Below are 71,838 nucleotides of genomic sequence, written 5' to 3' on the forward strand. Positions count from 1 at the left end.
CGACACTGTCTTCGAGGTTTATGATCCTTGCGCGGATAAATGGACTCATCTGCAAAACCCTCCTTTCCTTTGGATTGGCATTCCCTACTCATACGTAGTTGTTGGTAAGAAATTATGCGTTTCAACCTGGAGTGCCTCGTGTGCTTTCGACACTAGCACTGGGGATTGTGAGGCTTATGAGTTGTTTCTTGATCACGATCAGAATGGCAATGTTGATCTGCGTGAATAAGAAAGGACTGGATCGAGTCATCCTTTCAGAATATCGTCAGCTAGTCCTAGAACGGGATTGTAAATATAGTCCTTCATTCCTATTTGTTCAAAATGCCATCCTCTATATGTGGAGGATATCTTGTTGTGCAATGTGCCTATCTTGGATCCTCCTGTGTCTGCTTTATAAAATGGTTGGTGGCATAGTTCAAAGGAGGCTACCCATGTTGGACTGTGACATAGAACCTGGCCCTTGTGCTGATTTTGTTGATCTTTGAGGAGGTTACTTTTGTTTTGTTTCCCCCACAAGGTAACAGGAATGATTCCGGGAAAAAAAATGAAAATGTCAAGGTGTCAAAATTAGTAGATGCAGTTTCAGGTTCTACATTGCTGGAATGTGGAGATGTGAGGAAATCCACCTTGAAGGTTAGAGACAAAGTGGCCTTTTCCAACCCATCTATTTCTTCACAAAGTAAAACATAAATGCTTCAAAATTACAAATCCTTATCCCCTATGCTCTTAAATATTGAGGTAGAGATTACAAGGAGAAATTTCCAAACAAAGTGAAGAAGAAACCATTGTGGCATGAAGGAATCTCTAACCTTGATGCCAATATTTTCCTCTTTTATTCAAAAAAATATGTATGGCATGCACGAATGTAATCACCATGTCTATGCCACAATGGCTAATTACTGACTAGTCTGAAATCAAGAATAATGACAATGAAACGTAATTTATACAAAATTTCAGTGCTACTGCTAAAGATAAAGTATGCGTAATGTCTAGCTACGCCCATCATTTCAATATACTCTCTCCGTCCTATTAAAAGTGTCATATTTTCCTTTTTTGGATACCCTTCGTTAATGATGCATAAAGACAAATATGATAGAATTGTTTTCTACTTTTATTTTGACCAACATATGATTAAGGGTAAAAGTGGAACAAAAGGAAAAAAAATTTGGGATAGTATACTATATATAAAAAGCACATATCCCCAAACATGACTAAATATATAGAACGGAGGGAGTAATTGCAAGAAAAGCTGCTCTAAATTTCAGTCTTGTTTTCAAGGTTTATTATTCTTTTCAAATTAATCATTAGAGCAACAAGATTTAGTCCTCTTAAGTTTTGATAACAAAATATTAAGACGTGCGTAAAAATGTAGTATATAGAACAATAATGTAAATACTACTAAAAATCTCAATATGGCATCTTCACCATCTTTTTGTTTTCTTGAAATGAATATGTGGCCTTTGTCTAGGCTTAATTTCATTGTTGCTGTCATGGGAAATTTCTCCCTTTTGTTTGTGATTGGCAGTTTGGCACCATTTCCTTTTCTAATTATACGATGACCACTAACCTGTCAATTGTCATTCAATTGTTTATGCTTTTTTTCTTAGGTAAATTGTTTTTTCTGTAATTATTGATACTCATTTGTTACTGTTTCTAAGCCATTTTCGTGTATATTGAGTTATTGACAATGCTTGATCAATTTATAAAAAATGATAAAAGAAAAATCAGTACATCAAAAATATGATTTTTTTTTTCTCTTGTTATCTATTCCAATTATTGATAGTCAAAATTAAGCTCACAACACATGTTTTGAAGTCCATACAAATTCAAATCCAAGCATAAAAAAACGCAGCTTCTTAGATAAGAATGAAATTAATTTAAAAGGATTTGTCTTGCAAATGAGATTGATCAAGTTGCATTCTCCGTTCATTATCTCATATTGACCAAGAAAGAAGTTTTCAGCTACATCTCACTGGATAGAATATTGCAGAGGACTAAGAGCTTTTACTGTCAAATATTATATGAGCTACACATGACTATCTTCAAGCATTCATGGATTTTGAGCTGGTTTTAGTTTGCTTCTTTGATTCTTTCAAAAAAAAAAAAGAAGAAGAAACACTTACCAATTAATCATCCAATCCATCAGACTTAACACTTGCATGTACAATCCCAGAATACATTTCCATTAATATTTCCCCATACACATCCATCAATATACTTCCTCATCGTTACAATCGTAATGAGAATTCGTCTGATTAGCTTTTCTTAAGTGGATAAAATTGCAATACTATACAATTCGTGGATGTTTCATTATTTTGACTACACAACAAAGTGAAAAAGAAAAAGCCCTGAAAGCCAAGAAAATTCTGTGTTTCTGCCTTTGAGTTTGAGGTCCACCACCAATTATCCAAGTACATACAGCTTATATTTACAGAACTACCATGTATCCTGCTAACTGTTGGATTTTAATACCGTTGAGTTCATAGGCATGATGGAATTAAGAGAGAGCAGCCACCCTTTTTGGGTAAATCTTGCTTTGCATCCTAAAACATTACACTGATTCTCACTTTGCACCCTAAATTTTAAGTCTGAGATGTTTTGCACCTTAAACTCTTAAAAACCATCCTCGTATTGAAGAATTAATCAACTATGGGAATAACATGTTATTTTGGTGAAACTTATCAACAACTTGACCAACTAAAGTGCTTAGGGTGCAGATGTCCACAATCAAAGTTTGGGTTGCAAAGTGACCCAAAAGCCAAAATTTTGGCAGGCGCAGAAATTTTTAAAAAGTTAAAGAAATAAATAAAAAGCACCATGATCTATAAAAATGTCACAAGTCATACCAGTATATTGCAACAAGGAAGAAAATCTCTACAAATTGATTCAAACTTGCCTACCTGCTGTTCAAGCTCTGATAAATCCCATGAAATGTGTCTCCTCAATAAATTTACCATATGCTTTTATCGGTTTTTGATTTCTTTGTTTTTCGCAGAAGAAAGTCTGATGTGCCAGAACTTCTTATGTTACCTCGAAAAACTTATGCAGATGTATCCAAATTCATTAAAGCTGCTGCCACGTTAAGTTGATAAATCCTATTTCTTCTTATGTTGCTTCTGTTAACTTTGTGACTAACCATCCAACCAAAACACTGGATCTCACCTGCACTCAAAAAAAGAAAAAAAAAAAAAACTGTTGGCAACTGAATCATCGTTACTTGAAGACAAAAAAAAAAAAAAGTAAATAGCACCTGCAGCATCCACCTGTTGTCAGACAGGAATCCTACTTCAGAGGCTTCATCCCCTGCATAGTTGTACCTCGAATTCAGTTTCTCCATGAGTATTTGCGAGTTCAGCTCAGACTATTAACAGAAAAAAGTCATTTGGCATGCTTAGACGAACTAAATTCAAGTAATCAATTTTTAAGTTGCCTATACAGAGCCAAAAGTGTATCAGTCTAACCATGATATAGATTTCTAGAAATATGTATTCCACTAAAAAGATGATTAACATTCAGTCAGTTTATTCTCTGCAAGTATAACATCTCCAAGACCTTTCATACTACTCGTTCACTTTTATAACACAGAAAGCTTGGTCAAATTCAAATTTTGGTTTGAAGTTACTTAAGAAATATTGACAATAGCCAAAAACATATATTGGAAATTGCACAAATGAACTAACGGTGCATATGCATGTCAGGGATGGTAACGCATAAGAGGTATCTAGATATGATAATTCTAGGGAATAAAGGAATCTTATATTACCTTACCCATGTTTGGGCATGTCAAAAAAATTAGAAGTTTAGAAAAGGATCATTTCTGCATTCTCTTGTTTGTTTAACCTAAGGCACTGGTTTCCAACTAATTAAAGCTCTAGAAGGAAAACAATCTTTTAAAATACGGCGTAACAGATGTTGTGGCACTGTAAATGTGCATCCAGAGCCATAAAATAGCAAGTTGACAATTGGCTCCTTCCTCCACCATCAAAAACACCTTCTTTGTATCTCTTCCCCATCAAGACACTACATGATGCTTGACATACCCCCAAAGTGCTGATATTGGCCTAGTCAGTAGCTAGATTCTCCTCCACCAACTCTGTTCATAGGAAACAGCATGTGCTGACAATAGCCAAGTTAAGGGAACACTCAACATCATCCAGTGAGACATCATCAAAACACCAACTAATGCACCTAATCATCAAAACCAAGCCTACTGGGATATCAAAGCCAAACTAAACAGCTTCCAACATCTCATGGGAATTTGAGTTCTTTTTCTGGGGCACAGTATCAGGCCTTATGTTGTTGCTTCTAATGTTTGAAATTGAAGTTAAATGGAGTTCTTCCTTCAACACTATTGTAACAGAAGGTTAGTTTTCTGAGGAATATTTTAAATTTTCAAATTGGAAACAAGGCCAAATTCATCAGGAAGACACTCCTTTAAAACTCTATGAATGATGCCTTTAAAGATAAGTACTGCATCAAGCAACACCTCAAACCTATTAAACTTCACAAATGGAAGCTGCAGACTTAAAAAGATCTTTTTTCCTATTCTTCCCCTTTGCTGTGTTGTAGTTTGTTGATTACTTGACAGTCTATTTCTAGATACCTGATTGACTAAAGAAATCCACTTTTTTCCCTTAAGCAAACCATTTTCAAGGGCTCAGTGGAAGCTACACAACTTCAGGAAGCTCCTAAAACTTTCAACAAGGAGGAGGTCATTATCCTCAGATTCCCTAGCTCCTCTTATCTCTTAAGAGCCAATGCCTTGAGAATGGAAGAAGAAAGAGATGAATGGACTCAACAAACTGCATGCTAAAGCCTACGTAGTATGATATGTTTTAGATTAGCATGTAAAATCCCAAGTAAAAGGCAATGTTGAATCTATGTCTAGAAATGTAGCTTTCTTGACTGAAGAAACAGTCCTCATAAGGTGTCACATGGAAGTTTACTGTTTTTCACCTTGGATGCTCTAAACTCATTCACAACCATTCTCAGTGAATCATCCGATAAGATCAACCGAGATAGAGCACCTGTGCTTAAGCTGAAAAAAGCATCCCAGGAAAAAGGAAGAAGATTAAGTTGAGACAGTGGTAATATCAAATAATGCAGTAAAACATAATAAAACGAAAATGCAGCTTAGAATTAATTATCATTGTACCCCAACAAGCGTGCAGCATCCGAGACAGATCCATTAACTGCAAATATTAGATCAAGTAAAGCTTGCAATCCCTGTGGATGAAGGCAGAAAAGGAGCAAAAGAGACTCACATACACAATGCCAGATTCAGTACTCAAAAAGACAACTTGGAAGAAACAAGGATTGGCAAACCAGAACAAATTTGGGGTTATTTGGTCCAATTTGTGGCCCGCAGTCTGATCCCTTGATGGTTGATCTGGCAGGAAGTATTTGAAGAAGCTCTTGAGGAGGCGTGTAGGTATCAAGCACCACAGGATTCCTAACTAACTTAGAAGAGTCAAAACAAAAAAATCAGAACCCAAATGATGGCTGCAGTCCCACATTTTTGTGAGACCTTAAAATGATGGCTTTCGGTCCCACATTTTAATGAGACCTTAAAATGATGGCTCCACAATTGGCATAAATAACATATGCTCGTAGGTATGTAGGGGTAGGGGTAGGGGTAGGGTCTCCAGGAACTCTACAGTACAATCAAGAACCCAAATTCTCAGATTCTGTGGAATAAAAGAGAAAAGAGAATCAGGGGATGCACATTGTCTTAAATGTCTAAACTGCTAAACACATCAAGAAGTGTATCCAAAGGCCTTCAATCCCCACACTTATCTTAACAGCAAGAGCTCTTTTTCTAAATCCTAAGTAATAGTAACTAAGCAACTCATCTATTTTGCTAAAACTAAACTAGAAACAGCACAGATGAACAAAGATAGATAAGGATAACAGAAAGAAAGAGCAGTGGAACAGATGGAACCTTTGAGAGCTAAGAGTGTACGTAAGCGAGATAGAGCTAACGCACGGTTCCTATGCTGCGACCTGTCCTCCACAGCCTGGGCAACGATTCCAGTAGGGAGGTGCTTGAGGCGCACAGCAGACTCGCGCTTGTTACGGTGCTGTCCCCCTGGACCAGAAGCTTTAAAGGTATCCATCTCGCATCCCCTCAGCAACTGCTCATCCGACATTGTCAAATAACCGCGGCCCGAAACAGCAATGGGAAGACCACCACCATCATCATCAATGTCCCCGTTCACATTTCTATTGCCACTAGCTGCTGCCTTGTTGTTAACATAACCATTGGCGAAATTCCTATCACTAGTACTTGTAGTACTCGTGCAGAAATTCTTGGCCCTCGTATTTCTTTGTTGAATTTCAATTGCCCACACATTTGATTTTGATTTTGGATATTTAACAGCAGTGGTGCTGGCATGGTAGAAGTAACCACGAGAAGATAGAGCAGGACGATAGCAGTAATTCAAAGAAGAGAAAGAAGAACAGGAAGTAAAGAAGTGAGTAACAAGCCTTTGGAGTTTCAGAAAGGGGAAGAATTCTGCTATAACCATGGTTCAAAGACTTAGGCTGAGTCTACAGACTCAACCCGTACTGACTCATCGATATCATATGCACGGCAGTGGGTGGTGGTGAAATTTGGAGAGGAGAGGAGAGGAGAGGAGAGGAGACTCAGGAGGGCAGAGGAGAATGAAAGGCAGAGTCGCTCGAGGGTAGGGATGGCAATTGGGGCACCCGCCCGCGGAGGGCTAATGAGGCGGAGCGCATCTCCTGCCTCCTCACCCGTTTAAAAAAATAATATATATATATAATATTTAATTTAATTAATTACAAATTTATAATAATGATATTATCAGTTATATGTATTATATAATGGATATTAATATATATAATATAATTTATATTATTAATTAAACTAATAATTATACACATGTCTATTAATAGAAATTATTAATTAATTATATTAAATTAACTAATATATTTATACTAAATTCATAATTACATTTAACACAATAACATTTTTTTCTTAAAAAAAAACACAATAATGACTTAATAATTATATTTGTGTCAAAAATGAAAATTTGACTACTTTAGTTATATTTGTTTCATCGTGTTAGATTATATTCAAATAACTTTTGTTTGATTATTTTTATGAGTTTCAATTGTGAAATTACAATGGATAAAAGTTTATTGATGTGTTGATATTTTAGTACTTGATTATTTGCTAAATTTTGACTATAAAAAAATTATATGACAACTTTTTATTAGCCCCGCGAGGGGAGCGAGGCTGGATGGGGGTGCGGTGGGAGGAGAGCGGGCCGGGGGGAATTAGCGGGCAATGGGGCAGGGGGCGAGGAAGAGATCCCCCGCCCCAACTCTGCCCCGTTGCCATCCCTACTCGAGGTAGGGGAGATACGGCTACGAAACGTCAAAGTTAAGCACTGTCCTTTGGATTTTTTATTATATTTTTTTTGACTTTATTATAATTTTTTTTTTGGTAAGAAAATTTTGGATGGGTTGACTCGGTCATCATCACCGATCAAGCATGCTTCCGGAATCATAGTTCGACATCGAAATCATAAATCATAATCATAGGTGAGCATGCTTTCAAAACTATAAATCGCTCACAAAAATTCTTACAAATCATCCTCCACCAGCTCACAAGTCATCTTGTACTAGCTCATAAAAACTCTTAAAAGTAGTCCTCCACCAACACAGCTCTTATATCGATAGTGGAATTTAAATACACAACCCTCACATCTCACCCACCAATTCGACAGCTGGATTTAAACATACAACCACTTATATCTCGCCCACTAATATGCCCTATATTAGTGTTAGTGAAATATAAATGTATAACCCGCACATGAATCCATAATAGAATTCAAATGCATATTTTATGAGGAATTGATCTATCCTTACCTAAAGCAAAATTCGAATACACAACTTTTTGTAAAAACGAGACCCCTCCGTGCCAATTGAATTCTTTGGCAACCCTGAGGAATTCTCCCTAGGTAATTGTGGTTTTACATGGACCATTGATATTTTCAAATGATTTATAATTATTAATAGGGTTAATTGCACTTTGCACCTATGAACTATTTCCAAATTGAGCACTACACCCTAAACTTCTAATTTTTGCAATTCACTACCTTTAACTTTTAAGTTTTCGTAACATAGTACAATCCACCTAATTTTGACAAATAAAAAGACCGTTTCACACCTTACTCTTGTTTTGTCCTACAAATACCCTTTCTTAACTTTGCAAAAATAATATGGTAACAAACAAAGGCTTTCAATCATAAGAAAAGGAAAGAAAAATAAAATGTGTTTTTCCTTGAAAAGTTTAGTCATTCAAAGAACCTTCCAAAACTCCCATTGACTCTCAACCTATTGGATGAAAAAAAAAAAACAATAGCAATGCCCACTATCCCCATAACCCCCATCCACCATCCCAGAGAATAGCAGTAAGTAGGGTTGTACACGATCAGTAAGCCATCCTAGCATGCCCTGGCCCCTTCTCCCAATGAAGAAGCGGCAACAACATCACCCACTTGCCTCACTTGAATTCAACGACAAAGACCTTGGTGATAGGGATAGCCTAATCTCAAGATCCATTGTTTCTTCTTTTGTTTTTGACCAAAAAATGGTGGTGGATGAGCTTGAATCAAAAATTGTTGTGGAAGAGAGTTCAAACTAAGATATGGTGTTGACTAAAAAAGGTACTTTCTTCTTCTATATAGGAGACGTCAATACCCATGGATTTAAGAAGTTTTGGTGGTTGTGATGGGGCTTTTGATGCTAGTGAGATTTCGGCATGGGATCTCTCTCTCTCTCTCTGATGAGTGTGGCTGTTTGACGATGGTAAGATATAGGCTTCTCATGAGATGAGTTGTCTCATGTTTGATGAATTGTTAGGTAAGAGTGGTGGAGGTTTAAGAAGTTATAGTGGTGGCGGTGCGATTTGGTCATGAGACTTAGACATGGGATATTTGTGGACCTATTTTCTTTCTTGTTTAATGAGTTTTGAGGAACTGATTCAGTGGTTTGTTTGATGAGTTCTTGAGGTTCTAATTTGTTGATGAGTTTCTTGAGGCTATGGTGCTGGTATGGCTTTTACGGATGGTAAGAATTGGACATGGGGTTTTTAATTATTTTCTTATTTGATTGATTTTAGGAATTTGGGTTCTAGGAATTTGAGAATTTTTTGTCTCCAAAAAACTTGTCATAGGTAGGGTATTTTTGGAAGCTCAACAAGAAATTAAGGGTAAACTAGTCGCACCACTCTTTTTGTGATTATCTTTAGTTTGATTTTTAAATTGTGCCAAAGGTTAAAAGTTTGAGGTAGTTGATTGCCGAAATTCAAAGTTTAGGATGTAAAGTCTGATTCTTGATTAGTTGGTGGGTGCAAACTGCAATTAACCCTTATTAATAACAATAGACTTCCAGGGTTAAACGAGGAACGCGCTAGTTCTCAAATCTCAACCAGGTCTAAATGGTCTAAATTAACAAGTAACATTGAATCATTTGATCATATTTCCTCGGGATCGTAAAAAGTAAGAATACAAAACACACGTGCTCTGGATCATTCATTGATTATTTGGCGGTTTTGGTGACATTAATAGTTCTGCTTGTCAGCTCACCTTAAGCTCTGGACCAAGCCATAAATCATAATCATGATCCGTGTTGTAGTACAGGACCCATGACTCACAGGCCCCAGAACAATTTTGTAATGAGATAAACTTTACGATCAACCAAATACATATTCCAGCAAATTTTATACACAGAGATTGCCCTATAAACCAAAACTTTAGTTTACATGCAAATATGTATATAATTAATAGTCAGTTCTACTACTGTTTGAATCCCTAACTGACATGGCAAGTAGGGGGGTGAGGGTCCTAGAGAGTTTACATGCTTATAACCCCCTTCATCCTGTCAAGCTAATTAAGCTATTAAACTAGGATGGGATCAGTTGAACAGTAGATCATCTATGACTTAGGTTCACAGTACTTTATATGATGGGTCCAAACTTCTTTGTACATCTTCTGGACCAGATCAGTCCATGAAAGTTGACCAACTTTTGCATCAGAGAACCTGCAAGTTCATGGAGCTGAACTGGTGAGGGCAATAAATATCTGCAATCAGCAAACAATTCTGGCAAATTGAACACACTATATGCAACAACCAAAGTCACCGAGGTACATAGGTCATGCAACAGTAATGATATCCATGACATATAAACTAATGGGTGAATGATGGTTCAATATATTGACAAAGACTTGGTATTTCCTGCATTTAACACGGGACATCAATTGTTTCTGCTTTCAAAAACCAACAATGTAAAAAATATCTAGACAAGGGAAGCACAGTAAACAAGCTCTGTGGACATGCATTTCACAATGCACTGGATGAATTTTGCAGAGAAATGAACAGTAAGAAACGAATAACACAAAACTCGAAACAACTATGACAGCTTTATATTAAGTTTATATTCTCCCCTCAATTCTGTGTTAGCTTCTGCAGGTTTGTGATTATCAAAATAAGATATGTAAGGTAATCTCCCTTTTTTAAATTTGGTACAAACGAGTAATAGCAAGAATGTCCTTTACTGAGGAGACATTCATTGAGGTGTAAACAAGCAAATGGACTCATCTCTGCAACATAATAAGTAATGCCAGCAGGAATTAGTCCAAATAACATGTAGCACGCAGCTCATAAAATCTTATTTCCTTCGATTAAGACAATGTCATTCACCCACAACAAAAGACAAATGAATATGTTTGTGCATCAAGAATCAAGCTATTTTCTTATTGATGAAACTTACCAATCAGGTCAGTTTGGAATATAGTCAAAATTAAAACCTAATTATTTGCTACAGCAGTCAATAAATTGGGAAGCTAATTGCTCAGAACTAGGTCTTACTATGTGTTGCTTAACAGCTTGGTTGCCAAGTGCCTGTTCTGCGCATCTCCGCAGCATTACTCGTAGTTGCTTCAGAGGATGACTCCATCAAAGCATGTATCTGAGTCAAAATTCCATTAAATAAAGCAAAATATTATAGGTACGTCAAAAGGAGGACAGGTAATAGGTAATCAGGAAAATCCCTACTCACCACCTCCATACGTTTTCTGTGAGCATCACTTGGTGGCTGCATTACATATCAAATGGAAATGAATATTAATTAACACTGCTCCGAGATGATTAAAAAAACAACAAAGTTCATATCTTTAGCATCTGAAACCCCATCAACAGCATCATAAATCCTACAAGCCATAAATTAGCAATCTGTCCACGTGTGCGGCGCGCATGCACGAGAGAGAGAGATAGAGAGAGAGGGAGGGAGGGAGGGAGATGAAAATGTCAGCCATACAAAGGGGGAAAAAGGAAAAAGGTTAGTGTAATTAAACAAAAGAACCTTTGCACAGAAATGGTATTTCCAAATTAACTTCTTAGCAGTCCATTTCAAGCTTAGGACCCCATCCCAAACCAAGTTTGCCTGTAACTAAAATTCATATACTTAGCAACCATGGGATTTATTAAAAAAAAAAACTCTTGCAAACAAATATATACATAAATACTTACATGGTTCTGTTGATGCTTCTTCTCTTCACTAGAGAAACCAGGGATAGTCAATTTGTAGTTCTTCTCTGCAAAAATATCATCGTTATAACCATGAAACAAAATCCAATTATCCAACTTCCATCTGACGCGAGCAGCTAAAATCATGCTTAGGATATCATCATATATATAAGATCCTCATTCTTCTATTGCATACTGAGCTAAACGCATCAACATAGTAATCCACTGAGCAATGAATTACCAGATCTAATCTCAAGATGAAAAATGAATTATGAAGTCATTGTATTACATAGATCTATCAACAAAAGACGATGAATATTGGTCCCAGTCTATTTATCCAATAGAGTCAAGTATGATCCAGAAGTAATTTAACAGTTGGGCCATATAGAAGTCGGTATCTTACGCTCAGTAATAAATAGTAATAAATTTCATTTCTCTAATATGATAACATAAGAAATCATGCCATTTAGGGGAGAGGAAAACAAAGCTATTAACTGATGCAAAACAGACCTAGATGCAGCAATACATCCTTGGCTTCCAGAGTTGATGATTTCCGATGCTTTGCCAAGCCGCAAGCGAATGAAGTCACCTGCAAAATGTAAGCAAAGAAAAAGTTCAGTAAACAATCTCAAAGACTACTGATCATTTTGCAATGTGAATTATTAAGAATAGTCCAAGAATGGTGGTAAAAAACCACAACATGGTTTACTGTTTCAACATGTAATCAAAGTAAAAAGGAATATGCTAATTCTGATAGCACATTAAAGAATCAAAATGCTGGTCTTCAACTTCAACCTCAGCCACAAACAAGGTTCAATAATGTGAAGAGAAGGTCAAATTGTGACAAAATGATGAAAGAGTCAAACAGGAAAAAGCAGGGAAATCTAAATTGTGCCAGAACTGAAATTCAGTTATTTAGACAATCATAATATCCCCATAATATAAGTTAAGACAGAATGCAGCAACCCCCGGTCACAACTAGGATACACTGAATGTGCTAAATACTTCAAATATCTACAATAAATTCTTGCATAACATTCAATTCTTAAACCAAAAAATAGCCCATGTGCTCTCAACCAGTGCATATTGCTTTTATCATGTCATCAACCAAGTATTACTTCATATATCAATGGTTCTGGATGTCTATGATCACAAAACATGGTAGCCTGCCATTGAAATTGGAAGATATGCTTGCAACTATCAAGTCAAGGAAGTATAAAGCTAGCATCAATGTTGCCAACCAAGATAATACCATCAGATGACAATATCAGTCACTCCATTGTAGACAATGAGATTCGAAGAATTTTAAAGAGAATGGACCTTAAAGATGTCGTCAGATCACTATCAAATACCAAATTCAAGTGAAAGATCTCTAACATTTACCCCAGACTCAGGTGATAGGAACAAAGATTCACAGAAAGAGATTGGCAATGCTCTGCCTGGAAGACAGTGTAAATGTAAGATTGAATGATAATTAGTTATCATATTTTCAAAGCCTAACCGAGTCAATAAAGTCATCAGCAACTTGCAAAAGAAGGTCCTCAACTTCAGGATCCAGCTTTCCTTGTGGATCTACCTGAAAATACACGGGAGATATTAGATGACTCAAGAGATAATTATTATGTAAAAATTTTCTCGGCATAATCAAAATCTATATCATAAAACTTCACTTATGGAAATCTCTTCCCACGTAAAACTTTCCCATAACAATCATAAGCTATTCTGACAAACAAAATATTTCTTTCTTTGCCCTTTTTTTACCTGCCTTTCTCAAATCCCAAAAATGGGAATGTCAAAAAACGAGATATAAGGACAGACCTGTGAAACTAAGTCCTGTATCCTTCTCTTGCCCAGTAGTTGATTGCTTGCTTCAGTACCTTGACTCGAGCTTCCCCCTGGTGTAGTTGTTCCAGATGTAGTAGCATCTGGCTGTGACCCAGTCAAACTAAGAGACTTCTGTCCTGCAGAGGCTACCATCCTGGGAGACTGCTGCTGCTGATGCAAAGCTGATTGTAGTTGTTGCTGCTGCGGCTGCAGTTGTTGATTCTGCTGCTGCTGTTGCTGTTGCTGCTGTGGCTGTGGCTGTGGCTGTGGCTGCTGCTGTTGTTGCTGTTGGGTTGACTGTGTCTGTTGTTGGTGCTGATGGATCTGAGAATGCCCAATCTGTGGCTGCTGTTGAACCATATGTGCTAACTGCTGCGGCAATGCCATAGAATTCTGGTGCAACTGTGAGGATAGCTGTTGCTGCGAATGGAACGGTTGCCTCTGCTGTTGAAGACGATATGAGGGAGAATTAGGAGATGGCATTTGCTTCAACCACTGCTGTTGTGATATACTATTCTGCATCAAAGCTGGCTGTCCATTCTGAGCCAACGCAGATAATTGGGCATTCATTAACGACGTCCTTGGGACACCCTGAGTCTGTAATTTCTAGAGAAAAACATTGAATCAGAAAAGTGCAGATGAGCCAAAGACCAGTACAGCAAAAGAAGGTGACAAAGAATACATAAATCATTAAATGCCCTGACCATGAAATAAGCAGGTGTTGTAAAGAACTAAGATGACAACAATTATAGGTATTAACAGGATTAATGAAGTCAATAAACAGCAACCTATTCAAGCCCAAAGCATTGTCGTTTACTTCTCAAAGAGGCTAAGAGACGAATCATCAACCGCCACATGGAAAGTATAAAAGTGCTAATTGCTACAGGTAACAGAAGAATTCGCTAAATGCCAAGTTAAAGTATTTTTCTAACCAGTACATGTTGCACAACTATCTAAGCCCCATATTTCTACTTTTCAGAATTTACTATGATTACATAATCTTATTTCTGATCAAACATCCATGAAATTAGCATCCTAATAAGATCTAATTACATTCAACACCATACAATCAGACATTTCCCAGGTACCGAAACTTAAGGTCTAGAAATTCTCCTCATCTATAGGCAGAATGCAATGTTTACAACATTCAACCTCTGAGCCATGAATTAGTCTAACCCTTAGCAAATAGCTAAGCCACATCATGTCCAGTTAACAGTCTTCTTTAATAATTAATTTCTTACCAGATGAATGGACAAGCATTACAAGCATAAGAAAAACATCAACAATCCCTTCCGCCACCCACGCCCACCACCACCCCTTCCAAAGAAAATCAAATCAGTTGCCAGGGCAGCAGGAGAAATCTTATATGTAACAATCTAATACCTGATCATATCTACTTTCCTGAAAAAGATGAACGTGAGTATGAGGGCGACCATTTCAGAACTGATGCCAAGAGTTGGGCCTGCAATAAATCTACCCCATCCTAGTCTTCTATGAAGGCCCAAGCTGTGAAGGGCTCTAGCAACTATCAAATCATGATTTCTCTTCTGAATGGGGCTGATATGACACAATCACAAAAATGGCAGATTCATAGTGAAGATTACCTTTTTAAATCAGATATCCAGTTAAACTAAACCTATTTGGAGAATTGAAAAGGCAACAGGACCAAGTAGATGTCTCCCTCAAAGCTCCACACCACCAAGAGAAGGAGACAACCTATGCAATACATACACACAAACATACATATATATATATATATATATATATATATATATATATATATATATATATATATAAAAGGAATAAAATGGTCCACAGGGTCTAAAATGTTTTGAAAGTATGTGTATCAGAAGAATGACTAAAATACCCAGGATAAAGTGAAACTCAGCTCTAAAGAAAAAAAGCAAAAGAGCATTCATGCCATAAAACTAATACGTTACATAGGCTAATTTATTACCCTCCACTACACACCCCTACCCCACCTGGAAAAGAGAGAGAGAGAGAGAGAGAGAGAGAGAGAGAAGGCAAAAGTATTGCAAAACTGATCTGAACATCACAGGACACTAGGTAGAATGAATGACAAATGATTTCATAGTAGACACACTAGAAGAGTTACGAGCATTAATAAAAATAAATAAATGGACCACCAACAACCCCTCAGGCCACCCCCAGCCCCTTCCAAAGAAAGAAAAGAAAAGAAAAAGGCCAGGACTGCAGGAGAAACAATATACATAACGTTCTAATACCTGATAATATCTACTTTCCTAAAAAAGATCAACATAAATATGAGGGTGACCATTTCCGAAATTATGCCAAGAGTTGAGCTGCAATATATGTAACCCAGCCTAGTTTTCTAAGAAGGTCCAAGCTGCGAAGAGTTCTAGCAACAATCAAATCATGATTTCTCTTCTGAAGGGGGCTGAGTTGACACAATCAAAAAAGTGGCTGATTCATAGTTAAGATTACCTTTTTAGATCATATCTCTAGCTAATCTAGACTTATTTGGAGAATCAATAATGCAGTGGGACCAAGTAGATGTCTAAATAAAAGTTCCACGCCACCAAGAGAAGGAGATGACCTATGCAAAAATATATAAAGGAAAAAAAATGGTCTACAGGGTCTAAAATGTTAAAAAGCATGTGTACCATAAGAGACTAAAATAGCCAAAATCAAAGTGAAACTCAGCCTTAAAGATGAAAAGCAAAAGAGCTTTAATGCCATAAAACTAATACGTTGCACAACTAATTTTTATTACCCACACAACCCCCCCCCCCCCAACCCCCCCCCAAAAAAAAAAATTGAAACTTTTGTGAAACTGAGCTGAAAGTCAATGTGACATCAGATAGAATAAATGACAAATGATTTGATAGTAGTCACAATAGCAGAGTTACAAATATAAGAAAATCATCAACAAACCCTCCTGAGGGCCCTGCAACCCACACTACCTTTCAAAGAAAGGGGAAAAAAAGGAAAAAAGAAAAGAAAAAAGGGCCAGGACATCAGGAAAAATCTTATGTATCACATTCTAATACTTGACAATATCTACTTTCCCAAAAGAGATGAACATGAGTATGAGAGCGACCATCGAAGAACTAATACCAAGAGTTGGGCCAGCAATAAATCTTCCCCAGCCTAGTTTCCTAAGAAGGTCCAAGCTGAAAACAATTCTAGCCACAATCAAATCACGATTTCTCTTCTGAATGTGGCTGATATATAAAAATCAGAAAAGTGGCAGAATCATAGTTAAATTACCTTTTTAGATCATATATCCAGTTAACCTAGACCTGCTTGAAGATTTGAAAAGGAACAGGACCAAGTAGATGTCCCCTTAAAAGTTTCACACCACCAAGAAAAGGAGACAACCTATGCAAAAATATATAAAGGGAAAAAATGGTCTGCAGGAGCTAAAATTTTAATAAAGTATTGTGTATCAGAAGAATGATTAAAATAGCCAAAATCAAACCGAAACTCAGCTCTTAAGAAGAAAATGAAAACAGCATTGACGCCATAAAACTAATACATTACACAAACTAATTAATTACGCTCCCCCACCCCCCAACCCAAAAAAAAAAATTCAAAGAGAAAAGAATGAGAAATTGAGCAGAAAGTCAAAGCGACCCAGGCAGAATAAGTGACAAGTAATTCAATGGTAGTCACAACAAAGAGTGCCCAGACAAACCTTAAGAAGATTGAGGTAATTTATGACAATTACAGGAAGATGCCTTATTGATGGACTATAGATATGCCGAACTAACTCCTAGTCCAATTATCGCTCATTTAAAAAATTTACTTTTACTGCAGAAGTACCTCTAGTCTAACCTGATTGATAGCAAGTTGACTTTGCGGTGACAAATGCTGCCTCAGGCCCTGATTTATCCTTTGTTGAGAATATGCCATCGGTCCATTGGCCCTAAGTTGAGAGATGGGACCCATCATCCCCATGGCCTGCATTCCTGACAAAGCTTGCCCAGTTGAACTCCCAGAATGGAGTTGAGACCCTTGCATCATACCAGCCTTCTGCCGTGGCTGCATCCCAATTCAGTTTGTTTCAGAAATATCAACACAAAAAAATTAAAATAAAAGATATAAACAAAACCTCTTCTATGTGTTGACTCTCCATCAATATGAACTAATGTACAACCTAAGTTTGGATCCAAGGGCTCAAAGTCCTGTCTTTGCACCTAAATCTTAATTCCAAAATGTAAATTAACCATTCAAATCAAGGGTCTCGTAATGGTTGGTTCTCAATCAATACACACGAAACTCCATGCTAAGACTGCATGTAGGGGCTCAAAATACATTGAATTATTGAAAATACATCGTAAAACATACTAATAAAGGATCTCCTAGGAAAATACACTAACTACATACTGAGACTAACTCTACAGGCTCAAAATCCAACCTTTGGAAGTAAATTGAAAACTAAAAAGAAACTATCTAAAAGCTCTAAATAACATTTCAATTAAACAGGCATTGTATACCGAAGTCAAAAACGGGGACTGTAAATCGAACTGGGCAGCAGCAGCTGCAGCTTGACCAGAAAGCATTGGAAGGTGGCCAGTCTGTCCCATCAATGCGGACCTTGATAAGTTCCCACTGCCCATCTGAGCCATCTGCCCCATCTGTTGCTGCTGCTGTTGATTCTGTTGCTGTTGCTGCTGTTGTTGCTGCTGCTGAAGCGCGTTGCCACCAAAATTCATCTGCCCATAAATCCCAGCCTGTTGTCTCATCATCCCAAGCTGCTGCTGCTGCTGCTGCATTTGGCTCAGCCTCGCCATCGACGGGGACCTCTGCAAACTCTGCTGCATCTGGAAATTCGCCACCGCAGCAGCAGCCATCAAATTATTCCCACCATTGCTGTTATTATTACCTGCATTACCACTACTCTGTTGCTGAATTTGCTGCTGCTGTTGCTGAAGCTGCTGAATTTGCTGAATTTGCTGCTGCTGCTGCTGTTGTAGGTTCAATTGCTGCTGCTGCTGGGATTGCACCAATTGCTGCTGCTGCTGCTGTACCTGGATCGGCTGCTGCTGCTGCTGTTGCTGCACCAATTGCTGCTGCTGGGACGAATTTAATGGGATTTGCGGGGGAAGATCCACCGAAGACGGCGTTGCTGAAGGAGAAGGCTGCATTAAATTGGAGGAAGAAGATGGTGTCCCCACAACAACTGCCGCTGAAGCCGATGACGATGATTGAAGTTGTGGGTTTGTGGGTTCGATCAATTGATTATTGGATTGAATTGGGTTCGGCGACGGAGATGAAATGTCAGCCATTTTCATCTAAATTTTGAGTTTATTGGGGGTAATTTACAGATGAATGGTAAGAAATTATTAGGGTTTATTTTGGGGGAATTGGGACGAAAATCTGGAGAATTTATTGGGAATTTGCTAAAAGAACAAAGGGAAATTTTAGAGTTGAGTTTTGTAAATTGTGAATTGGGTTTTGGAGGTGGGAGTATGGGATGCTACTCCACCCCGGCCAAAGAGGGATCAAGGTGTGTTTTTGTACTTGGTACTGTCTGCTTATGTACAAGTTCCATAGCAGAAAGAAAGAGGGAGACGGACTTCAAAAGAATTGGTAGCAGTTCATGTTGAAGTTGAACTCAAAAAATGACATTCTTTTATTTTAATTTAGAAGGAAATAAAAGCATGAAATTAGGAGAATCTTTTTTTTTTTTTTTTTGTCAGCAACGATACATTTGTATAACCTATTCTATCCTAATCTAGAGGGAGGGGGAGCCTAAGGAGGCTGTGATAGGGACTAGTGGGTATACAGATCCAACTAGACCAAGGGAGTGCTATGGCACAACTCTTAGATTTTTTTCGCTGCTGGTGAGGTTTGAACCCTCACCAACAGCCCAAGGAGGGACTTAAGTCCCTCCCTGGTGGCCACTGAGCCATTGGCCCCGTGGTTAAAATTAGGAGAATCAAACTATTCAATTTTCAGTGCTCTTTCTCCAATTTAACTTAAAATTAAAGGGGCCAAACCAAACGAGACTAATCTGGACACGTCAGGTAGTGTTAAAACTTGTATTTTTATTTCAACGAATTTGAGATTATGTTCAAGTTTAACTTATTTATATAAGATAAGACGCTAATTCTAATTTTCATTTCATAAGTCACTCAAAATTGTCTAGGATCTAGGTATAAAATTCTTTATTTTTCATGCTTCACTATCTCTACTATTCTTGCCAACATGTGGCCCAATCACTAGCAAATTCTCTTGACTATTGTCGCCAACTTCGAGAGCCAATCATTGTCAAATTCTCTGATTTTTTTTTAATTTTTTTATCAACTTGGAGAGGATCACCTTGATTTGTGATGTGTGTATATATATATATAGGGTAAATTATCCAATTGGCCCTTGAACTCTTTGTCTAGATAAAAATAAGTCCCTCATCTATTTTTTGCTGACTTTAAACCCTCGAACTTGTAAAATTGGACACTCGTGACCCTTTTAGCCAGTTTCTCCGGTTTTACAACTGGAAGGCCAATTCACACGAATGCCAGTGTGCTTCTTCAAAGGGCATTTTTGTCCGCATCTTCTAAGCAAAAAGGGAACAACTCCTTCTTCTTTCCTCCATTTCTGCAAAACCCTCGTTGCCGCCGCTTTCTCTCTTATCATTCTCTGTAGGAGAGTGATACCACCGCTCTTAGGAATCTCCCTACTAGCAGAGTCATAGCTATTCCTTTGACTGCCCAATTCTCCCCCACTCTGGACGCCAGTCCTATCAAAATTAGCCACTAAAACTCTATTCTCGTAAACCTTCCAATGGAGATGCCATTGCAGCCGCTGTTCTCGGCGAAACAACCATAGTTGTCTCCGCGCGAGACCACCATATCCATAAGCGCAGGGAGTCGGAGCGAGTTCAAGTGAAGAGATCACATAGCAATTGCAATGATACACATATAGCCTATGCAACTAGGATCCCATGAAAACAGGAAACACACACACACCAAAAACAAAAATTTGTAGAAATGAAGAACTTAGATTCTCAAATATTATTGACTCATCCCTTCATTGCCGATTGAGATATCTGACGTACAAAATCCACAATTGCAAGCAATTCAATCACTACATCTACCCTGAATACTATTTGTTACTTCAGATAATTCTGAAGCTTTTTTACATCCATTCTCAACAGAAGAGCAATGATACACCCTAAACTCACACTTAGGTGAGACCCTCTTAAACAGCAACCTCGCCGTATCCTCATGACTGACTTTAGCACCTTCCCTCTCCACCAGAGCTGCCGCCACAATCCTCTCGTATCCACCTCCTCCCCCAGCTATATACTCTGCCAGTGAGGCTTGAACCGGCCCCAAACTCGGATTATATGCTGTACACTCAATATATGATCCCCTGTACACCTTCCCTTCGGGATCCATCAGGGCCACCTCGGATGGGCACCTGCTATACGGTGCATGTGACTTGTTGGCAGCCTCTAAGGCTTCTATCCTCAGAAGGGCCTCACTTTCTTCCAACTCTCCGTAAAATCCATTGCTTAAATTTTTAAAATTCCCATCAAGTTCGGATTCTTTTGAATAGCCATTGCATAAATTTGCGTGTTTTCGAGAAGTATCAAAAGATAGCCCATTCCTATGGGGTTCGAGGAGGAGGGGAGATTCTTTATCCAATAGATCACAGGGGCCAAATGGGTTGGTTAAGAATTCCGGCAATGGCTTAAAGGGGAGGGGAGATTTTGAAAAGTTTTGATTTGGGTGGTCGGAGGTGTTGTCAAAGTGGCAAATAACAACGTTAGCAATTGTAATTTAGATTGCGTGAGTCGTGCTAAATAGCACTGTCCTAAGAAACTATTTCAGGGTATTGAAATGTTTCCCCAAGATTAAACAAGCTTTTCTCTTGTCGTCTGGCAAGAAGGATTAGAACCAACAAATCTTTTCAAACCAGCAGTAGAAGAAGAAAAGAAAAAGAATAAAGAGATGAGATGGGGTGGAGAAATATTGGAAGTCTAGTGTTCCGTCTGTCACAATGGCCTTGGTAGTGCTTGGTATTTATAGGCTCAAGAAGTGTACGTCAGATGCAGGGAAATTTTAAAACGTGCTTGGGTTTGGAGATAAGATATGATTTTCCACTAACAAAGGAATCTGCTGGAGTCTTGTAAAAAATTAGGAAACGTGGAAAAAGTTGATAGTTACAGAGAAGACTCTCAATCAAGTCTTCTGACGTTGCTACCAGCTAATAGGATATCTATTGGCTTTATCCCTTGAAGCTTGCAACGGAAATAAGAAAACTCATGAAAGCAATCGGGAGATAACTTTTGAAAGAGTCAAACTTCTAACCAACTAATAATTCGTTTGATGAAAATCTGATTCACTTTACTATGCACATAGAACAAAGAAAACGTGGAAAAAATCTTTTGAAATATTATTTACAACAATCTCCCACCTATTTCAAAAGATTTTTGGATAAGAAATAAGAAAAGAATCTGCTGGATTTGTTTTGGATTTAATGCAATTAGTTTGGTGTCTTTTAGACTATGAACCAAACTTAGATTAATAAGACATGATTTACAGATTTGTTGGTGGAATGTGAATTTCTATGAACCAACAATTCTTGCTATATAATAGCGGTCTTATCAATCACATTGTACCCCATAATTTGCTGTTCATTGCGATTTTGCGCCTTTAGGCCATGCGCCTGCCTGGGTTTTCATGAGAGCTCTAAAGATTTGGCCAAAAAATCTTATAGGAGCGGCCCCACTCCACTCTCATATAGGTGAATTTATCAAGTGTATACTGCTATAGATACACCTCCTTAAAGGGATATAAATTCATGAAGAGTTTTAAACTCAACCTCACAACTACTAGCAGTCAAAGCACTTATCTCAGTAGGGAATATAATTTTTAGTGCTTCACAGTCAATATTGACTTGTTATTATCCATATGAACCTACTTCATGGGATCACCAATCACATAGGTTGGGTTACCATCTCTATTGACAATCGTTGGCTTAAGTCTAATTTCTTTTGTAGTTTGAAGAATTAATTTTCTTCCTACAGGTTTAGTCAGAGGATCGGCCAAATTCAACTCTGACTTCATATAATCAATGGAAATAATTCCATCTCTAAGCAGCTGCTTTACGACATCATGTCTCAATCTCATGTGTCAACTTTTACAATTATACGATTTATTTTTAGCAATAGCAATAGCCGCTTGACAATCACAGTGTATAGGCACGGGAGGCGACATATCCTTAATTGGTGGAATATTGGTTAAGAAATTTCTTAACCGATCTGCCTCAGAACCAATCAACTCCAGAGCTATGAACTCCGATTCCATAGTTGACCGAGCAATAATTGTCTGTCTAGCTGACTTCCATGCTACTGCACCACCACCAAGGGTGAACACATATCCACTAGTGGATTTTGTATCATTTGAATCAGAGATCCAATTAGCATTACTGTAACCCTCTAATACAGTGGGAAATCCACTATACAGGATACCAGAATTCATGGTACCTCTCAAATATTTCATTAGTCTGACTAATGCAAACCAATGCTCACGATTGGGATTGTGAGTATATCTACTCAGTCTACACACAGCATAAGCTATATCCAGTCTAGTGAAATTCATCAGATGCATCAGACTCCCAATAATCTGAGCATATTTAGACTGAGCAATTGGGTTACCATTATTTTTCTTTAATTGAGTGTTAGCGTCATAAGGAGTACTCACAGGTATCACATCATAATTTTTAAATTTCCTAAGAAGTCTCTCTGTATAATGTTCTTGTGACAACATTATACCATCACCTCTCCTTATGATTTTAATATCCAATATCATTTTGGCTTCACCCAGATCTTTCATATCAAAATTAGAAGACAAAAAATATTTAGTACTATTTACAATACTTAGACTGATACCAAATATAAGCATGTCATCTACATACAAACTGATTATCACTTATTGATCATTCATAACTTTGACATATACACATTTATCCACTTCTACAGATGAGAATCCATCTTTCATCAATACTTGATCAAATTTCTCATACCACTGTTTAGGAGCTTGTTTTAAGCCATAAAGAGATTTAATTAGTTTACAAACCTTATTTTCTTGTCCAGATATAATAATCCCTCAGGTTGAAACATATAAATTTCTTCTTCTAAATCACCATTTAAAAAGGCTGTTTTGACATCCATTTGATGAATAATAAGTTTATGGATAGAAGCTAAAGCAAATAAAACTCGAATAGACGCAATTCTTGTTACTGGTGTAAATGTATCAAAATAGTCAATATTTTATTTTTGAGAAAATCCTTTTGCTACTAAACGAGTTTTGTACTTTTTTATAGAGCCATCAGAGTTATATTTTCTTTTAAAAATCCATTTGCAACCAATAGATTTTGCACCAGGAGGTAAGTCCACCAAAATCCAAGTTTTATTTGACAAGATAGAATCAATTTCAGAATTAATTGCTTCTTTCCAAAATTTACAATCAGGGGAAGAAATAGCATCGGAGTATGTTAAAGGATCATTATCAACAAGAAAAGTTTGAAAATCATTTCCATAAGAAAATTCTTTTCTTGGCTTTTTACTTCTTCTTAATTCCTCATTCGAAATTATTTCTCTATTTATTTCAACAGGTGCATGAGAAATTTTACTAGACAATGGAAAAATATGTTCAAAGAATTCAGCATTCTTTGTCTCAATAATTGTATTACAATCAAGCACATCACTTTTTAAAACAAGAAATCTGTATGCAGCACTATGTTCAGCATATCCAATAAACATACAATCAGAAGTTTTAGAACCTAATTTTCTTTTCTTAGGTTCAGGCAACAACTTTAGCAAGACATCCCCATACTTTTAAATATTTTAAATTTGTTTTATAACTTTTCCATAACTCATAAGGAGTTTTGCCAGTTTTCTTATGAGGTATCCTATTTTGTAAGTGATAGGCAGATAAAATAGCTTCTCCCCATAAATTATCAGGAGCATGAGAACTAACTAACATAGAATTCATCATTTCTTTTAATGTTCTATTTTTCCTTTCAGCTACCCCATTAGATTCTGGTGAGTATGGTGGTGTTATTTCATGTATAATGCCTTCACGTTTACAGAAATTATCTAAGGCTAAATATTCACCTCCTCTATCCGATCTAATTTTTTTTATCCTTTTATTAAGTTGATTTTCTACTTCAGTCTTGTAAGATAAAAAAGCATTATGAGTATCATCTTTATTTCTAAGTAGATAAAGCTTAATGTATCTAGAGTAATCATCTATAAAGGTAACATAATATCTTTTCTCACCTCTAATCATAGTTTGTTTTAAGTCACCTAAATCTGTATGAATTAAACTTAACAGTTTAGTTTCTCTTTGGACAGATATACAACTTCTCTTTGTTAATTTTGTTTCTGCACATATCTCACATTTATCCATTTTATCATTAACACCAGAAATCAGGCCACAAGATTGCATTTTCTTTATATAACTCATATTAACATGTCCTAATCTTGCATGCCATAAAGAAATTGAATCAATAATATAAGCAGAAGAAGAAGCATTCTCATTGATCACATTGGAAATGTTAAGTACAAAGAGTCCCTGATTACAATAGCCTTTGCCCACAAATACATTATTTTTTGTCATTATAATCTTTCCAGATTCAAATGACACTTTCACTCCAACTTTTCCTAGCAATGCTACGGAAACCAGATTTGTCCGAATGTTGGGCACATGCAGTACATCATTGAGAGCCAAAGTTTTTCCTGAAGTGAGTTTCAAGAATACTTTGCCCTTACTCAGAACATTAGCAGTTCGTGAGTCACCAAGGTAGACTACTTCCTCATTATCCCCTATAGGAGCATAGGAGGAAAATGCTTCGCGATTTGCACATATGTGCCGAGTAGCCCCAGAGTCTACTACCCACTCTTTGATATTGGCTGCAATGTTCACTTGAGAGATGACAACAACAATTATATCATCTCCTTCGATTAAGTGCACCTTAGGAGGATTACCATTTGCTTTGTCACCTTTATTAAGTCTGCATTGGACTGCATAATGTCCTGGTTTTCCACAATAAAAGCAATTGCCTTTCTTCTTCTTAAAGTTGGGATTGTTAGGCTTGAAATTAAAATTTTTGGGCTTGTAATTCTGAGATTTATTAGCGTACCTTTTATTATTGCTTTGCACTAGATTGGCTTTATAAGCCATCTCCTTTGCCTTGGTAGCTCTCAACTCCCTTTTGTTCGAATCCTTAATGAGGATGTGCTTCACGAGCTCATTCATGGTATAATTTTTCTCCTTGTGTTTCAAGTTGTTTTTATAGTTGGCCCATGACTCCGGTGGCTTTTCAATCAGCATGCCTGTAGCGAATTTCTCAGGTAGATTGATGTCTTCATTTTTCAAGTCCTCTAGCAGCATTTGATACTCGGTGATTTGAATTTTCATTTCCTTGTCATCAGTCATTTGCCATTGGTTGTATTTTCCTACGACGAATTTTTGCTTGGTTACATTTTCGGCAGTAAACTTTGTTACCAAGGCTTCCCAAATTGCCTTAGCTTCTTTGCTGCTACACTAGACATCAAATAATTCATTAGAGAGTGTTTGAAGGATAGTGTGTCGGCATACCTTATTGGCGTATTGCCATGATTCTTGAGTCTTGGCATCCGCAGTTGCAGAAGGTTGAGATTCAGTGAGCGCATAAGCTACTCCATGGATGTCAAGTAGAGAGTGCACACGTTCTTGCCATCTTTTAAAATTTTCATTGGCAAAAATTTCGATTTTGGATACATCTGGAAAAGGTTTGGCGAATGGTAGTGCCACTGCAATAGTTGCTGATGAAGGCTGTGGGGCGCTAACATTGTCAGATGCCATAGTTTCTTAGATTGTTGTCAAAGTGGCAAATAACAACGTTAGCAATTGTAATTTAGATTGCTTGAGTCGTGCTAAATAACACTGTCCTAAGAAACTATTTTAGGGTATTGAAATGTTTCCCCAAGATTAAACAAGCCTTCCTCTTGTCGTCTGGCAAGAAGGATTAGAACCAGCAAATCTTTTCAAACCAGCAGTAGAAGAAGAAAAGAAAAAAAATAAAGAGATGAGATGGGGTGGAGAAATATTGGAAGTCTAGTGTTCCGTCTGTCACAATGGCCTTGGTAGTGCTTGGTATTTATAGGCTTGAGAAGTGTACGTCAGATGCAGGGAAATTTTAAAACGTGCTTGGGTTTGGAGATAAGATATGATTTTCCACTAACAAAGGAATCTGCTGGAGTCTTGTAAAAAATTAGGAAACGTGGAAAAAGTTGATAGCTACAGAGAAGACTCTCAATCAAGTCTTCTGACGTTGCTAACAGCTAATAGGATATCTATTGGCTTTATCCCTTGAAGCTTGCAACGGAAATAAGAAAACTCATGAAAGCAATCGGGAGATAACTTTTGAAAGAGTCAAACTTCTAACCAACCAATAATTCGTTTGATGAAAATCTGATTCACTTTACTATGCACATAGAACAAAGAAAACGTGGAAAAAATCTTTTGAAATATTATTTACAACAGGAGGTGATGAGGATTTGGAGAGAGGAAGAATCCCGGAGTTCTTGGAAGAACTGGCGGCAGAGACGGCGAGAGCAATGAGGCGAGGGCAGCCATGGACGGCGAGGTTGTTGCAGAGGAACTGCTCTACGTGGACAAATTGATTTAAGGGGAGACTAGGGAACTTGAGATTGACGCCTATAAAAACGCGGCTCCGACGGAGAATTTGGAGATGGGAGGACAAGCAAGGGACTGGGCTGGTTGAACCAAGGTAGGGAGAAGATGGAGGAGTTGTTCCCTTTTTGCTTAGAAGATGCAGACAAAAATGCCCTTTGAAGAAGCACACTAGCATTCGTGTGAATTGGCCTTCCGGTTGCAAAATCGGAGAAATTGGCTAAAAGGGTCACGGGTGTCCAATTTTACAAGTTCAAGGGTTTAAAGTCAACAAAAAATAGATGAGGGGCTTATTTTTACGTAGACAAAGAGTTCAAGGGCCAATTGGATAATTTGCCCATATATATATGTGTGTGTGTGTGTACTTGGTTGAATTAATGTTTCAACATATGGTTGAAAATAGATTCTTAGTACAGAAATAGTATTTAGTTTGTTTATATAAAAGACTTCTTACTAGGTCTTAGAGAATATATTGGAAATGTAAATATAAGATCTTCAAATGGACATGTACTAAAGATATCCCCTCATCTTTTAAGGTGTGAGGTTTATTTTGATTGTTCTTTTGCAGTTCCGAGAACTCAAAAATTTTATTTATATATATTTATTCAAGTGTTTAAATCATTTAATTATTTCTTTAACTATTTATTCACATGTTTAGTTTCTTATCTTTTCTCAACTTATTCGTTTTAAATCATTTTTTATTTTTCCTTCTTTTTTTTCTATTAGTAATTGCTTAGTAATTTAATCACTAGTTGGAATAGTAAAAATCTTTTACGCGCATATTTTAGCGTAGTTACATTAAATTCTACTGAGATGTACTAGTGCGACCAACTAGCAAAACATGATCATAACCATGAGAGTGTAATAAGATTTGAACCTTGAAGGAGATTGACAAGACTTGAGAGTTGAACCCTATTCTCTCGTTATTCATAGTTGACTTTGATTTGCTTGTAACACCAAACAAACTCTCCCTTTCTCTCATCACTCTCTCTCTCTTTTTCCACTCCCCTTGCCCTAACCTTGAGAGGTAGAGAAAGAGAGAGTTGGCTGCAATTTCTTCCACCATTTTTTCTTTGATCAAACCCTTAGATAATCACTAAGATTTCTCCTTCATCTCCTCTTCATTTTCCCTTGCTTGTTGGCCGGTTCCTTGGGGCAAAAGAGGAGGAAGAAAAAGCTTTGCATCTTGTCAATCAACTTTTGTTCCAAGTAAGATTTTCATCCTAACATCATTCCCCTTGTGGAGTTGAGAGGTTGGTTTTGACGTGTAGTTTGTCTTGTAATATTTTTTTTTTTCGTTGGAAGTTTGGAGGAAATGGTTGTTATATATATTGCTAAAGATGCCTTGAGTTATAGTTGAAAAATTGCTTTAATTACTTGTTTAGATGTTGATTCATGTATGTGAGGCTGACTGGAGCAAAACAGTTTGAGTTTTAAATAGTGAAATTGTAGTTTGCTTCAAGATATGTTAGTTGTTGAACTTTCGGAGTAGTCACTGCATAGACTTAGGGAAACTGTCGTACCTTGGTGTAGAAAAATCCAAATTGAGTTTCGCTTATTGTATTTGAAACTAGATTCAGAGTGCTTTCTACCGTGAAAATTTCAAAATTTTTCTCAATTACTATGAATATCTATGATTTTTCAAAATTGACTGAATTTTCACACCTGCTCTATTTTTCTACCTGATGAAGCAGCAATTTGAGACTAGAATTTGACTAATTTGTGGACAGAATCTTACAAATGTGTATTATGGGAAATTGTAGTTCTTTGAGTCTATTTTCCAATGGTATAAAGTTTATAAATTTTGGACTTAAGAAGCTTGCGATACGATGTTTCAAACAGTGTCGCGCAAAATTGGAGAAAATTCTGTTTTCTAAAGTTGTTCTTGCTTCCATTTCTTTAAGTTGGAGTTGTTAAACCATTGTGAGTTTGATTTTATAATTGGAATTGAGGTTTTCTCACAGCTTTATGCCTTTGAGTTGAATAGTGATTGTTGATTGTTCGAAACCAAGTTTCCCTACTAGCCCTTAGTCATTATTCGAATAGCACATGGCATGAAATCCTTATTTGATGATGCTAAAGGTTTAGTATAAGATGGTAGGACTTATAAAGAAGAATTTTAACTATAACTTAGTACTTGGATAGTGAATTTGTGACTTTTAGACCACTATGCCTTGTTAACCCCTAGATCACTACTTATACATGGATTTTCACTTAAAACTAGGATGTTTAAAAGAACAAGTGACTTTTCTTCCCGAGTCGCTTGTTGAACGTTTTGATAAGAGTAAACATTATTATATCATCTTACTATATTCATGCCTTATTTGAAACCTTATTTTTTTTCCGTTTAAATTTGTATTTTTAATTTTAGCGTCAAAAGTTTTCCCTTATGGTTTAAACAAGAATAGGTGATACTTTTGACTAAAAGTTTGCACTTGGGGGGAGGGAGGGTTTATTCAAATGTTTTAAACGGTGAATTTCTTTAGTTCACTTATCCTATGTATTTGATCACAGGTTTCGAAAGCAAACCCGCAGACCCTTTCACTGAGAAAAGTTAACTTTTCTCCACACGGTAAGTGTTCTAAGTGCATGTTGCACTTCATACTTGTTCAACATGCGTGTATCCTATAAAATTGCCTGTTATTGAACTGTTTGATATTTGACTTAGGTGAGCATGTACTTTAACTTGCTCAACCCTTTTCATACTTGTACTTGTCCTGTTAGTCGTTTGGGTTGTTGTCCGATCGACTCTTTATTGTGAGTTGTTATTCTATGACTATTTGATTGGTTGGTTGGACTGTTATCCCACCAACACAACTGCATGTTGGGAATTCCAAAACCCTGTTAGCTAGTTAATTGAGTCGAGTTGGTAAGGGTCAGGTCGATTGATAACGAACCTTGGGTCTACTATTTTGTCGAGTGGAGTGATATCTTTTCAACTAATTGGTATGCTCGAGTATTACCACCACTGTTTATTGTGGCGTGCGGGAATTGAAGTAAAACGGTGTTCTACGGTTATTAGTTTGATAAACGTTGACGGAATGTCAACCACCTGCGAGATATCCGAGCTACATGGATCTGGCTTTTGGAAGCCCTTGTATTATTGAATTGGATTATTACTTCTCAACTTGCGCTCCAAGTATTTGTCTTATTCTTTCTTGAATTAGTGTTGAATTAAATGTTCTTGTTGGTTTGACTGCATGATTTTTTTAGAACCTCATTGGGTGAAAACTCACTGTATGTTTGTTTTCCTTAACAGGGGAAAAAGTGTTAGCACCTTGAGAGAAGTGAGCGTGCCAGTACTTGGTATATTTTGTATTTCATACTTTTGAACTGTAAGCTGAACCTTGAATTATGTATTAAGACATTTTGGAGATGATCGCTTCAACTTGTAATAGTTAGTATTTATTGGTGATCTTGAATGATTTACTCATACTTCTTGTCTTGAGGTGTTAGTGAGTCCTGCCGAGAGTTCGGCAGGCGGCCTGCCGACGCCTCTAGTTCACCTTAGGGGAAAGTGGAGTCGTCACAGCAGTTGTTAGAGGGTACATTGAAAATAGAAGAATGAGCTACTGTGGGTGATGTTTGAGTAAGGAAGTGTTTAATCTGCTGAGTTTAACGTTGTAAAGAAAATGTCCACATGAAGAATGGGATAAAACAGCAATAAACAAAGTTCTCATGCTAAATGTTGAAGAAAGAAACACGGTCCAATGAAGATGCCTTCTCAGATACAGCTAAGTTCATTCATTTTCCATGATAGAATACACATAAAAACTGTTATATATACCATAAGAATTGCTTTTCCACACCATACTTATCAAAGATTTAGGACAGTGCAGGTGGAACTTGATTGAGGAACAGAGACCAATATCTCTTCAAATTGCATCTGGTGCTCAGCTACAGAAACATTGCAATCATCTGCAAACTGCCTTCTGCAGATTGTAACCGTTATTGTGTTGTTTTCAGTTGTCGAAGTAATCGAAGGTGTCTTGTCAACATGTATGAAGTGAACGGCAAATCTTGGAACTTTCTAATGTTACGTCAGGCAAAGTCAAGATTGTTGCAAAATATAGATGTTCATAAGGGAAAAAAATACAATTTGAACTTACAGAGTTATGTCGATTGTGTTTCTTAACAACTTGATAGAAGCATATGCCTTCAGTTAAACTTTGCACAAAATCTGCTTTCGTTGATGATTATACCCATCATTGTATTATTCTCAAATTCCTGTTCACTGGAAAGTAGATTATATATGTCTGAGGTAAATAGGTTTAAAAAAAAGAAATGAATTAGTAAAACCAAATACAGCAAGTCTAACTTTCTGAGTCAAGGATGGTTGTAGATGTAGAACATTAGGTAATGGATTTGTCCATGGCATGTATCCTTGTTTCTTATCCTCTGAGAAGTGGATTAAATCAAAAAAATCAAACTTCCAGAATGATAGAGCAAGAAAAGATAATTTTCTTTTAGGATGTTGCTACGACAAATCTCTTGTCATCCTTCCCCAAACCATTGTCAGTCAAGTTTGATTGACTACACAGGTGTTTAATTGGAATGACTCAAAATTGAGTAGGTAACATCTGCAGTTTACACCAAAATGTAAGTATGCTGACAGCTGAAATAACATGCTCATTTCTAATAATGGTAATGAATTTCTGCGGAATCAAAGTAATTATTTTGTTCTACTAAATCTAAATAAGAACCAGCAAGCTTTGAAATTGATATTTCTTGCTGACCAACTGGATTATCCAACACTTTCAATGGCCTCCATTTTTCTCAGCTAAAACTGAAGATTCAGTGCCTACTTATGTATCTGTGTAGGAGCAACTTCTTCATCTTGTATAAATGGAAGAACTTCGAAATATGTAAGATTGAATTGGTTAGTTGTGGCAGTGTTTAGTAGATAGCGTGATGATATTAAGTGCTTCAATTAATATTTGCAGGTGCACTGTTGGTTATAGAGAAAGCAAGTCTAGAGACTTTAAAACTAATCTGCTATTTAATAGCAAGATCTGTAGTATACTTGGTCATTGGAAAAGAAGTATTTGGTAATCACAAATGTATATGTCAATGTTCCCTTCATTTCTAGAAATTCTACCTAAGGTAGAATATTGATCAAGACTGTTATTACTGCACTAAACTTGTGTTAACAAAAGATTGAGTTTGTGTTGAGACATAAGAAGGTAGATAGTGTGGTGAATGCAAAAATAGGGGTAAGTTATGGTTCCATGTGCAGTGCTAAACAACGCATAATGAGATGGAAGGTCTATTTCATCTTTGATAGAGAACAATACTTAGAAAGCATAACGAGTCCACACACCTATCCTGATGCTCACAGCTCCTCAAAAGTATCGTGTAGTTAAATACAAACCATGATATTGTCCAAAATCAGTGGCTAAATTAGTCTAGATAAATACACTGGTGAGCATTCACTAAGAGGCAATCAAAAACAAAAGTTTTAGTCATGACCCTTGCTGCAACTGTTTTAACTCTACCTAGCTTATCTTGCAAGATGCTTTCCTACGCGTCATTAGATTGATTGAATTTCTCAACGAGAGAACCTTTAGCTGGTTGAAGAAAAGGTTTCATATCCTGTCCTCAACATGGGGGAGTTTTCATCAGAAACCTCTTGATAGTACTGCCTCACATTCCATCTGCTAGAGGAGTTTTTTTATTTTAGCTCTTGGTGCAGCCTTTCCAATGGAAGTTCCATATATTCTGCACAATGGAAGGAAAAAAAGGTCAGGCTTGATACGTGCTAAGAACACTGCCTTCACCCAGACAATTTGAAAGATAGATAAATAAATAAACTCACCCTGTTTATTTAATGGTATTAGAAAATTCGTTGACGGGAAGAAATCCATCATCTTTTGCCCTGCTGTGATATTTATTATATTAATAATCCTTTGATCTGCCTAGAAAGAAATTTTTGGATTGTACTTGTTATTTGTCCTGTGACTGACAATCTCTACAAGTAGATTAGAACTTCTCATTGCCTTGCGAAGAGGCAATATTAATAGCGGACAAGCAAGCCAACTTATAAAGTTTTGAAAACTTAAACTGTTAGAAATATGTAATAACCCAACCAGTTCTGTTCTTCATTGATCTTGCTTCCTGCACAGGTGGATCAACAAGAATAGCTGAGTTAAACCAAGTTGTTAGAGCAACTCCTACAAGTAAACCGGAAATGTCATTATATATATATATATATATATATATATATATATATATATATATATACTGTTTATGCAGAAAGCATGTATAGCAACTAAGCTATCAAGGTATTCAAGTTGTAGCTATTCCAGTTGCCATTGTAATTTAAAACCTTCAACCTCTTCCCAATGATAACAGGATAGTTTTGAAGTTCTGCTACGATCTTTGCAACTTCATTTTCAGTGAAGGCATCCCATATTGATAACATGATTTTCCGTATATTGCTGAATAAAATTGTAGAATTATACATCTCATTCTTCATTGACGATTACAAATTTTTGGACATATGAATCTTTTGATTACCGGTTGATGAGTTCCTTCTCCAATGCAGGAACGATGATCCCCCAAAACATTTGATAATTAATAACAGACACAGTGTGAATATAATATATGGAGAAGTGTAAAGCAAATGTGTGTAATAATAAAAATGCTTACCAACATATTCATTTTTTAATCCATCTATTGTGTGTAGATATTGAATTTTGCCTCTTATTTGAACCTACATTATTTATTCATTTATTTATTTAGAAACCGAATTTTGAACCTACAGATTTATCTTTTTAATCCATATATTGTCTGTAGACACCAAATTTTGACTCCAATTTATAATTTTTGCTTGAACCTATATTATTTATTCATTTATTTATTTAGATTGCTTTTCTTTGAAGTTAAGGTTGGAATTTTATTTTCTTTAAAAAAAAAAGAGAAGAAAAAGAAATTTAGGAAAACAAAAACCCATTTAAACCCAATTCCAATAACCCAAAAACTAACACCACCAAAGGCTCTTCCTAAAAACCCAAAGGAAAGAAGCAAATAACTCTAAGCAGAAAAACAAAGACCCAAATCTTGGCCCAAGAGCAAAAAAGCCCAACGGAGCTCACCAAGTGGCACCGCTCCATTGGCTGCCACATTTCTCAGTAATGTCCCAATCAGGCCAGTTGCAACTTTATTTTTTGACTCTTTAGAGCCCTTTTTCCTTCTTGTTTCCTCATTGGACAATCGTACAATTTCTTTCAACTCATTTTTGGTACAAAATGTTAACAAGATATTTAATCAAAAGATCCAACAAAAAGTGCAATTCATTAAAGAAAACTCACTAAAGTGACGAAATAAGTTGTAAACTAACACACCAAACATAAAAAGAGGATTAATGAGTCAAGGAAAAATTCAATGATAAAGGCAACAATGATATTTAGGGACTAAAATAAGAAAAATCAAAGTTTTTAAGGCCAAAGTATAATTTTTCTAAATCTAAGAGACCTAAGTGCAAATTCTTAAATGTTAGTTTTACTACCCTTTTGTTCATAAATTACTGAAATTTAACCTACCTTAATTATCCAAAGTGATTATCAAACAAACGAACCAAGGACTATTCACACTAATTTTTCAAGGTTGTGAAGTTAAAATCCTAAACTTAATAAATTCACTTAATCCACAATTATACTTGAAAAATTAAAAGACAATCATAAACATGATGAGGAAAAGTCAAGAAATCAAAAGGAAGAATTTATCATTTTCTCAAATTTTAGACATCAACACAATTATTTAAAACATTAGGGGTCAAATTGTAAATATTTCTTAGGTGCTTAGATGAAAAATCAGGACCAGTTTATCCTATAACAATACAAATATATTTTTAGAAAATTAGAAAGTGCCTAAAATACGCAAGATTTCTAAAACTACAAATTAAAAGAAAAATGAAGAAAACATAAAACAAAAGCTTTGGTCCATGTTTCCTTAACCCAACTTTTAACATAAACAAATCTGGGCATTTGGGTCCTAAATAATTCTATTAGACCCATTTCCAGCCACTACGGCCTTATAGAGGCTTTCAAAGGGAACTTTTTATATAAAAAAGGTCTAGACAACATCCAAAACATGACCAAAGCATCCAATTCAACTCGAATCTCATATTTTTTTTTATGAAAAAAATAACCAAAGCACGAGAACATAAAAAGAGACTTCAACCTCATGTTTCCTCCTCAAAACTCAACAAAAATCAAAGAAAAACATATGGTTAGATTCCTCAAATGATAAGTAGCAAAGCGTACTAAAATTTCTGGGCTCAAAACAATCACATTAAAATTTGCCGTTATCGACGCATGAAAGCTTCAAAGGAAATGGGTCTCTTATTTTATTTCAAGAACTTGACACTTCTTGATTCTAACATGCTCTCTAACCCAAAATGGAACGTAAACTACCATAGAATTTTATCAATAACATACATTTAAGCAAACATAAATCCAAATCCAAAAATTGAGACAAACCAAGATAAGAATGAAATGACATTCTAATCTTTGGGAATGAAAGAGCGTTTAATATGATTACCCGTGATGTTTGATGAGGACTTAGACAAGAGATTCTTAGAGGCAAAATAATGCAAGGAATCAACGGACCCAAGAAGGTTGCCGAAAACGATGACTGAGGGTTAGTTTTTGGTCATCTTTGAGCCTAATTTTGAGGCCCTTATGGTATTCTTTTCAAGAAGTCACCCACAGAGAAAATGCTCTACCAGAGTCCTAGAAAGTGCAGAAAAACAAACTCTCAAAAAGAACAAAAAATGAAAGAGAAAATTGTCCTCAATGAGGTTGTCTGGTCAGATGTTTTCCTATGGTTTTTTTCTAGAAATTGTTTTTTCTTTTGCTCTCATTTTTTTGGTCCTTTTGCTCCCTTTATTTTGTTTCTGCCGCTACCTCCTTTGATAACTCTCTCTAAAAACCCTAAATCCCTTTTTAGTGGCTATTTACATGAAAGAAACCCTTAGAGACAATAGTTAGAATCAATTCTTAGGAAGGAAGATACAAGATGTGTTTCTTTTGGGTCCTTTAATTGAATTGTTGTACATTGTGTGACGACTTTTATTGTCACTAAGTTGGCTAAATTCTTGTCATAGTCAACCCTTGGAGTTGTCACATTATGCTTCCGTTCAGTGACGACTTTTGTTGTCATTGTTTTCCATCCATAAAAAGTGACGACTTTCTGGTGTCACTAGTGAAACTTGTTGGCAGTGACAACTTTTTTATTGTCATTTATTTTTTTTGTAAAAAGCAATAATCTAATGTTAATTACGCAACATAGCTGCCAACAATCACAAAACGTTCATTGAGTAGCAAGGAGAAAAAAAAAGGCAACATACGAAAAGAAAGCCAACATTCATTTCCAATAGAAGATCAACCCAAATACATATATATATAAATGTTGCCTCAAATGAGTCATAAACCATGCACCATCCAAAATAAGCCATTCAGTTACAATACTAGTGATTTCCCATCCACAATAGAGAGTAGTAAAGTTCTATACAAAAATATGAGCACGATTCCCATCTAGAACAAAACATGAGCACGATAGGCCTTGTAGTCTTCAAATCAAAAACCATCTTCACAGCAATGACTGGCTTCTTCTTCTTGGGAATCGTGTTAGAACCTACACGTTACCAAAATTGAAGCAATGAGCACTGGTGTTAAAACTGGAACTACACTTCTAGATAGGCACCATATTATAAAAACTAATGTCACTCTAATTTGAAATTATAGCAATCTAAGTAAATTGCTTAACACAAAAATAAAGTGAAATTATAGCAAATAAGACATTGAATGTATATTCTGTGAAATATAGAATAACAATACAAACACAATAAATATCTGCATGTTCACAAATATATATGCAATAACAATAACAATAACAACAATAAAATCCTAAAATCATTGAGAGCCTAGATGATCGTGAACCACACAGTATATCAAGAAAAAAAACACACACACACACGCACAATCACAGGTGCCTCTTTTTCCTTAGCACAAAAAAAAATTCTGATACAGAAAAATTTAGATGAGTTCGACAAAGAAAAAAGTGGAATACATCCCAACATTCAAACACCTTTGCTTTAAAAACACTAAAGTTTTGGTTGCAACATCTAGCACCTCAATGGCTGTAATTAAACATGAACAAGATTTCAAGCACCTAAATCAGCCTCAAGCAACTCAATTGCATTAAACAGGAATCAGATTTGGTGGAACCAGATTTCAAGTGCCATCAAGCAACTAAATTGACATCAAGCAACCCAATTGTATTAAAAATGAATCTCTATTTTGTAGAACCAGAATTCAAGTGCCTCAATTGTAATAACTATGAAGAGCAAACAATTTATTTATACCTGACACAGAAGTTGCTTATTTGCGCAAGTCTTTCAGCTGGTTAGCTAACTCATCATACAGGCTTCTTGTTTCTGTTTGTTGCTGTTGCAAGGTCTTAATCAACTCTTGCTGAGCAGTGAATTGTTGAGTTACTTCTGCAGCTCATTTTTCTGCTTCATCTGCTCTTTTTCGGCTGTCCTCAATCTCATGCCTCCAGCGTTCTACCTCAGCAGCTTGCTTCTTGGTTGCACTACGACCGCGGATGTGTCCAGGTATGTAACCAAGTTCTTGCTCGCATATTTCCTTGCTAGTCATTGAAGTTGTAGCCTGCAATTCCCTCATTTTGTCCTAGGCAAGTAAAAAATATGATCATTATGTAGCTGGAATGGATGTCAATAATTTAAAAATCCATTATCCAAGTGAAACAGCTCACCAAGGTCTCTTTTGCTTTGTCATTTACCAGCCCCCCTGACTTCTTTGACTTTCGACTTAACTCAAACATGTCTATCTCTGAAAGCTCGACATCTTCTTTCCTTTTCTGTCCAAATTTTCAATTTTTTCATTTTCAGTCATATGACAAAAAGGATGTACATGTACAAGTGTTGGCTGGGTTTCAGATTACCTTTTCCTCAACAACTCTTGCAAGCGATTTTGTGCCAACAGTAGTGTGGCAGTCATTTTTGGCACGATTTTGCTTGTTACGTTCACTAATTTTCTGCCACAAATTAGTGAAAATTTTAACTGACAAAGATTAGCAAATTTGTGAAGTGAAATCTGAAATTTAATAAAAGGATAGGTTATTTTGACAAGCTAACCTTAAATTCATCATTTTCAAAGTAGCTGACCAGCCACTTCCAATCTTCTTCACTCACACCTTCAGGAACTTGCCTCAATGCTTCTTGCCTTGATTCAAAACTCTGGAAATACTTGTGAAGCCGATATCGATGGTTTCGATATTGTGTGTTTAACTGCCTATTAATAGCAGTTTTTGAGGTGATGTGCTCTGGAAATCGAAAGTCATCCTACAATAACAGTGCAATCTACTTAAAACCAAGCAAATCTATGTGAAAATGACATATTAAATCTAAGGAAGATTTGAGTGCAAAAGTAGTGCAAATCTAAAGCAGTAAAATCTCTCATACTTTCTGGATGAAATTAGAGTATTAGCAGGTCAACAAATACCGTAACCGTGCTGTATATGCCTTCTCGGTCACCGGGATTGAGATGGGACCACTTTGGAACATTAAGCCTAGCAGCCTTCCTAACAACACAACCCCCTTCTGTGATGAAGTATTGAGAATCCTTCCCAACAATCCGCCGAATACAATCATCAATTTCAATGGTGAGCGTCTCATTAGCCTCCCTTTTTTTTGATAATGATAGATTTCGTGTACGTCCTCTTCTTCTTGCTGACAGCAGCATAGCTATTAACAAATATCAGTCCATACATTACTTTGACCACATTAACAAAGTCAGTCATGAAATAGAAACTTGGTTTTTAATTTCAGCCGTGAAAATGAAGTCTAACTTACCATTTTCTTGCTCATCCGAAACTGGAATAGTCTCATTTTCTCCGGATGCACGAGACTCAGATGTCTGAGGGTGTATCATCCTACTCTCACTAGCAATTTCTCTAGGTGAAGAAGTTGGAGTGACAGATATTGCATTCTCTGAGGATACACTCTTGGATGCACTTCTTGGTTGATTGCTTCCAACTGAATTAGGTATTGCAGGCTGTTGTGCACCTTGAGCTTTTCTCTGCAGCATTTGGCCTCGCTTTCCTGGTCCAGCCATCTAAAAGTAACAAGAAGTTAGTGTTACAGCATAGTATAATTTAGGAATAAAAACTAGTTAGCCGGAGTTAAAGAGATTAAACTTAGTGTCATGTAGTCCTCATCAATTTCACCTATTCCGAATCGATGTCATTATCACTAAGAATCTCCTCTTCGTCTTCCTCATTGTTAGACTCATGTTCATTCACTTCATCATCATCATTAATGAAGTCTTCAAAGGTGCCATTTGAGCTATTTTTTGACTTCTCAGCATGTACAATGGATGAAGGTACAGCCTTCGGTATCTCATTGTCTTCTCTTGAAAGTAATGGTGGATTGTCGAGGTCTATTATAATAGTGAAATCCCCAGTTGCTTCTTCTTGATATATTTCCTCAACAATTGGTTCTTTTTCTAAATCTTCAGGAACATCATACAAGTGCCTTGGACTGAACCTCTCGACGACAAACCAGTTTTTGCCTAGTTTCAAGTCTTCAAGATAAAAGACTTGTTGGACATGTTGAGGGAGGACATATGGTTGGTCTTCATACCATTTTCTGGACGAATTGACACTTGTGATACCCCATTCTTTGTCCACTTGCATCCCAGCACTATCATCGGTCTTCCACCAGTCACACTTGAATACTATAACCTTTTTTTTCCCGAGCCAGTATCTTACTTCAATAATTTGTTGTATCACACCATAAAAATCGATCATATTGTTACCATGCTCACCTCTAACTACAATACCACTGTTTTGAGTCTTTCTTTGCCTTTCCCGATTTTCCGTGTGAAACCTATACCCATTAACCATGCAGCCCGTATACATGCAAACTCGGTTGTCTAGCCCAAATGCTAATGCTCGAAGCTCGCCATTGGAAGCCTCGCTGCCATACATAACCTAGTAAGGACAATTTCACCTAAATCAGTAATTTATTGTATTAGAGATAAAAAAAAGTAGGCTGTCCAAATGACACTACAAACATACACGCTGTTTAACCCATTTTGCAAATTCTCTATCGTGCCTTTGGTCCACATTTTCAGCACTCTCTGCCTCCAACTCCATTTTATGCGCACTATAGACAAAAACAATAAACCCATAAATTTTTTATGAACATATCAAAATATAGAACAAAGGTACAAGCTTTAATTAACATTAAAAGCTTACTTTATATAGTCCTCAAGCTCATCACAATTGTTCAATATAAATGTATGAATTTTTTCCAGCTCTGAGTCAAGGAAATTGCCCCTTTTGGGCCCTCCAAATGGACGACCAGGGCATGAAAAAATGGACAATTCACCAGTATTATATCCCCTATCATTGTTTCGTTCAGGCTTGTTGAATATCGTATCAATATTGTCTAGGTACATAGAGCAGAATGTCAAGCATTCTTTATCTATGTACCGCTCAGCAATGCATCCCTCTGGCCGGGCCTTATTCCCAACATAACTTTTCAGCACTGCCATATGTCTTTCTCAAAGGAAAATAAAAGAAATTAGAAGATTGCAGTGGTCTTTAATAAAAAAAAAACTTACAAGGCTATATGTACAACTCTCTACCTCTCAAATGGGAACATCCAACGATATTGAGCTGGACCGCCAAGGATAGCTTCAGCAGGCAAGTGAACCATCAAGTGCATCATTATATCGAAGAAAGCTGGAGGGAACAACCTCTCTAATTTACATAAGATGACTGCAATTTTTTGGCCTAACTCCTCCAGAACCTCTCTATGTAATGTTCTAGCACATAATTTTTTGAAGAATTCACTTAACTCGAATAGCACTTGCCGAACTTCTTTTGTTAAACTTCCACGGATTGCAAGTGGGAGTAGCCTTTGTATAAAAATGTGGAAGTCATGACTTTTCATTCCAGAAATTTGAAACTGGCCATTCTTTATACATCGGCAAATGTTTGAGGCAAACCCATCTGGATATTTGACAGAATTCAAGAACTCACATACTTTTTTTTTCTCCTCCTTGGTTAGGCTGTAACAGGCATGTGGCATGATATAAGAGTCGCCATTTGGAATCAAATGTAGCTCTTTTTTCAAACCCAAATCCTTCAAATCTTGACGACACAACCAGTGGTCTTTGGTTTTGTTTTCAATATCCATAATTGTGGCAATGACAGCCTCTGAGACATTTTTTGACACATGCATTAAATCCAAATTATGCCTAAGAAGGAGGTCTGCCCAATATGGTAACTCAAAGAAACAACTTTTCTTTGTCCAGTTCAAACCACTCTCAGAACGCTTGCGTTTCTTTGCATTGGATTGCGCCTTGGTCTTCCCAAAATTTACCTCCATATTTTGTACCTGATCCAAAATTTCATTTCCAGATAAAGGTGCAACAGGATTCCTAAAGTCCACATTGCCATCGAAAGGTTTTTTTTCTCGCCGCCAAGAATGGTCAATGGGTAAGAAGCGGCGATGACCTGTGTAACACAACTTTTTTCGGTGTGGTAAATGTACGCAAGTTGTCTCAACCATGCAAATAGGACATGCTTGATACCCTTTCGTACTCCATCCGGACAGCATTGCATAAGCTGAAAAATCATTTATAGTCCATAGTAAAGCTGCCCGGAGGTCAAATTTCTTGCCACTATATGCATCATATGTTTCAACACCAAGCCACATTTCATTCAGTTCATCTATTAGAGGCTCCATGTAAACATCAATCTCATTTCCCGGGGATTTAGGCCCAGGAATTAGCATTGATAGGAAAAAGAAAGGATCTCTCATACACTTCCAAGGGGGCAGATTGTATGGCACTAGATAAATAGGCCAGATGCTATAAGCACTACTCATGGTCCCAAAAGGATTGAAACCATCAGTTGCAAGACCTAACCTCACATTTCTAGGATCAACGGCGAAGTCCGGATGCAACCTATCAAAGTGTTTCCATGCTTCACTGTCTGCTGGATGCCGCATGATGTTATCATCATGCACACACTTTTCTTTATGCCATCTCATATCTGAAGCTATTTCTTTGTGGGTATATAATCGTTGCAGCCTAGGCTTCAAAGGAAAGTAACGCAAAACTTTGCATGGAACTCTTGAACCTGCCATCTTGTAGCGAGGTTCTTTACAATTTAGATTTGGACAAGTGTCTAAATTTTCATTTTCCTTGCGGAAGAGAACACAATCATTGACACAAGCATGGATTTTTTCAGATTTAAAACCTAAGTCTCGAATGAGCTTCTTAGCATCAGCAAAAGACTTGGGAACTGTGGCTTCAGGAGGTAGTGCATGCCTAAAAATTTCCAGCAATGCATTGAAGGACTTTATAGTCCACCCGCTCATTGTTTTCAAATGGAGCAAAGTGACTACAAAGGATAGCTTTGAGTAAAAATGATTCCCTGGATACAGCTCCTTTTTTGCATCTTCTAACAATTTAAGAAAGTTATCTGTGTCACTATGATTCGCATTTAGACTATCATCCGTTGATTCTTCCCTACCAGCCCAATTGTCCCCCCATTGTGCTGTCCCAATGTCGTGCAACATGTCATTTAAATCTTCAGTATCACTATCCTCCTCTCCATCCCCATGTTCAGTACTATCCCCACAATTTTGGTGTCGAAATTGTTCCCCATGGTGTATCCATCTTGTGTAGCTTTTACGAATGCCTTGAGTCAATAAATGATCCTCCACAACTGTTTTAGTTTGGTTACAAAAATTATTGCATTGTGTACATGGGCATGGGATTTTCTGATTTTCAACTTTTTGAGAATATGCAAACTTGAGGAAATTTTTGACTCCGAGTTCATAAGCCTTGTCCTTCCTATTGCTAATCTTCATCCAAGTTTTATCCATGTCCTAGATATAGACACATCAGCCTTTAGTACAAAATACTTTTCTAATATCAAACTAAAGAGAATAATTTGTTAACTAGCCTTTTCAAAAATTAAGGCTACAAGTCATATGAAAAGCAGCCATAAAAGTAATATGAAAATTCATATGAAAAGCCATGAAATCAGTATCATATATCAAGAAAAGTAATATGTAAAATGCAACATTTCAGAAGCCCAAATTGCCTCGGATAATGGCAAGGAAATGAAGCCTTTCGGGGGCAGGACAGAAGCCATTGGATAATGAGCTAACAAAAACAGGGGAAAATTAAAATGTAGGTTCGAAAATGGCAAGGAAATGAAGAACAAAGAACAAACTTCAGTTGAACTTACCTGAGAAATGTATAGCTTTCCCCAATTGCCTCGGATTTGCTGGTGCTAAAGAGCTCGACGCGGTTGCGGGTCAATAGAGGGGAGAAAGGGCTATCGTCAGTGGTGAAGGAAATGCTGAAGAATAAATTATGGTGCTGGATAGCTCGGACTTCAGCGGCTGATGGTGGTGGATAGCGGCGGACTTCAGCGGTTAACGGTGGTGAGCGGCATTTCGACGCGGTTGCGGGTCAATGGAGGGGAGAAAGGGTCATCGTCAGTGGTGAAGGAAAGGCTGAAGAATAAAGCTCAAGTTGCTGGGTAGCGGCGAACTTCAGCGGCTGATGGTGGTGGATAGCGGCAGACTTCAGCGGCTAACGGTGGCGAGCGGCATTTCGAATCTACGGGAAGGAAGGGTTAGTTCACCATAGGAAGGAAAGACTGAGAATGAAATTTGTCTAAGTGTTGGAAGAGAGAAGCGGCGAGACTTTTGTTTGTGTGTGAACAACCAAAAACGACGTCGTTTTGTAGAGATTTCAGCCACCCGCCTCGCGCCTCTTTCAGATTTCAGACTGGCGCTCTTTTTTTTTGGCATCTAAGCACGTCTTTGAGATTCCAGGATTCACGCCTTTAGCTTCATACATCTTTTTTCTTTTTTTTTTTGCCAAATTTTTTTTTCAGGTTTCTTTTTTCATACTTAATCTCTTTTTTTTTTCCCTTAATCTCATCTATAAATATCAAATAAATTGTTTGATATTGGTTTCTTTTTTGTGCATGTATATATATGTGTGCTTGTTTGTGTCTATATACATCTTTTTGGGTTTGGACAACTCAATATACAAATTATTTAAGAAATTACCTTACAATAAAACTTACACAATAAAACATGTTTCAAAAATTTAACATGCATAGAATCGCTTATATACAGTATAACACTTCTTACTCATGCTTATACTACTCTTTGTCTATTACTTAGTTTTTATAATAAATTAAAAGAAACATGTAATCAAATATTCTGTTAAATGTGTGGCAACTCTCAATCTTATTGCACAACAGATATTTTACTGAATAGTTTTAATTTCGTATATACCCATTCCATATGAAAATAATTATTACTTATGATGTATTACACGTTATACTAATCTTTCACAGTGCTAACATTAGACTACAAATTATATTCAATTACACTTTTTCAAATTATTTCAGTTATTGATTTTTGGGGGTTGTTATAAGGAATAATAAACAATTCGTGAAAAATTTTTTATGCTCAGACATGTCTATTATGTCAACTTAGCAAAAATTACAAATATCTAAAAATAGTTTGTTATTATATCATTTGCATTTTGCTAATACGTAATGAATAGGGGCTAAATTATAAAATTAGGGTGTCATATCTTCGGTGCTTTTGCTCATATAAAAGAATTGGGGGCTAAATAATAAAATTAGGGTGACATAGTAGAATTAGTGAAATTTGATGAAAATACTATAGAATTGCTTATATACAGTATAGCACTTCTTACTCATGCTTATCCTACTCTTTGTCTATTACTTAGTTTTTATAATAAATTAAAAGAAACATGTAATCAAATATTCTGTTAAATGTGTTACAACTCTCAATCTTATTGCACGACAGATATTTTACTGAATAATTTTAATTTCGTATATACCCATTCCATATGAAAATAATTATTACTTATGATGTATTACACGTTATACTAATCTTTCACAGTGCTAACATTAGACTACAAATTATATTCAATTACACTTTTTCAAATTATTTCAGTTATTGATTTTTGGGGGTTGTTATAAGTAATAATAAACAATTCATGAAAAAATTTTTATACTCAGACATGTCTATTATGTCAACTTAGCAAAAATTACAAATATCTAAAAATAGTTTGTTATTATATCATTTGCATTTTGTTAATACACAATGAATAGGGGCTAAATTATAAAATTAGGGTGTCATATCTTCGGTGCTTTTGCTAATATAAAAGAATTGGGGGCTAAATAATAAAATTAGGGTGTCATAGTAGAATTAGTGAAAGTTGATGAAAATACTGTAGTATACAGTGACGCAAAAAGTTGTCACAAAATTGGAACCGGGTAGACTTTCAATGACAACAAGTTATGTTGTCACTGTAGAGAGAGCGTTTGTGACGACTTTACTTGAGTTGTCATAAAATCATTTCCCGCGGCATCAAATGAGATGCGCGCCAACTATTTCGTGACGAGTTGAGAATGACAACTTCCAATGTTGTCACTGATTATGCTTGTGTTGTACTCATCTGTGATGACACCTAATGTCGTCACTGAATTAGGTTATCTATGACAAGATTTTTGTTGTCACATAAATTTTTGTCACTGAAAAATATATTTCTTGTAGTGAATACTTATAATATCAAGTAATGAATATACAATTATACCCTAAAATCAACAAGTTCAACTTAATATTTCATCCTAACCTAATTTCATAAATAAGCAATTCATATAATCAATTCATAGCAATCCTTCTCCTATAGTCATCTTTTTCTCAAGTGCAAGGTCAAAGAGGGTATTATTCATATTTTACTACTATCTTATTCAAATTATGAAAGTGTCTTTTGACGTGAAGATCGACATTTTCGGATGAGAACCCTTAGTTACTCAACACTTTATTTATTTAAGTTGCTTTACATACTCTTAATTCACGTAACTCCTTATATGAAAGTCAACATTTTTAGATGAAAACTCTCACTTATTCGGCATAAGAATCATTAAAGTAGAGCAAAAACTATTATTTTACTTTTTTTATTTTTTTCAAAGAAATACATGACCTTCTTAAAGAAATAGAAATAATCGTAGGAAGAGTATTGCTTTCATTGACTATATCAATCATTTACTTATAAAATTAAGTAAAAAGTAGAAATCTCATTAAACATGTAAGATATAAGCATAATGTACTCCATACTTTATAAGATATACTTTCTAAAATGCAAAAATACTAATTACATAATAGTTATTTCCAAATCAAATGAGGAATAAATTTTTCAACGCACATATAAAGTTTCAACAAGTAAGAGAATCAAAATGCTTTAAGTTGGAACTTCTTTGCCCTTTAAAAACCACAAAGCAAAAGTTTTTGCGTCATATTGAAATTTTGGAAAAGATTTTAATAGAGTTTTCCCCTATAATTGAATAAAACTTCTTGCCAGCAAGCCTAATTTTCAACAAAATTTTCACAAGGCAATATTCCAATCACAATTCTAATATTTCTTAAACATTCCAATCCACAAAAAATCATCACAAAGCACAAAATTGCAAATTCATATATTCCCCCTCCCCTACATTTAAACATCATATTGTCCTCAATGTGAGAAAAGGAAAATAAAGAAAATGTAAGAGATAATACTCCCCTAATGAACTCATGGTATCCAATTCTAGTGCCTTGTTGTGTTGTTCCAACCTTATTTGAAAGATCAAATAAAGGAGAGTTCAATTAATGCATCACTTCCAAAGGCAAAACCAAAATAAAAAAATACAAAGAACAACTAAAAATTAAAATCTTGCAACCATCAAAAAGTATTCATGCAAATCAAGAGAGAATAGGAAAGGGTCAAGCATGAGGATCCAACAAACTACAACAAAAATGACCTTTAACGGCATTTAAATGTGTCATTATAGATAATCTAAACTGACACTTTACCTTTCCTCACACCTCGGACAAATGTCGCCCCTTCCAATGTGGGGATAGGCTCATAGCATTCAAATGTGTCAGGAAAATTATGCTGTTATAGCGTCTCATCTGCTAACCAACTAACAAGTACTAAAAGATTCTCATGTGCACAAACTTGAAAGACTCTCTTGTGCACAAACTAAAAGATTTTCATCCCTAACAAGTTGAAAGAACTTGTAGTAGCATCCAAACTTTCCAATGAAATGAGAAGCTTCAATCATAACCACGAAGTCCCCATCAATCTTTAGCTGGTTCCACCTGTGCACAAAGTTTGTGGGGATCATTGGATCATCATAGCTAGCAATAAAATTCCAGAAAGGCCACAATGTAAGTAAGTGCATATCTCACCAAATGACAAGGCCAAGCAGCTGGTGCACCAAGTGCATCTTGAAAGGTCTATCTTTAATGGGACTGCAATTGAACTTAGAACAAACTGACAATCTTGGAAGCCCCTACAGCAGAAAGCCAATGAGAAATATGTCAATTATATTTTTCCGGTTACTTTCACAAAATGCTAATAGATTGCTCTGTTGAAAGGAGGACTTATCATTGCCATCATATAGTGCAAGATTATAACAAAGCTCCTGTATCTTTTCTTCATCATTCACTCCAATGTAAAGAAGCATCTCATAGAAAGCTAATTTGGGGAGTGAATTCTCGTCTCTGATTAGTTCACAGAAGAAGTGAAACTCAGGAACCAAACCAAAATCAATAGGATACCTAAGGAAGGGACCATAAGTTATTCCCCCTATTGGGAATCCCAACTCCTTCAGCCATTCAAAAATTTTGTAAGCCTTGAAAATCTACTGTAGGGAAGCTTCTTCATCATCAGTTTTCCTGGCTATTTCTATGCACAGTCAAATTAAAGCATTAAATTCTTTCAATCCAGTTCCTCGTCCCAATTTACCAAGTATATGAATGGTCACATCTGGCCCCAACTTCTCCCCACACATTATTGTTAGTCGGTCAAAATTATTTTTCTGACTACTGCTAAAGATCCACTTCTGCTTTCGCTCCCGGGATATTTCTTTTCTACGCAGAGATATGTTGTTGTCTGCTGAGCGTGAGATCCATGGATCATGCAAAACATTACTGAAAGATTCTTCACTATCACTCGCTGAATCATATGAGCCATCCATATAGTAATCTCGCTCACCTGCATTAACCGTCAAGAACAAAAATAAAATGGTAGAATCCAACCAATACTTTCCATTCTCACAATGCAAAAACAAAAGAATTTTCCATTTGGTCCATTATGATGTCCTAAATAGGACAAACCTTTAATCGTCAGGCACCTATAAGCTTAATGTGCAGACACATAACTTCATATCTTACTTATGCAGAAGATCATCATAAGCAAGATTCCATGCTCTCTCGAAACTTCAAATTTCTGGCTACATCCAGTCAACAAACTTATAATACTGCATCTTAGCAGGCCCTAAGACCCAATGCTTTCCTATAATATAATCAAACCTTTTTCTAAATGTCAATTATATTTTTAAAAAAATGTTTAACTTTCTCTATTCTACAGGTTGAACCTCTTTTTTTTCCTTCTTTCTAAAACAATTTCTAAAGGGGAAAACAGAAGCAGGGAAGGCCAAATGGGGACAGTGAGAACTGAGAGTGAAGGAACAAAGGGCATTAACCACTAATCAGAGACCTTAAATGACCAAGTATTTCATTCCGGACATTTTAATGTTATACCACGTAAATAAGCTGCTTTGGAAGCATCTTGATATGTAATTACTGCAAGAGTTAACATTTCACTAAATAACAGTATCATTCTCTCCACAAACTGCAAATATAACAAACACTATCTGAATATCTATAATTCCAATCAACAACATTATTATTATTTATTTAAATATCCATCCTACAAGCAGTACAAAAATGGCCAAAAATTTTCAAAACAAGTACAAGTAAAAATCGAAAAATGATTTACTCAACCACGTAATATTGCAGATATCTTCTCTGACAGCAGCCTCACCGACTCGTCTACTTGCAACAACAGCCAGCAAACTCCATTAGCAAAACAAAAATAGCTTAAAGTAACGGTACTAGTCACAAAATTGAAGCAGAAAATGAAAATGATGAACTAAATACTATTATCAGCAGCAGAGAGAAGCTTTAGGTTTCCGATCCCACCGATATCCCCGAGAGGTTTGAGGAAAGAAGCAGTATCAATACTAGAAGAAGAAGAGATGTTTGAGTTAGGTGCCTTGTAGTTGAGTAACTACTTGCGGATACTCTCGCAGGTGGAGACATTTATGGAGGAGACGTATTTTTTCAGAGCAACGTCTTCAGCTGAGGTGGCAGTGTGGCAGTGGTGGTTTTGAATTTAGAGGCGAACGGAAAAGGTTGCCGAGGTTTTTGAGCTTAATGGCGGGCATGAGAAGATGTCCGGCAAGTGTTTTTTGAAATGCATATGGTATGGGCGTTCGCAGAAGCTTTTTCTTCCCCACCCATTTTTTCGTAAGATATTTGTGGGCTAAGTCTTTTGGCCAGCAATTTGAAAGTTTTGAGTATTTCATGGCAAATGAATCTTCCGCCAATTGAGTACGATGTCGTTTAGTGTCTTTTTTTTTTTATATTTGGGTATATCTCACATTTTTTCAAGTGTCATGATAGGTAGTCTAAAGGCACATTATTATTCTTATATCAGATAAAATAATAAAAAAGAGTATATATTATTGAGTTGATAACAAGTGTCATGATAGAAGTGCTATAATGACACAAACCATCAAATGTCCTTATAGGCATGGCAGGAAAGGCCATTTTTGTTGTAGTTCAAAGGATGATCAAAATATGTAATTAGCTTATTTTACAAAACAAGTATATGCATTAATATCCAAAATAAAGTTAAACTAACTTCACAAATTTTGCCAACAATTATGAACAATGTGAGTATCATTCTTGGATTTTGTCATTAATGTTCAATTTTCCCAAATTTAATACAAGTCCACAATTACTTCCAAAATAGAGGCAAACACACAAAATTAACATATTAATGGCCTTTTTGAGCATTCACGGAATGCTAATTACCATGTAACTGCAAATAGCATGAGTTCATTCATGAATTTTGCCCATTGAAGGTCATTTTTCAATTCAACTCAACTTCTGGAATTACCTAAAAATTCAATAATTATATAAACCATTTCACATTCTCATACATTTAGGTAATCTAGAAGACCAATATCTCCTTGACAACATTCCCACTGAGCAAATTAAATTACCACATTTACCATTAATTCTCAACAATTCATGAAGGTAAAATTTAGCATAAAATCCCCAAAATTCACCAAATGCATGAAATAACCATCAACCCATCATATAACCATCATTAATAAACATCAATAACATCAACCAAACCGACTACAATCACAAATATCACAAAATTAATAAATTCAAAATTGTCCAAAAAATTCATCAATAATTAACAGTGGCAAATTTTAAATGAAAAGTTTTGATGAGGAATTGTTACCTCCAATTTGTCGAACCATGATTGGGGATGCAAAAGATGCAAAAATCCCAAAAAAACATTGTGCAAATTGTACCCTAATGGAAAGATTTAGTGTCCTTGAAACCCTAAGGCACCTAACCTTAATCCCAATCTAGATGTGCTTTTGAAGGATTTCAATTGGTAAAACAAGCTTTAAAGATAGGGATAATGATTTGGCGAAGAAATTATAAAGTTTTAATGGTCAAAATTGGGGATTTGTGGGTAGTGTGTGAAAGTGTATGCGGGTCTCATGAGGAAGATGAAGAAAACAATAGAGTATCCAATGTCATGAAGCAGAATGTAAATGAGAAACAAAGAACAGAAGGCGTGAAACTAGAAGCAGAAGGCGCGAAACTAGAAGCAGAAGGCGCGATCAGAAAAGAAGCAGGAGAAACGAAAACGTGGTTCTGGAAGCACGCCTTTTCCAAAAAATTCAGTTCATCAATGTGAAGTAGCAATGGTGGTCCTACAGCGACTTGGACGCGATAGAAGACACGTGTCTTTACCTGATTGTGGCTTTTAGAAGTTAGTTACGGATTTAAATAGCTTTAAATAACGAGATTTGTTCTTGTAATAGATCAAGGATTCATTTGTATTTGATCAGATTTGGGATTCCTTCCTAGTCTCCCTCTTACCCAAGTTTCCTCCCTTCTTGTTCATCCTCTCACCTTTTCCCACCCTTTCTGTATTCTCTCGATTGATATCAATATACAAGTTCATATTGTTCTATTGAATTCTTGTTCGTTCTACTACCATTGAGTTCCTTGTCAAGTCTACTTGCAAACTCAGCTTCCACATTCTGATTCATTTCCCTTAGCTCAGCTTGATACCATTACAGTTGTATCAGAGCCAGCTACGAGCCAACGGGATGACTAAGACCCAGGAAGAAATGTTAAAGAAGGATCTGATTGAGCTGGGGAGTGTCATGGGAACATTTGCTAATAAGACTGATGGACTGGAGTAGGCTATAAGAGCCATGGAACACAGGCAAGAGAGTACTGAGAAAACCATAAAAAACTTGGATCAGAAGTATGAGAGTATGATGAGCATGATGGCTCAGATGATGGCCAAGTTGAATGACAAAGAGAGAATAAAAGAAGGAAGCAGCTTTGGAGGGAATCAGAAGTTGGACGTGGTTAAAGGGAAATCTGAGAAGACAGAAGGGAAAGGAGGAGCTAGGCTACCTAAACTTGACTTCCCTGTGTTTGATAGGGATAATCCCAGAGAATGGGTCAAGCAAGCCAACAAATATTTCCAGATCCAAGGGGTCGAAGAGGAGTTGAAATTTGACCTGGTTCAATTGCACTTCAGAGGGAAAGAAGACATATGGTTCCATGGGATGTACCACGGAAGAGATATGGTCGCCTGGGATGAACTGTCTATGGCAGTGTGCGAGAGATTTAGAGGAGGGATGCTAGAAGAGACCATAGAAGAGTTCAACAAGTTAACACAGACTGGGAGTGTAGCTGACTATCTGGAGAAATTCGAACTGCTAAAATCATTGGTAATGCCATTACTTCCTAGTCAACCTGATTCATATTACAAATCATGCTTTCTAAGTGGCTTGAAGAGTGAAATTGTAAGCATGGTGAGAATGGCTAGACCTCGCACCTTAGCAGATACCATAGAGGCTGCTAAACTACAGGAGAAGAACTTGGAAGCTAAAAGGAAGACACAAAGAATAATACCTCAGAAATACCCATTTAACTCAAATTCCATTGGAATTAACAGGCAAAATCCTGCAACACAGATGAGATACAAATGGCCTAATGGTAATTCTAAGAGTCCTGGAAACAATGACAGCAAAGGAAATAGGATGGGAGGTACAACAACAGATCAGTTCAGGAAGATCTCCCCCTCAAAATTTAATTACAGGAGGGAGAGGGGGTTATGTTATAAGTGTACAGAACCGTATACCCTAGGCCATGTCTGCAAACAAGCTCAGATTCAATATATCTTTGAGGATGAGCAGACTGAGCTGGTTGAGGTTACTGATGGAGTAGGGGATGAAGGAGAGGAGTTCTGTGGTTGTATTGAAGGAGGAATCAATAATAAGAAAATAGAGGTATCAATTCACACCTTGGCTGGGGGAAGTGGGCATAGAACCTTCAAACTTAAAGGAGCACTTGGAGGAAGAGAGGTCTTAATATTAGTGGACAGTGGTAGCACACATTGTTTCTTAGATGAAAGGCTGGCTACACACCTACAGCTACAAGTAACAGGAGCCCCACTGACAGTTAGAGTAGCTAATGGAGAAAGACTGGAGTCCAGACAACTCAGCAGACCTTTGGAATGGAGGGTACAAGGGTATGAGTTTCAACATAACCTCAACACTCCGAAGTTAGGGAGCTATGATATGGTATTGGGAGTTGGCTAGCTAGCCAAGTACAGTCCCATCGAGTTTGATTTCAACAAACTAAGCATGAAGTTCTGCAAGGGAAGGGAAAGGATAGAATTGAAAGGTGAACTTGGTGATCTGAAACTTACAGCTATCAAAGGGAGCAAGTTAGCCAAGTGGAAGAGGAAACAGGTGTATGGAGTCACTGCCAACCTAACCATGGTAGAGGAGGAATAGGTAGGGTAAGAAGAGATCCCAACAGGCTTGGAAGAGATCCTAAATCAGTTCAAGGATGTATTTGCTGAATCACAGGGGTTGCCTTCACCTAGGAGTCATGACCATGGAATACCATTAAAGGAATGAGCCAAACCTTTTCAGATTAGACCCTACAGATGTCCCTATGTGCAGAAATTTGAAATAGAGACACTAGTAAGAGAGATGATACAGATGGGGATTATACAACCTAGCAACATGTCATTTGCTTCTCCTATGCTGTTGGTCAAAAAGAAGGATGGGAGTTGGAGGTTCTGTGTGGACTACAGACAACTCAATGAGCTCACAGTAAAGGATAAATTCCCAATGCCTCTGATTGATGAACTGATTGATGAGTTACATGGATCCAGGTACTTTACTAAAATTGACTTAAGGGCAGAATATCATCAGATCAGGGTCAAGGTGGAGGACAGACATAAGACTGCATTCAGAACTCACTAGGGACTATATGAATTCAAGGTTATGCCATTCGGATTGACTAATGCTCCTGCTACATTTTAGAGCTTAATGAACCAGGTTTTCAAGGAGCAGTTGAGGAAGTATGTTATAGTATTCTTTGATGACATCTTGGTGTACAACCCTACAATAGGGGATCATCTCCAACATGTGACAGAAGTGCTAGAACTACTAAGGCAGCACCAGCTATATGCTAAGCAGAGTAAGTGTTGTTTTGCACAAACTCAAATTGAGTACCTAGGCCACATAATCACTGCTTAGGGAGTGCAGGCAGACCCTAAGAAGATTGAAGGTATGGTGAACTGGCCAAGACCTGAAAATGTGAAACAACTTAAGGGATTTCTAGGATTGACAGGGTACTATAGGAAGTTTGTGAGTGGATAAAGATCCATTGCCAACCCTCTGACATCACTACTGAAGAAAGGAGGGTTCCAATGGAACGAGGAGACTGAGGGGGCATTTCAGAGACTAAAAATGGCTATGTGTAGCACACCTGTACTAGCCTTACCAGATTTTGATAAACCTTTCATCATAGAAATTGATGCTTGCCGTGGAGGGATAGGAGCTGTACTTATGCAGGAAAGGAGGCCTATTGCATACCTAAGCCAGAGTTTGGGACTATCCATTTATGAAAAAGAACTGCTAGCACTAGTTACTGCAGTCATCAAGTGGAGGCATTACTTGGAGGGCCACCATTTCATCATTAGAACAGATCTCCAGAGCCTTAAATACTTGTTAGAGAAGAGAGTTACCACTCCACTCCAACAGAAATGGCTCACTAAGCTGTTGGGGTAAAGTTATGAAATCCAATACAAAAGGGGAAGAGAAATTGTTGTTGTAGATGTACTGTCCAGAAGAACCAGTAAAGAAAAATGAGATTTTACAGAGATGACCTGTGTCATCCCTGAATGGGCAAAGGAGGTGATGGAGAGTTACCAAGGGGATGAAGAAGTTCAGGAGATGATCAAGGGACTGGTTCTCACACCTGGCTCCCTGCAGGACTACTCTTACCAAGATGGAATAGTTAGATACAAAGGGAGAGTAGTGGTGGGAAAAGAAGGAGGAATTAGGAGGAAAATCATCATTGCCATCCATGATTCCCAGCTAGGAGGACATTCTGGGGTGCAGGTCAATTATCTAAGGGCCAAACGCCTTTTTCACTGGCCAGAATGTACAAGGAAGTCAAAGCTACAGTACTGCAGTGTGATACTTGTAGAAAGTGCAAGGATGAGCATAATGCTTATCCTGGTCTCCTGCAACCCTTACCCACACCTCAGTACTCCTGAAGCCATGTCACCATAGAATTTATTGAAAGACTGCCTATTTCAGAAAGGAGAGATACTATCATGGTGACTGTGGACAGGTTCACCAAATATGTTCACATTACTAGCCTAACACATCCCTTTGATGCTCCAACAGTGGCCAGGGTCTTCCTCGATCAGGTTTGCAAGCTATATGGAATACCATTAAGCATGTTATCTGACAGAGACAAGATATTCACTAGTCAATTTTGGACAAAATTGTTCACACTGTTAGGAACTGAACTATGCCTAAGCACTGCATACCACCCTCAGACTGATGGACAATCTGAGAGGGTGAATCAGGTTCTAGAAATGTATCTAAGGTGCATGACACATCTAGAACCAAAGAGGTGGAATGCATGGCTATCTCTGGCAGAATGGTGGTATAACACCACTTATCATACTGCCATACAGATGAGCACCTTTGAAGCACTGTATGGAATGAAACCCTCCCAGTTGGCCTTAGGGACATACTTGCACTCTAAGGTAGCCACGGTTGCAGACCATTTACAGGATAGACAGAGGATAGATGAATTACTCAAGAAAAATCTAGATGAAGCACAAAACAGGATGAAAGTGTATACAGACAAAAGAAGGTCTAAGAGGGAATTTGAGGTTGGTGATTGGGTATACCTCAGACTACAACCCTACAATCAACACTCCGTGGAGATGAGGGGCAACATTAAGTTATCAGCCAAGCACTTTGGACCTTATCAGGTAATACAGAGGATAGGAAAAGTGGCCTACAATGTGACAGCCACATCTCCTCCTAAGGCGAACCAAAGGGTTCGGTGGACCGCCTGCCCAACTCTCGCCAGGACTCACTCACTCACTACAGTTCTCAATTAAATTACAACACTCACATCCCAAAACATAGGGTACAACCTCAATAATAAATAAAATAACATTTCCCAAACTTATAACGTATACTTACATACATTCAAATCTCAGTTCGCAAACAAATTACGCTTACAATATCAATCCCAAATATTACACAAGATAAAACTAAAACAAACTGTACAGGAGATATCCATCCAGTCACACGAAGAACTTAATACAAGTTTCCTTTGTTTCGAGCCCTGTGGGGAGAAAAAATATATTTTGGGGTGAGATAGAAACTCAACAAGTGTCCAGTAAAATCAATAATCAAGTATATTTCACAATAATGCATTTAGATGATGTCATGAATCAGTGATCAAATGTAAGTTTATTGCTCTTGTGAGCCAGTGAAATTCTCGTACTTAGAACTCCAACGCTCAAACAGATCAATGAACAGTCAACTAGTAATAGGGAGCCATCAATGCTCCAGGTAAACAGTGGTGGAGACGTTGGTTCTAAGCACATGAATTCCAAGTACTCATTTAAGCCAAAACATTTCATGGTACACATGCAAGCACTCATGATATGCAATCGAGTAAATAGTGCAAGAAACGGTTAATAATTAACTTTGGAAAGAGTTTGGGGATCACTCACCAATCACGCCTCATGAATCTCATCCATCATAACTCATTGCTTTGCTCAAGTCCAAACCCTTCATTCTACCAAGAATTAACTCCAACTCAAAGCAATCGAATGTTCTCAAAGATTGGACAGTACTTCCCCTTAATTTCTTCATTTTTCATCCAACAATCAATAACAATTCCTCTCAAATCAACCACATACAGATCTTAGACTATAAAACACAACTTTCGGCACAATAACAACAACTGAAGCTACACTAATCGGATTGAAATGAATCTTATGGCGTTATGAAGCTAAGACATATACCAACATTTTTTATGCAGCCCTCCAAAGCCAAATCATACATATTCATGGTCAAAAACCGAAATCTTAGAGAAAAATGGAAACTGTCCGCGAAACAAGGTTTAAGGGTAGTCAAGGGTATTTTGGTCATTTCACATGTTACAATACTCCAATGGATCTGAAATTTTTCAGTTAGATAGATAACTCATATATCTATAACTTTCATGTTTTGAGTAAGGGCTGATTCAATCTCTCTCAAGGTCAAACATTCAGTGCAAAAATAGGGCAGATTACTAACCCTGAGCTGGAATTTGAACACACAAGCTAAAATTTCCTTAGACAAGTTAAACTAATCTATAAAACTTCAATATATCTCATACTAAAGCTATCAAACCATGGCCAATCATTATTCATCATATAAAGGCAGAAAAATTTCCAAGAAAACTGAAAATTCCATAATACTACCTCAAACCGTAAACTTATCCACAAAACAACATATATAACCTCTCCAATCCACTAATGCACAATTTATTGAAGTGAAGAGGAAGTTCTTGACAAGATACCTTTAAACCCCAAGAAAATTGGTAGCTTAGAGATTGCCCCATTAAAACAACTCCACCAACATCCTTAATCCGTCCTAGCTAGCACTTTGTATGGAGTACTTCGCGATTTAATCAGTTGGAACTCAAGATAGAAGCAAGGAATTGAAGTGCAAGATGAAGTTTTTCCTCTCCTTTCTCTCCCTCAAGTTGTTCGGTCAAGCCAAAGAAAGAAAAATGGGTTTTGAACTCTAAATAAAAGCCAAAAGATGTAGACTTAATCACTAAGAAGAGTGATCCACGATAGAATTCGGCCAGAATTTGGCCGGATAGTTGATCGGATTCAAGGCAGAGACTTCTCAATTTTTTTTCATACTACCAAACCAATCCAACCAGTAATTCGGCCAAGAACTGGTCGGATATGCTGCTGGATTCCCCAAAAGTACTATTCACCAGAATTTTTTTTCTTCTCTTCTTCTTTCGGCCGTCAAAAACTCCCCCCTTAAAAGAATGTCGTTCTCGACATTTCAACTTGTACTAATCAGATCAAAATAGTTCTCGAAAGTCAGTCAAGTACTAAAAATCATTCCAATCCCACTTATCACTTTCTAACAGGCCAACAGATAGCTAAACAAGGAACCAAAGAGAACATGCAAAAGGGCTCAGTTCAAACAACTAGCCCTGAGTTGGGTTCAAAGTCCCAGATATTTGGAAGAAAATTAGGACATAGCGAAGCCTCCGAACGGAAATTTACCCTTGGTGGTGCTGGACAACACAACAAACAAGCACACGACTATACTTCACCAGAAAGTCTCAAGAATTTGTCCCTGGTGGTACTGGACAACACAACAAACTAACACAACGGCTATACTTCACCAGAGAGTCTTAGTTCAAGAATTTGATCCCTGCTGGTGCTTGATAACACAACAGGCATGCCTCGCCAGAAGAATGGCGGTACTTGATAACACATCAGGCAATACCCCACCAGAGAGGTTCAATTCAAAAAGTTCATCCCTGGCGGTCAACCGCTAAAAAAGAGTAGTATCCGGTCTACAATCACACATAAAACATACAAGTTCAAAAGCAGGATCAATTACTTCAAGTTCAAGGAGCACGAGTACGAATAAGAACTCACTCGGTTTGCCTATGCCTAGCAATTCACATTCTCAAGTAGTCACAGTATTCAAGTCCCCATACAGGTCATATACGAATCAAACTACTTGCTCATGCGTAAAAGAGCTATCATATATTCAGTCAAGTCAGGTCCAGAGCACACTCACCTAAACAAGTTCACGTCTCAAATGAGCTCATCCTAGTCGGTCTCAGACAGTTCAAGTATTTCAAATCTCAACACTTACAAATCGGGTGGTGCAAACCTTAATCAAATAAGAAGACTAGAAGAAGAATGCAAAAACCAGAAGTTTTCTCAACAAATTCGGACACCACCATAATCTATCAAAACCCTAGCCAAAATCTTATTGGGCAAATTCTAGATAACATTCATCATTTACGCTCAGGAAGAGCACAGCAACCTTTATACACATTCATATAATTGGGACCCTATCTCCACTTGGCCCAAACTCACTTCGCGCAGAAACCACGCAAAGCAGCTCTGATACCAACTGTGACATCCCCATCTCCCCCTAAGGCAAACCAAAGGGTTCGGCGGATCGCCTGCCTAACTCTCGTCAGGACTCACTCACTCACTATAGTCCTCAATTAAATTACAACACTCACATCCCAAAACATAGGGTACAACCTCAATAATAAATAAAATAACATTTCCCAAACTTATAACGTATACTTACATACATTCAAATCTCAGTTCGCAAACAAATTACGCTTACAATATCAATCCCAAATATTACACAAGATAAAACTAAAACAAACTGTACAGGAGATATCCATCTAGTCACACGAAGAACTTAATACAAGCTTCCTTTGTCTTGAGCCCTGTGGGGAGAAAAAATATATTTTGCGGTGAGTTAGAAACTCAGCGAGTGTCCAGTAAAATCAATAATCAAGTACATTTCACAATAATGCATTTAGATGATATCATGAATCAGTGATCAAATGTAAGTTTATTGCTCTTGGGAGCCAGTGAAATCCTCGTACTTAGAATTCCAACGCTCAAATAGATCAATGAACAGTTAACTAGTAATAGGGAGCCATCAATACTCCGGGTAAACAGTGGTGGAGACGTTGGTTCTAAACACACGAATTCCAAGTACTCATTTGAGCCAAAATATTTCATGGTACACATGCAAGCACTCATGATATGCAATCGAGTAAATAGTGCAAGAAACAGTTCATAACTAACTTTGGAAAGAGTTTGGGGATCACTCACCAACCACGGCTCATGAACCTCAACCATCATAACTCATTGTTTTGCTCAAGTCCAAGCCCTTCATTCTACCAAGAATTAACTCCAACTCAAAGCAATCGAATGCTCTCAAAGATTGGACAGCACTTCCCCATAATTTCTTCATTTTCCATCCTACAATCAATACCAATTCCTCTCAAATCAACCACGTACAGATCTTAGACTATAAAACACACCTTTCGGCACAATAACAACAACTGAAACTACACTTATCGGATTGAAACGAATCTTATGGCGTTACGAAACTAAGACATATACCAACATTTTTTATGAAGCCCTTCAAAGCCAAATCATACATATTCATGATCAAAAACCGAAATCTTAGAGAAAAATGGAAACTGTCCGCGAAACAGGGTTTAAGGGCAGTCAAGGGTAATTCGGTCATTTCACTTGTTACAGTACTCCAATCAATCTGAAATTTTTGCAGGTAGATAGATAACTCATATATCTACAACTTTCATGTTTTGAACAAGGGTTGATTCAGTCTCTCTCAAGGTCAAACATTCAGTGCAAAAACAGGGCAGATTACTAACCCTAAGCTGGAATTTGAACACACAAGCTAAAATTTCCTTAGGCAAGTTAAACTAGTCTATAAAACTTCAATATATCTCATACCAAAGCTATCAAATCATGGCCAATCATTATTCATCATATAAAGGCAGAACAATTTCCAAGAAAACTAAAAATTCATAATACTACCTCAAACCATAAACTTATCCACAAAACAACATATTTAACCTCTCCAATCCACTAATGCACAATTTATTGAAGTGAAGAGGAAGTTCTTGACAAGATACCTTCAAACCCCCAGAAAATTGGTAGCTTAGATCTTGCCCTATCAAAATAACTCCACCAACATCTTTAATCCGTCCTAGCTAGCACTTTGTACGGAGTACTTCGCGATTTAATCGATTGGAACTCAAGATAGAAGCAAGGAATTGAAGTGCAAGATGAAGTATTTCCTCTCCTTTCTCTCCCTCAAGTTGTTCGGTCAAGCCAAGGAAAGAAAAATGGGTTTTGAACTCTAAATAAAGGCCAAAAGATGAAGACTTAATCACTAAGAAGAGTGATCCGCGATAGAATCCGGCCGGATAGTTGGTCGGATTCAAGGTAGAGGCTTCTCAATTTTTTTTCATACTACCAAACCAATCCGACCAGTAATTCGGCCAAGAACTTGTCAGATATGCTGCCGGATTCCCCAAAAGCACTATTCACCAAAATTTTTTTTCTTCTCTTCTTCTTTCGGGCGTCACAAACTCCCCCCTTAAAAGAATGTCGTCCTCGACATTACAACTTGTACTAATCAGATTAAAATAGTTCTCGAAAGTCAGTCAAGTACTAAAAATCACTCCAATCCCACTTATCATTTTGTAACAGGCCAACAAATAGCTAAACAAGGAACCAAAGAGAACATGCAAAAGGGCTCGGTTCAAACAACTAGCCCTGAGTTGGACTCAAAGTACCAGATATTTGGAAGAAAATTAGGACATAGCGAAGCCTCTAAACGGAAATTTACCCCTGGTGGTGCTGGATAACACAACAAGTTAGCACAATGCCTATACTTCACCAGAGAGTCTTAGTTCAAGAATTTCATCCATGCTGGTGCTTGATAACACAACAGGCATGCCTCGCCAGAAGAATGGCGGTGCTTGATAACACAACAGGTAATGTCTCGCCAGAGGGGTTTAGTTCAACCGCAACAGAAGAGTAGTATCCGGTCTACAATCACACATAAACATACAAGTTCAAAAGCAGGATCAATTACTTCAAGTTCAAGGAGCACGAGTACGAATAAGAACTCACTCGGTTTGCCTATGCCTAGCAATTCACATTCTCAAGTAGTCACAGTATTCAAGTCCCCATACAGGTCATATACGAATCAAACTACTTGCTCATGCGTAAAAGAGCTACCATATATTCAGTCAAGTCAGGTCCAGAGCACACTCACCTAAACAAGTTCAAGTCTCAAATGAGCTCATCCTAGTCGGTCTCAGACTGTTCAAGTATTTCAAATCTCAACACTTACAAATCGGGTGGTGCAAACCTTAATCAAATAAGAAAACTAGAAGAAGAATGCAAAAACCAGAAGTTTTCTCAACAAATCCGGACACCACCATAATCTATCAAAACCCTAGCCAAAATCTTATTGGGCAAATTCTAGATAACATTCATCACTTACGCTCAGGAAGAGCACATCAACCTTTATACACATTCATATAATTGGGACCCTATCTCCACTTGGCCCAAACTCACTTTGCGCAGAGACCACGCAAAGCAGCTCTGATACCAACTGTGACACCCCCATCTCCCCCTAAGGCAAACCAAAGGGTTCGGCGGACCGCCTGCCTAACTCTCGCCAGGACTCACTCACTCACTATAGTTCTCAATTAAATTACAACACTCACATCCCAAAACATAGGGTACAACCTCAATAATAAACAAAATAACATTTCCCAAACTTATAACGTATACTTACATACATTCAAATCTCAGTTCGCAAACAAATTACGCTTGCAATATCAATCCCAAATATTACACAAGATAAAACTAAAACAAACTGTGCATGAGATATCCATCTAGTCACACGAAGAACTTAATACAAGCTTCCTTTGTCTCGAGCCTTGTGGGGAGAAAAAATATATTTTGGGGTGAGTTAGAAGCTCAGCGAGTATCCAGTAGAATCAATAATCAAGTACATTTCACAATAATGCATTTAGATGATGTCATGAATCAGTGATCAAATGTAAGTTTATTGCTCTTGTGAGCCAGTGAAATCCTCGTACTTAGAACTCCAACGCTCAAATAGATCAATGAACAGTCAACTAGTAATAGGGAGCCATCAATACTCCGGGTAAACAGTGGTGGAGACGTTGGTTCTAAATACACGAATTCCAAGTACTCATTTGAGCAAAAATATTTCATGGTACACATGCAAGCACTCATGATATGCAATCGAGTAAATAGTGCAAGAAACAGTTCATAAGTAACTTTGGAAAGAATTTGGGGATTACTCACCAACCACGACTCATGAATCTCAACCATCATAACTCATTGCTTTGCTCAAGTCCAAACCCTTCATTCTACCAAGAATTATCTCCAACTCAAAGCAATCGAATGCTCTCAAAGATTGGACAGCACTTCCCCTTAATTTCTTCATTTTCCATCCTACAATCAATACCAATTCCTCTCAAATCAACCACGTACAGATCTTAAACTATAAAACACACCTTTCAGCACAATAACAACAACTGAAGGTACACTTATCGGATTGAAACGAATCTTATGGCGTTATGAAACTAAGACATATACCAACATTTTTTCTGAAACCCTCCAAAGCCAAATCATACATATTCATGGTCAAAAATCGAAATCTTAGAGAAAAATGGAAACTGTCCGCGAAACAGGGTTTAAGGGCAGTCAAGGATATTTTGGTCATTTCACTTGTTACAGTACTCCAATCAATATGAAATTTTGCAGGTAGATAGCTAACTCATATATCTACAACTTTCATGTTTTGAACAAGGGTTGATTCAGTCTCTCTCAAGGTCAAACATTCAGTGCAAAACAGGGCAGATTACTAACCCTAAGCTGGAATTTGAACACACAAGCTAAAATTTCCTTAGGCAAGTTAAATTAGTCTATAAAACTTCAATATATCTCATACCAAAGCTATCAAACCATGGCCAATCATTATTCATCATATAAAGGCAGAAAAATTCCCAAGAAAATTGAAAATTCCATAATACTACCTCAAACCATAAACTTATCCACAAAACAACATATTTAACCTCTCCAATCCACTAATGCACAATTTATTGAAGTGAAGAGGAAGTTCTTGACAAGATACCTTCAAACCCCCAGAAAATTGGTAGCTTAGAGCTTGCCCTATCAAAATAACTCCACCAACATCTTTAATCCGTCCTAGCTAGCACTTTGTACGGAGTACTTTGCGATTTAATCGATTGGAACTCAAGATAGAAGCAAGGAATTGAAGTGCAACATGAAGTATTTCCTCTCCTTTCTCTCCCTCAAGTTGTTCGGTCAAGCCAAAGAAATAAAAATGGGTTTTGAACTCTAAATAAAGGCCAAAAGATGAAGACTTAATCACTAAGAAAAGTGATCCACGACAGAATCCGGCCGAATAGTTGGCCGGATTCAAGGCAAAGGCTTCTCTATTTTTTCAAACCACCAAACCAATCCGGCTAGTAATCCGGCCAAGAACTGGCTGGATATGCGGCCGGATTCCCCAAAAGCACTATTCACCAGAATTTTTTTCCTTCTCTTCTTCTTTCGGGCGTCACATACAAACTTCAGCTACCAGCACAATCAAGGATACACCTAGTTTTTCATGTTTCCCTGCTGAAGAAAAAGATAAGACAGAAGGTGGTTCCAGTACTCCAACTACCAGGCACAAACGAGAAAGGACACTTGAGGGTCAAACCACTAGCAGTGCTGGATTGAAGAATTGTAAAGAAGAAGAATGCAGCAGCAGTCCAATGGCTAGTGCAATGGTGGGGAGCCTCTCCTGCAGAAGCTATGTGGGAAGATGCAGAGGATATTGAACGAAGGTACCCTGAATTTCAATCTTGAGGGAAAGATTGTTTGGAAGGGAAAGCTATTGTCATGAAGCAGAATGTAAATAAGAAACAAAGAACGGAAGGCGTGAAACTAGAAGCAGAAGGCGTGATCAAAAAGAAGTGGGAGAAATGAAAACGTGGTCCTGGAAACACGCCTTTTCTGGAAAATTCAGTTCATCAACGTGAAGTAGCAGCGGTGGTCCTGCAGCGACTTGGACGCAATAGAAGACACGTGTCTTTACCTGATTGTAGCTTTTAGAAGTTAGTTACAGATTTAAACAGCTTTAAATAATGAGATTTGTTCTTGTAATAGATCAAGGATTCATTTGTATTTGATCAGATTTGGGATTCCTTCCCAGTTTCCCTCTTTCCCAAGTTTCCTCCCTTCTTGTTCATCCTCTCGCCTTTTCCTGCCCTTTCTGTATTTTCTCGATTGATATCAATATACAAGTTCATATTGTTCTATTGAATTCTTGTTCGTTCTACTACCATTGAGTTCCTTGACAAGTTTACTTGCAAACTCAGCTTGCGCATTCTGATTCATTACATCCAACTTGATACCATTACATCCAACTGCGACTTGCTATTTTAACAGCAACCTCGACATAATATAGCCCTAGATTATGGGCTAAATTGTGGATTGGATACCAAGCAGAATGCTCTTTTCTTGGAAAATTGATGCCTTGTCAATCCGGCCTTCAATCCAATTCAGTGTAAACTGGATTGTGAGCAGGATTCTGGATAGGTCTGCATTTTTTTTGTCTAGTTTCTACTCAACAATTTTTCTGCAATAACCTAGTTTTTTTAAACTATTTTCATGTTCTCAAATTGAAGGCGAGTTCTTACCAAGAAAATGCATTGTTTACAGCAACTCACACTCGAAAACAACATTTTTGTGCATGAACTCAAGATTAACATGAAATGCACGAAATGCATCAAATCAGTAAAATGAACATGAAAGCTTTCTCTAATGCCTCATTCATTGCAATTTTGTACTTGTGCCAATTTATATTAACCCTTAAATTTGCATCCCATGAAATACACAAAAACACATATTAAACAACATAACCACACTTTAAACAAGAAAGCATTGGATTGTCCCCTAACAAGCTTTCTTTTATAGTCATTAGCTTAACTATATGGCTTTCTTTTTCAATGAGACATTGTTAAAGAATAATTTACTATTAGAGGATGTGGTGGATTAATGAAAGATGGTTCGATTTCATAAGTTATATATTCCAATGATAAGAGAGACGGAAGTGGCTTACCAATTCTAAGTATTTCATAGATATTATCTTATAGTAATACCATTTGAGAACTCACCAAAGTAATGTTCACATGCCATCCTTGGGGGATAACATCTTTAGAATATGCACTTTCAACACACTTCTCAAGGGGGGTTACATATACATGATTCATACCTTCCTTTTGATGTTCACAATTTATTTCAAAGACCTTATCAAATGAAATAGATATTTTCTTATTTAAAATTCAATTAGGCTCATCAATATCTACAAAATACAATCCACTTCATATGTGACATTCCTACCATTCATGTTAGAGTAAAATTGTATTTTATTACAAGAAATAACTTCACACAAAACATGCAATTGATCCTTTAATATTTCAAAGTGCAAAACTAATTCATCTACCCTATTCTCAATCCTAGCAAAACAGTCGGGTATCATATTAGCTAGGATTTTTAAATCAAAATCAACTGATTAGCAAATTTTTCTATAACCAGCACCTAAAATGGCTTAGATTCAAGTTCAACATATTTGGGTTAGAAATCATGAAAATTTTGAAAATCACTACAACCACATTGATTGTTCCAACCATAAATATAAAAATCACCCAATTAGTGTTGCAATGAACAAAACAAGAATTATAATATCCAAATTCATCATAAGAATCCACATTTTGTTCTTGTATACATTCACAAGTAACATGATAACTTCCACATAAGCCACAAATTACATCATTAGAATTATGAGTGTTCACATTCATCTTTTACTCTATCAAGTACATCAAGTTGTCCAATTTAGCATTTAACATCAAATAATCAAGTTAACATCAAATAACATTTTCAAAACACATACCTCTGGTACTTCCTTGATTACCTTTAATATTGAATGCTTGTGAGTATGGAGGATTCGTTTTCAAGCTTTTACCTCTCATGCATTGTCTACCCGATTGAGCTATCCTTCTTGAACCCTTAAATATGCTTCCAAAGTAACTCAAAAATAAATTTGATCAAGAAGAATAGATGACTAGACACATATATAAAAACATACAAACATAAGACTCGACAAACACATAAGAAAACTAGACACACATGCACAAGAAAACAAGTAAAATGTTTAAACTAATAAATTTACTCTTATCACCAATATTGAACCAAATCTTCCCTAACAACAGCACCAAAAACTTGGTTAGATTTAATCCTAAGCTTTAAATTTTATAAATCTAAATACCCCATTTTCTACAAATATACATATCATTTATCAATTATAGTCTATATTAGGTGTCGATCCCACAAGAAATAGTGATCATTTACCAGTGTGATTTGATATTCTTTATTATTTAAACCATCACAAGTAAATCAAGTAAATATAAACTATAAACATGCAATAAAAGTAGTAAAAATGATAAGAAAGAGATTCTTAGGGTTATGAAATTCCTAACAACTCTTACAAGTGAAAATTACTGATAAATTGAAGTTGATTGTCTTGATTAAAACCATGACAATTTCCTAATATATGTGATATCCATTTTCACAAGTATATCAACCATATCTATGGCTACTCCCCACTTCGTGATGATGAAACTTGTTATAAGCTCATTAAAATCTATTAAATTATATGGTTAAAAGTCACAAAGGTGCATCTCTACATAAGTGAGTTAACTCCCAAGATTTAACACTTTCATAAACTAGTGTGGAATTCCAATATTTATTGATGAAACAACACCTTTAGACAATCATAAGTAATGGCCAGTTAATTAAGATTGGATAAGCAAAAGTGCTAAATAACTTACTCAAAATAATAGTATTAAATTATTATAACTAATGAAATCCAATGCAAGAAAGAAAGTGATAAGAGAGATATCACTCTTGTCACATGAGATCAAACTCTCCATTTTTGTTTCTCAATCTTTATCCAAGTTTAGCTATACACAATATAGGATGACACAAACTAACCAAACCATTATATACTAACCTAAACTAAGGAAGAAACTAGCTAAGTTCTACATTTTGGGGTGTTGTTTCTCCACTCTCCAAGCTCTCTTGATTCTTGCAATAATGGTGTTTATATAGAGAGAAATTGGCCTAAAAGATGTTTCTAAAGCCTCCATTTTATAGCCAAGAATTTGAAATTTTGTCTCCTAAAAGTTGTGCCATTATTGAGCAATTGAACAAGTTGTAGTCGCACTTTGACCATAATACGGCCCACAATCTGGCCTTGAATTGGGTGACTACTTATGAATCTGGCCTAGAATTCAACTTGGAATCTAGCCTTGGATTGCTTCCTTGTTTTTTGAGAAATTTTGTTTCTTCAATGTAAAGCTTCTGCTTTCAATCTGTTCTCCAATCTAGGCATGAATCTGGACCCAGATTGGTCTTGACCGTTTCTTGCTTAGGTTTTCCTGCATCTTGTATATCTCGTGCTCAATTTTAACCATCCTTTGAAACTCGCCAATTCCACGAGTTTTTGGACTTCAACAAATGCATCATGATCTTGTCTTGAGTCCAACTTCAAGCATCATTCTTCAAGTCCTATAAAAAAACAACAAAATTGTGTGAGTAAACCGGACAAAATTTGAATTAAAACCCTGGATAGTGCTTAGAACCAATTATAGTAAAAATGGACCTTTTTCTTCTTGTAACATTGCAAAAGTGACTACCATAAAATATCATCCAAATATCTCACAAAATAGTAACTTATCAACTATACTTAATTTCTATGGGTAAATTTTGTGAGAACCCTAAAATTGTCACATTTTCTTAGCCTTTTGTTTATTCTCACTTTCCCTTGTTAAGTGAAAATGTGTTAACCATTTGTTTTCAACAAAGGAAGGTTTTGATAGTACATACATTTGGGTGAACGATATGTATATACGTGTATGTGTTGGAAGTATGGTTGAGCGTGGCAATTGAACTAGAATTATTTTATTTCTTTGCCTACATTTTATACTTTCCTTGGAAATGTTAAAATTTCTATGCATTTTTACAAGCAAGTACAGTTTTAAATTCATTTTTCTAGTATGAGTTAGTGGACGTTAAATTTGAAACGCATTATCGATGTGGGGCCTGCTAGTGCGATGCACGCAACATTTTTTTTTACAACTAGTTGGTGAACTATGGAGTTAATTGCAAAGATTAAAAGTTATTGGGGCCATAGTGTGAGACTTAGCAAAGTAAGATATTAGTAACATTGAAACTTCTAAGGTCTTCCTAAGCTTAAATTTGATTGGTGGAGGAAAAGTGACCTTTGACCTTAGCTTAAATATCTAGGATGTTAGTAAATGAGAAGGAAAGCAAAGCAAAAACTCATAGAAAATAGAGAGAGAGGGCCGTGAGCCTTGAGGAAAACCAAGAGGAAAGAAAACTTCAATTGCATCTTGGGTTTGCTTGATTTAGTGAGAACAAAAAAAACTAAATCGATTAATCATTAGTTTGGAAGCTTGGGAAGTTTAAGGAACCAAAAATTTCAAGGAGTAGTGGAGGATCACTCTTGCAAGGTCTTGTCTTGAGGTATAATGGCTTATCACTCTTTCTTTCTCCATTAATCATGATTAAATTGGGTATTAATGTTAGAGTTGTGCCTGTGATGCTTGTTTCAAATGGTTTTGATGATTGGAGGGAGGAATATTGAGTTAGGGTTTTGATTTATTCACTCATATTTCTTGTGGGTTAGGTGTTATATGGTGTATATATATGGTATATAATCTTGTAAAGGAGAAGGTAGTGGTAATTTTAAGGTAAAAATGTGAATTATAGCTTGACTATAACAAAAGTCCAGATTTCTGGAAATTCAAGCTTCAGTTCTGCCCGGTTCCAGTTCGTGATGTTAGAGGCTGAATTAGGCTTAGCATAAAACATGAAAGTTGTAGAGAATGATGTTTTATAGTTTCCTACAAAATTTCAACTCAATCAGAGTAATGTAGCCTATGAAAAGACAAAAATACCCCTGACTCTCATAGGTTTAGTCCAGTGGACAATTTTGATATTTCACAACACTAACCGTGTCTGTTCACCCTGATGTGTACTGAATTAGCCTTTGGACAAAACACAAAAGTTGTAGTACTATGTCTTAGCTTTCCAACGCCCCTAGAATCACCTCATTTGGACTTTGGTAGCCTGAGTTACGGTTGTTTACGCATAGTGCAGTTAACTAGCCCGAATGTGAGATTCTGGTTCTGTAAATGGCAATTTTGACTTAGATACACTACAAACTAGACTGAGTGATCTTCATCAAAGTTGTAGGCCTTTGTCTTAGCTTCTAAAAGGTATAAATTTTACCCCAATCCGATAAGCATAGCTTCGGTTGTGTCCGTTACGCAAAACAACGTCAAATCTGTCATTTGTTTCTTGACTCAACCTTCATTTCCGCACATGCTTCTAGCTTGATTTTGTACTTGTATGACTTGGAGCCTATGGAATGGCTATTGAAATGAGATGATTTTGTATATGACTTTGGGTTTGATTGAGGAAAAGAATGAAGCCATAAATGGCTGGAAAATAGGTAAATACAAAGGGCGTGCTGCCCAAATTTACGCTCGAGAACTAGGTCGATATACTTGCGACTTGAGTAAGGCTTGAGAGCGAATACCACGTGAACCATCTAAGGTATTTACGTTTTCTTTGCCACTTCGACTCAAATAGCAATTTTAAAATTTTACAAGTGAGTCTAAGTTTTACAAATATTTTACTTATGTCCTTTGGTTTCAATGTACTCTTTTCACTACCAAAACCATATTTATACTTTGTACTAGTACGTATTCGACTTGTCTTTGACTCACTTACATCTTTGATGGTTGAAGCATAATGTGTTCGTTTGATTATTAGGGTTCTTTGGTGATTGAGAGTATTATCCGGAAGGAAACTTTGGACGTTATTTTGCTTAAATAGGTGAATGTTCCTTGTTGTTATGTTACTCTTGACTATATGCCTTGTTCCATGTTATGGATATTTGATTGAATGTTAAATGCTTTCAATGATTGCTAAAAACGAGTTTTCTAGGTGAGTGTGTACTTTATCGCACTCGACCTAAATGAATGTGAAATTTTCAATGATTGAATGATTATATATGCATGAATGTAAGCCATTGGCTGAACTGGGCACTGCCCTTTGTTACTGATCGACTCGAGCCAGAAGCGGACTTGGTCGGGCGATTTAGTGACCCTGGGTGAACGTTTGGTATACTCGAGTATTACCTTGTTGTCGGGTGGAGCCTGGCCAACGTCCAGGAGGGGGTGAATAAAATGAATGAATGAATGTCAATGCAAACGAGGGTTTTATTTACAAAAACGCATTTTCAAATAATTTGAAGAATAAGGGGAATGACAGGAGAATGAACGAACGAAAGAATGAATGGCTCCTTGTGAGCCCGTATCCTTTTAATGAATGTGTTATTATCGCTTTCCATTGTAAATGTTTCTTGAACTATTGATACTCTATGATTAATGTATTGGATTGATTGTTTGATTATGTGTTCGGAACCTCACTGAGCTTTTAACTCATTCCTTTAGTTTTGTTTTCCTTAACAGGGGATGGCGAGCAGGACGAGAGCTCTGTATAGACTAGCCTAGTCTAGTTCTTTGATTTTGTAATGGTTCTCGCCCTAGTGCTTGGCACGGGTTGGATGTGTGGTGAATTAAGAACCTTTATATATTCGATGTGTGTACTCTCTTTTGAGATAGTAATGTACATAAGTTTTGTTTTAAGTTTTGGATCGTCGTTATATTTATTCTTGTGGGTTTATTCTGGTTTTGTTTGAGGGTTGAAGTGAACGACTAAGTCCCGGCGAGAGTTGGGCAGGCAGTCCGCCGAACCCTTTGGTTCGCCTTAGGGGGAGGTGGGGCTGTCACAAATTTTATGTGCTAAGACAACTTAGCTCCATCTCTTTTTCAGATCGCCAATTAAGCTGTCTTCTCTCTTTCCCATTAAGTCCACCATGACATTTTCTGTTTTAAAAGAAAATGTTTACCCCTATATGAAATATACGTACGTGCTTCTTAAATATAACTAAGTAGTGATGAAACTTCATTTCATTCTTAATTAGGTCATTATTGGTATTCTTATGCATATGTATTTTTTTTTCCAAACGATATATGCATATGTATTTACTGATTGAATTCTTTCCAACATCGGACAATGTCGAAGGAACTATGAAAATTTTACTTCTTCTCAGAGTATTAGCTAACTACTATTTTTGTAGCAATTATTAATGACTTAGTGATTTATATCATTTGTTTTTTATAAACTTTATTTGATTCCAATTCTTATTTTTAATCATTTCATTTTCATATGGGAAATAAAATATTTTGCAGGTAATCTAAAATATGCATACGAACTCCCTAAGTTGACCCTCTCTGTCTCTCTGTCTCTCTCTATCATTTATTTTCAAACATAACAAGAAGATTTTAGTAGCATTAAAATGCTCAAATTAAAAAATTAATAGATCT

General features: G+C 36.7%; 5 protein-coding genes and 1 pseudogene across 16 annotated transcripts; 1 reads left to right on the forward strand and 5 right to left on the reverse strand.

Moving 5' to 3' along the window:
• Positions 1 to 2,802: 2,802 nt before the first annotated feature.
• On the reverse strand, positions 2,803 to 6,751 carry LOC113717701 (uncharacterized). Of its 5 annotated transcripts, none has more exons than XM_027242492.2 (6): positions 5,942 to 6,751; positions 5,326 to 5,456; positions 5,156 to 5,226; positions 4,957 to 5,038; positions 3,264 to 3,303; positions 2,803 to 3,162 (listed from the first exon to the last, which is right to left on the reverse strand). In XM_027242492.2, exons 1-5 carry the CDS (start codon positions 6,525 to 6,527, stop codon positions 3,283 to 3,285), a joined length of 891 nt encoding a protein of 296 aa, XP_027098293.1. In that variant the 5' UTR covers positions 6,528 to 6,751; the 3' UTR covers positions 2,803 to 3,162; positions 3,264 to 3,282. The 5 variants fall into 5 exon arrangements, with proteins under 5 accessions (XP_027098293.1, XP_027098292.1, XP_027098291.1 ...); XM_027242491.2 differs by having other exon boundaries at positions 3,251 to 3,303; XM_027242490.2 differs by having other exon boundaries at positions 3,264 to 3,361.
• Positions 6,752 to 9,717: 2,966 nt separating this feature from the next.
• Positions 9,718 to 18,988, reverse strand: LOC113719023 (transcription initiation factor TFIID subunit 12b). Of its 7 annotated transcripts, none has more exons than XM_027244000.2 (10): positions 17,862 to 18,988; positions 17,200 to 17,406; positions 13,375 to 13,977; positions 13,058 to 13,132; positions 12,067 to 12,145; positions 11,560 to 11,624; positions 11,393 to 11,479; positions 11,090 to 11,125; positions 10,900 to 10,999; positions 9,718 to 10,071 (listed from the first exon to the last, which is right to left on the reverse strand). In XM_027244000.2, exons 1-9 carry the CDS (start codon positions 18,657 to 18,659, stop codon positions 10,910 to 10,912), a joined length of 2,040 nt encoding a protein of 679 aa, XP_027099801.1. In that variant the 5' UTR covers positions 18,660 to 18,988; the 3' UTR covers positions 9,718 to 10,071; positions 10,900 to 10,909. The 7 variants fall into 7 exon arrangements, with proteins under 7 accessions (XP_027099801.1, XP_027099800.1, XP_027099799.1 ...); XM_027243999.2 differs by having other exon boundaries at positions 13,375 to 13,986; XM_027243998.2 differs by having other exon boundaries at positions 11,393 to 11,473; positions 13,375 to 13,986; positions 17,188 to 17,406.
• An 848-nt stretch (positions 18,989 to 19,836) lies between these two features.
• On the reverse strand, positions 19,837 to 33,531 carry LOC113718121 (uncharacterized; annotated as a pseudogene).
• Positions 33,532 to 36,491: 2,960 nt separating this feature from the next.
• On the reverse strand, positions 36,492 to 38,829 carry LOC113718120 (uncharacterized). Of its 2 annotated transcripts, XM_072073072.1 has the most exons (6): positions 38,585 to 38,829; positions 38,218 to 38,424; positions 38,025 to 38,117; positions 37,836 to 37,940; positions 37,423 to 37,750; positions 36,492 to 36,692 (listed from the first exon to the last, which is right to left on the reverse strand). In XM_072073072.1, exons 1-5 carry the CDS (start codon positions 38,822 to 38,824, stop codon positions 37,565 to 37,567), a joined length of 831 nt encoding a protein of 276 aa, XP_071929173.1. In that variant the 5' UTR covers positions 38,825 to 38,829; the 3' UTR covers positions 36,492 to 36,692; positions 37,423 to 37,564. The 2 variants fall into 2 exon arrangements, with proteins under 2 accessions (XP_071929173.1, XP_027098840.2); XM_027243039.2 differs by lacking the exon at positions 38,025 to 38,117.
• Positions 38,830 to 39,978: 1,149 nt separating this feature from the next.
• LOC140021650 (uncharacterized) lies at positions 39,979 to 43,165 on the reverse strand. The gene is made up of 4 exons (XM_072072940.1): positions 40,733 to 43,165; positions 40,341 to 40,643; positions 40,161 to 40,248; positions 39,979 to 40,092 (listed from the first exon to the last, which is right to left on the reverse strand). Exons 1-4 carry the CDS (start codon positions 42,982 to 42,984, stop codon positions 39,979 to 39,981), a joined length of 2,757 nt encoding a protein of 918 aa, XP_071929041.1. The 5' UTR covers positions 42,985 to 43,165.
• An 11,332-nt stretch (positions 43,166 to 54,497) lies between these two features.
• Positions 54,498 to 54,911, forward strand: LOC140021652 (uncharacterized). The gene has a single exon (XM_072072941.1). The coding sequence runs from the start codon at positions 54,498 to 54,500 to the stop codon at positions 54,909 to 54,911; it is 414 nt and encodes a 137-aa protein (XP_071929042.1).
• The last annotated feature ends 16,927 nt before the right edge of the window (positions 54,912 to 71,838 follow it).

The sequence above is a fragment of the Coffea arabica genome, chromosome 11e (genome assembly GCF_036785885.1).
Source record: "Coffea arabica cultivar ET-39 chromosome 11e, Coffea Arabica ET-39 HiFi, whole genome shotgun sequence".
Classification (NCBI taxonomy): domain Eukaryota; kingdom Viridiplantae; phylum Streptophyta; class Magnoliopsida; order Gentianales; family Rubiaceae; genus Coffea; species Coffea arabica.

Coding starts and splice junctions, on each gene's coding strand:
- LOC113719023 (XM_027243995.2), bottom strand. CDS start 18,659: ATGAAAATGGCTGACATTTCATCTCCGTCGCCGAACCCAATTCAATCC. Junction 12,146..13,057: donor CTGATGACTTTATTGACTCG/GTTAGGCTTTGA, acceptor TACATTTTGCAG/GTGACTTCATTCGCTTGCGG. Junction 11,126..11,392: donor AATACCATTTCTGTGCAAAG/GTTCTTTTGTTT, acceptor TATGTAATGCAG/CCACCAAGTGATGCTCACAG.
- LOC140021652 (XM_072072941.1), top strand. CDS start 54,498: ATGACCTGTGTCATCCCTGAATGGGCAAAGGAGGTGATGGAGAGTTAC.
- LOC113717701 (XM_027242489.2), bottom strand. CDS start 6,527: ATGGTTATAGCAGAATTCTTCCCCTTTCTGAAACTCCAAAGGCTTGTT. Junction 5,039..5,155: donor GATGCTGCACGCTTGTTGGG/GTACAATGATAA, acceptor TGCTTTTTTCAG/CTTAAGCACAGGTGCTCTAT. Junction 3,362..4,956: donor ATGAGTTTAGAGCATCCAAG/GTGAAAAACAGT, acceptor TTCTGTTAATAG/TCTGAGCTGAACTCGCAAAT.
- LOC113718120 (XM_072073072.1), bottom strand. CDS start 38,824: ATGCTGCTGTCAGCAAGAAGAAGAGGACGTACACGAAATCTATCATTA. Junction 38,118..38,217: donor TTGAAAATGATGAATTTAAG/GTTAGCTTGTCA, acceptor AATTTGTGGCAG/AAAATTAGTGAACGTAACAA. Junction 37,941..38,024: donor CAAGAGTTGTTGAGGAAAAG/GTAATCTGAAAC, acceptor AAATTTGGACAG/AAAAGGAAAGAAGATGTCGA.
- LOC140021650 (XM_072072940.1), bottom strand. CDS start 42,984: ATGGATAAAACTTGGATGAAGATTAGCAATAGGAAGGACAAGGCTTAT. Junction 40,249..40,340: donor GAGCTTGAGGACTATATAAA/GTAAGCTTTTAA, acceptor TTTTGTCTATAG/TGCGCATAAAATGGAGTTGG. Junction 40,093..40,160: donor CAAAATGGGTTAAACAGCGT/GTATGTTTGTAG, acceptor TTACTGATTTAG/GTGAAATTGTCCTTACTAGG.